This window comes from Chelonoidis abingdonii, chromosome 5 (genome assembly GCF_003597395.2).
Source record: "Chelonoidis abingdonii isolate Lonesome George chromosome 5, CheloAbing_2.0, whole genome shotgun sequence".
Taxonomy (NCBI): domain Eukaryota; kingdom Metazoa; phylum Chordata; order Testudines; family Testudinidae; genus Chelonoidis; species Chelonoidis abingdonii.
This window is the reverse complement of record NC_133773.1, coordinates 71,511,493-71,581,750: the sequence shown is the minus strand read 5'-3', so window position 1 is coordinate 71,581,750 and position 70,258 is coordinate 71,511,493. Positions and strand designations below refer to the sequence as shown.

The following is a 70,258-nucleotide window of genomic DNA, read 5'->3' as shown; positions in this document are numbered from 1 at the left end:
ATAATTCCGATTTAGTAAAATCGATTTTAGGGTTACTCCTGTGGTTTTGATGGAGTACAGAAATCGATTTAAAGAGCCCTTTAAATCGATTTACAGGGCGGTGTAGTGTGGACGGGTGCAGCGTTAAATTGATTTAACGCTGTTTAAATCGATTTAACGGCGTAGTGTAGACCAGGCCTTAGGGTGAAATTGAGCTCAGTGCAGAGTTCCTGCACAAAGTCCTATGCATCACTTAAGCATGCAAGTAAAGCTTAAGTGCAACAAAGCCTGCTGCCCTTCCATTTACTCTAGGTAAAATTCAACCTTGTGCAGAGTGGTATTTTTAAGGACGTTAGTGGAACTTCTATGGACCACCTGCACAGAGATTCATTTCACCCTCTAAGAATGTCTAGGAGAAATATTTTACTTTTTAATTTAACTTACCTTTGTTTGACTCTTGGGTATGCTTAAAAAAAAAAAAAGATTGAGCTTGAAATCCTGGCCATTAAAACTAGTGGGAATTTTGCCACTGACTTCAATGTGGCCATGATTACCCTGAATATGTATAAGTGAAACACCTGTAATATACATACTTTAAATACTTCTAGTTATTTACATTTGGAAATCTTTTCTTTTTCTAGTATACACGAAGGAGAAGCTTATCTTCTGCTGAAAGATTTTTCACTCACTGTTAAAGCTATCAGGTATACATATGCTGGCGATTCTATTTAAACAAGAAAATAGACTAAAAGGGAAGTTAATTTTTTGTAAATAGTTTAAGATACTTTTTAAAATGTATGGTATCTGAAATGAAAAGAAAACTCTGTTTTCACTTGTCTTTTGAAAAAGTGTGATTTTGATAATTATGTCTTGTACAAATAATTTCTATCCCTAGTAAAATAGTGGATGAAATAGTAAGTAGTGGGAAATTCACTAAACATCTACAGGATGAAAACACCATGTTCGTGAGTTTAGAATAGCATGGGTTTAGAAAGATTAAATCTTGGCAAACAAACTTAACTGTTTTCTTAGTTAGACCAACAAAACCAGTGAGTGAAAGGCAATAGATGTACTAAATTTGGGGCCAGATTCCTCAGCTACTGTAAATCAGTGTAGCTCTATTGAAATAATGGAGTCAATGGAACTACACTGATTTTAGCTAAGAATGTATCCCTTGGTTTTTAGTAACACATTTAACACTGTCTGTGAAATCATGTTTGAAAAGTTAATTCAAATTGACTTTGTTAAGTACACTTTTATGCTGAATGATAATTAATGGCAAGACTATAAACAAAGGATAATGGTAAATTTCAATACAGGTCTTTTTTCTGAGAAAAATGCTGAGCGCAATGATCCAATAAAGCACTTTACAACATGCTTAATTTTAAGCATGTGAGTAGTTCCATTGACTTCAAGACAGGGAGCTCAGGGAAAAGACAGCTCTCTAAGGATCCCCTTGCAAAGCTCCTCCCACATCATTCCATTAGGAAGAGGCTAATACAGTGTAGCATTCCACAGCTTCTTGTGGCTCTGATTTAGCAGTCCTCTGTTCAGCAAAGCAATTAAATATGTGCACATCTTTAAGCATGTCTAAGTCCTATTCACGTCAATGAAGTGAAACACATGGTTAAGTGCATTGCTGAGTAGGGATAAACTTAAGCATGTGACTAAATACTCTGCTAGGAGCCAGAGTAAGGAACTTCCTGTTGGAGTAATGGTGACCTATAAATGTAGAATTGCAGAATCTAGAATCACAGAATCTAGAACCACAGAGCTTGAAATAGTGGAGGCCCTGTTCCATGAGAGTGGTCTCAAAACTCAACCAAATCCAAGAAATTTGACTTCAAAAACTAAATTGTGTCATAGGACACAGCACTACATGTTGTACAGATCATCCTGCTGATTAATTTGAGAAAAACAGGCACATGACTCTTCATTTTAAAATGAATACACCCGGAGCTTCAGTTTTTAATAAACCAAACCACATGAGGGAAATAAAAATGAGCTGGTAAACATATTAAACTCTAACTATAATTGCTATAAAAAATTATGTAACTTTAGGCAGCTCTGGCCAAGAGAAGGCATGTGCAGGAATGCAGCAGGAAAAATCCCTTCCACCCCAGGAGCACTTGTTCCAACCCCCCCAGAGTGAACACATCCACCCACAGAAGTACAATGGATATAAGAAAAGGAAATATTTATTTACAGAGAGATGAGAGAAGAAAACCAACAAGGGGAAATAAAGGGGGAACAGTAAAACAGGTTTGCATCCAAACCAAGGCCCCACAGGCCCAGTGGTAGCACAGTTTGGAAGGGTAGACACTGAGCAATGTGTCTGCACACAGAGTTCAGGAGTCCTGAGCAAAGTTCCAGTCCAGTGGTGAGTCTTGGGTGCTCCTGGTCATCTTTGGCGCCAGTGAACTTTTCCTCAACAAACCCATCCGGTGCCCTCTTCTGCCACTCTCTGCAAAGCCACACAGAGTGACCACATCCCCACTTAACTATCCAGCAACCTCCCTCCTTGTTCCCAATGCAGAGTCACAAGCCCCAGTACTCACAGCACCATGCAGCTCTGGGCAGCCGTGATACTAGGTCCAGCTCTGGCCTGTCCTTCTCAGGCGATTTCTCCCTGGCACAGTGCTCCTCCTGGCTCCTGTCCTGGGGTGTCCCTGTTCGGCCACCCTGTCCTTCCCAGGCTTCAGGCAGGCTCTCTCTGATTCCTTTGCAAGGGCCTGCGGGCTGTTCCCCCTCTCCCCTGGAGCTCCAGAGCCTTCCTGGAGTTTCTCTTTTTTTTCTCACTCCCCCACCCCAGGAAAAAGATTTAAAGGGGCCATGCTCTCTAAACCCCAAAGGGGTTACATTTAAATCCACAAACTGGGAGCTACCTTAACATTTAAACTAAGAAAATGTTTTTCTTTACATAAAAGCAACTGTACATTTAATCATTTTTCCCTTATATTTTGCAGCGTTTCTCTAAGGGAACTCTGTGATGATGAAGAGGACAATGTTGTGCAGGCATTTAGCCAACTCAGTGACAGTTACTGGGAAAAACTGAAAAAAGTCTAAGGCTAAAGACATAAAATCATCTATGTGCTGAAGCAACAAAATTCCAAAACTAAGTTTCGTCATGTTATAACTTGGACATTTTATTATTTTCATAACTGCTTTAGGATAGTAATTTAAATTTATTTTAATTACATAAAGTTTTGAAGTCTTTCAACAATTTAATTCCTCAACAACTCAGTTTTATCATGTATTTTATTGGTGTGGCTATAAGATGTGTTGATTTTACAGATTTTGTGACAATTATGGTACTCATGGCTCTGCTGTGCATAGCAAAACATGTTTATCTTGCTATGGTAGAGCTTTTTTATGTAAAAAGATTTAGTTTCAAGTATGTATTTGAGAGATTGTGCTAAATATTAAGTATTTAAATTCAGAGATTATGTACAAAAACAATTTATGCTCTGTTTCTTTTATTAATCTATTAAAAAGTAACTAATTCAGGGAATAACTTTCATTATACTCTAAGAAATCAATGTTATAATTAAAGTAATGAGTGCCATGACTTTCCTCTTATTTTTAAACTAAAATTATTACTTTTCTATTTTTTTTTGTTAATATCAAACAGCAAGCTTTTAATGATGAACTAGTAGACTGAAGAAGCCATGACTGATATAAAAAACTGGGTCCACAGTTTTGAAAAGGAAGCTGAAAAACTGGAAAGGGTGCAGAGAAGATCCACAAAAATGATTTGAGAGTGAGGGAAAAAATGCTTTACAATGAGAGGCTTGAAGAGCTGAATTTGTTTCTCTTATCAAAATAGATCAAGAGGTGACTTTATTATTGTGTAAGAGCACCTTCATGGGGAGAAATACTAAGTAATCAAAGACACTAATGTAGCAAAGAAAGGCCTAACAAGAACCAGTGATTCATATTAGAAATAACCCTCACATTTTTAAGATGAGAGTGATTAACTGTTGGAGCAAACTACCAAGGGAAATGGATTCTCCATTTCTTGATGTCTTCATATCAGGACTAGTTTCCTTTCTGGAAGATATGCTTTAGCCAAACGTAGGTTATTGGGCACAGCATAGTGGTAACCAGATGAAATTCTACGGCCTGTGTTACACAAGAAATTAGATTAGATGAGCTACTGGGCCCTTCTGGCTTTAAAATCTATGAATTTGTATAAAAATGCTGAAGGTACAATTTGATCAATCAGAAGTTAGGTAAGGAAGAGAAAATATTTATGTATACTTTTATCTCTTAGAGTAAAATTCATCCCTATGCAGAGGACCAGACTATATAGTTCCATCCAGGACTTATGCACCACTTAAATCCTACATAAGCCCTCAAAATAGGTCTTAAGGTTGATCCTGAGCAATGGGAAATCTTGGCAAGTGATCGTAACAAGAAGCGCCATCATCTCCATCAGGGTATCAGAGTTCACGACAGGACCTGGCTCCTACAGTCTGAGGAGAAAAGAGCCCATAGGAAGCAAGCAGCTCCCAACCACGATACATACATTTGCAATAACTGCCAAAGATCCGTGCAAATCTCAGATTGGCGTGTTCTGCAATCCATCTACATCGTAGGCTGCAATTTCCACCCTCTCTCGCAGATGAAAGGATACCAACATATAGAAGGCTTGATATATATATATTCTTTGCCTTTTCTTGGGAGCTGTGAGACCATGCATTACTTAGAAAGTTTAGGTGTAGAGAGTGTTCCTCTATGACATACAATTTCCCCACAATTCTTAAATCATATATGCTAAATATTACTACTGTATTTAGGCGTGACAATCAATATGAGTTACAAAAATACTTTTTAAACTATTTTCCTCAGAAAGATCATCTTCTCTTTCAATGACATTAAAAATACATGTTCTTGTTTTTTCTCCCCAGTTGTCACCATTTCCCTATCTCAAATGTCAGCAGGTAGACATGGTCTGGAGCTGTAAAATTCAGATCCTGAACCAGAAACCCCTGAAATCAGGATTCAGTGTTTTGGTTTGGCCTATTGTAGAAATGTGAAGGAATAGCTGCAACTATCTAATCCACATAGCCACTTACACCATACTCACTCACCTCATGCAATCTATAGGTTGGTCCATGAGGCTCAGCACTGTGGACCAAGACTTCGGGTGATATTGGGCTCTGATGTTTTGTTTGGGCATATTTTAGAAAAGAACCAGCAAGCACAATTTTGGTCCAAGTTCTGACGCCCCCACCCCCCCAGGTCCGCGGGATCTGGCTCTGACTCCGCCTGCTGTGGTAAAGAAAGGAAGAGCCTCAGGCCTGGGTCTGAGTTCAGAGTCTGTCAAAGATTGGGAGAACTGGGGGCTCCTCTGGGCTTTGTCTCGCTGTCTTCCCCCGGGCAGGGCGGGCGCGGCAGCTGCAGAGAGCGGCGTCAGCAGACCAGACTGGTCCCCGGTGCTTTCCAGAGGAGTCGGAGCAAAGGCTGCGGCAGTCCGGTGGGGGCGGCCAGCAGCGGCTATAAAGAGCGCTCATTCGCTTCGCCCTGCCCCGGGCTCGCCGCATCCTCAGCTGCTTGTCACGGGGAACAGAAGTGTAAGGAGTGGGTGCAAGGCGGGCGACAGAGCGCAGGGGAGAGTGGCAGGACCTGTGCCGGGGGCTGAGCCGTGGGGCCCGAGACCTGCCTCCTGCGCTTGGGGAGGGGATGCCCACACCTGTCCCCAACTGAGGAGAGGGAGCCAGGACCGCTCGCCTGAGCTCGGGCTGGTGATGGAGACATGCTGGGCACAAACTAAGCTGGTTGCTGCCCATTCTCAACTAGTGCTCCTCACCTGGAGCAGGCGGGGATCGCCTGTCCCTTACCTTTGCTGAAAGGTCCACGATGGCTCACTCTTTAAAGTTGCGTTTAGCAGCATCCTCAGCACTGTAAAAGGCAGACCCCGACCAGGGTGCACAGAGGGGCCTTTTGTTTTGAAAGATCAGGGCTGAAGTTATTTACGATATTAGACAATGATGCCTAATATCCTGGTTTGTTTTCAGTACAGTTTGTTTAAGAGAGCAATAGGTACTCTGCAAACTCATCAAGTTGGCATGCACAGGCTGCCAGGCGTGCTGATGTTGACTAGATGCAACATTTATTATTTGACCCACTTGATTTTCTACCTTATATTTGTGAAAAACTCCAGATAATTATTTATATGAAGTTTATTAGTACCATTTATTTGTTTGAAACCGTTTTTTCCCCTTTTAGATTACACCGTGGTGTTATATGTTTCTTGAATCTGTAAGCAGGCAGTGCTGTATTTGGTACTACTTCTTTCCATAATGGAACATTTGTAAACTACAGTAGAACCTCAGAGTTACAAACACCTCAGGAATGGAGGTTGTTTGTAATGCTGAAATGTTTGTAACTGAACAAAACCTTATGGTTATTCTTTCAAAAGTTTACAACTGAACATTGACTTAATACAGCTTTGAACTTTACTATGCAGAAGAAAACTGCTGCTTTTAATCACGGCCAGTGCTTCCATTAGGCGACCCTAGGCGGTGGCATAGGGCGCCAGGATTCGGGGGGGCGGCCTTTTGTGCACTCCCCACGGGGCACATGAGAATTTCCAGTTCTGCTCCCGTCACGCCGCCGAAGGAGGATCGTCTACCAACGTGACGCGGAAAACAGCGGCAGGCAATTGAGCAGCTCGATGACTGCCGCTGTCGCCTGTGGCATTTCGGCGGAGCGATGGGAGTGGAACCGGAAGCTCCCATACGCCCTGTGGGGAGCGCACAAAATGCCGCCCCCCGAATTCTGCCTAGGGCACCAGAAACCCTGGCGCCGCTCCTGCTTTTAACCATCTTAACTTTAATGAAACAAGCACAGAAAGTTTCCTTACCTTGTCTTTTTTAAACTTTTCCTTTATTTTTTAAGTAGCTTACGTTAGCTTACGTTTAACACAGTACTGACTATACAGTATTTGTTTTTTTGGTTTGTTGTTTGTTTTGTCTCAAGCCTCTAATTAAGGCAAGATACATCGGTGGATATAACATAACAGGCAGTAAGATCGGACAGTGGATGGAGGACAAGGGAAACAATGAATAATATGAAAAAGCAAAATCACTTTAAAAAGTGGTATTTTCAACAAAATGTCTAATGGTACAGTGATTAATGCATATATTTTTACAAGAGTTAAAATGGTATATATTGGGGCTAATGCTGACATGGCTCAGCAAGGTATGTTTTGTAATGTGCTATTTATTTACAAGAGTCTCCTGAGATTAAGTTTTGTTTGTTAGACTGTGGTAGGTATGAATATCCATTTGTTTAAAAATATTTGAAGTAAAGGGTCATATTGTAGATCACAAGCCCTCTCATCCTGTTTGCTTCCATGAGGTGTTAAGAAGTCTAGCTGAACCACAGTTGGAACCTTTTAAACTGTGTGTGCGTATGTACATGTAGACACACACACACCCCATAATTAAAAGCATATCAGGAAGGTGCTCTGTGCCTTGCAACATTGGAATTGTTAAAGTTAATAGCTATAAGTATATAGAGAGGTATATGCACATCTATATATATTTATGGTATGTAATCCATTTTGTATTGTCAATAATGTTTTTAAATAAAAAAAAAAGCTTGATTCTTTTTTTCTCTTTTGCCTCCTGAATAAAATGGACAATGGAGTTGTTGGGTGGTATGTGTGTGTTTGCACGTGTATACAATTTCAAACAAATCTAAATGAATAGATTTTTAAAAAAAACATACATTTTGTTTAATTCTTTAAACAATTACAAGTATAACTGAGAGATATAAAATAATCTGAAACAAGAAATTGTCCTCAGCAATATAAGAAACTCATGTGATTGCTCAGAGATAAGTCAGAGTTTATACAGAATGACAAAAGTAACAGAGAAAATTCTGAGAAATTGAGTCAGCTAACTATATTAAGGGACCTGATTCTCAGCTGCCTTGTATCTTGCATACATACGTAGAGCTGTGCAAAGTAGGCATAGAACTCTACCATCCACTTACCCACTTTGCTTAGGTGTAAGATCCAATTCAGCAAAGCATTAAGCACATGCTAAACTTTTTAAGCATTTAAGTAATTCCATTGATGTCAATCGTACTATTTATATGTTTAAAGTCAAGCATATGCTTAAGTGATTTGTTTAATAGAGATAGGGACATATTTCTAATTCACAGAATTAACTGACAGATTACAAGACCTACTTGTGACTATTACTCTAACACTATGATGTAAGTACCTTGTTTAAAAACTGTATCTCTTTAACAATCAGCATTCACTAATCTTACTATAGTTTTTGTTTTAAGGTTTAACATTCACTCAGTAGAAAGAACAGTCATGGATGCATTTTATAATTTGATGAAAACAAAGATGTGAATGAGATCCAAATACTGAGAAAAAATAAAGTTGAACAGACAAATTAAGAAAAATGAATAAAACTCTAGGGAAATGTCTGGCTGTGTAAGTATTACTATATATTTATTATTTTATTCTGTTAGTGATCAGAGGCCTCAATCAGGATCAGGGCCTAACTGAGTTTGATGCTGTAAAAACACATAGCATGAGACAATTTGTGCTTCAACAAGTTTATAATTTTAATACTGGGAATAACAAGTGGATGTAACAGACAAACAGATGAAATGGGCAAGGGAGACATGACAGTTTCCACCATTTCCTTTGGCAGGCTACCTATGTGGCCTAAAAATCCTTGTTATTTACATCCTTCAAATACTAACACTATCCTGCTCCTTTATTATCATTTAGCCTAACTATACATAATAGAGCAGAGTGATTTTTATGATGTCCAAATAACTCTTGTCTGAGTCCCTCAAATCAAAATTGAACTTTTCAAATTCAGACATGGCAGACATAACATTATGTAATGAAATATATAGTCATGACATCAGACCCAAGAAAAGTACATGCCAGATTTGAGATCCTCAGCCCTGTTTTGGCTCCTTTGCACCATGTAAAAAGGACAGACAGCATAAAGGGTTCATTAAAAGCTCCTTTATGAGGATTCTTCTAGAGCAGGCACTGTAGAAGACAGCCATAAGGCTGCTTTCCAAGTACCTGTTTGCAAACTCTAGCACAGACGGTGCAGGAGGCAGTGCTACAACAAAGAGCAATGTGGAGATTCCAAGTAGTGCTGCAGTTCATAAGGCAGTCTTGGGAGGCTTCCTTAACTTAGGGTACGTCTACACTGCACGATTATTTCGAAGTAGTTTAAACCGATATTACGAAACCGATGTTATAAAATTGGTTTTGCGCGTCCACAATGCGATCACAAAATCGATTGCTTGTGTCCATGGTCCAAGGCTACCATCGATTTCAGGAGCGGTGCACTGTGGGTAGCTGTTCCTCAGCTATCCCATAGTTCCCACTTCCGTGTTGAGAGCACAGTGCCTGATGGGGCAGAAAACATTGCCCCGGGTGGTGCTGGGTACAGCCTCACCCCTCCCTTTGTGAAGGCAGCAGACAACCCTTTGGCGCCTTTTTCGCGGAGTGCATTGAGCAAACGCCATAGCACAGCAATCATGGACCCTGAGATCACAAACGGTATCCTGACCGTTGTCAACACCTCGCGTACTCTCGTGCTGACTATACTGAACAATGAACTGCAAAGGCAGGAGGAGAGGAGGAGGCAGCTATTGCTGAGCGGCGAGGACAGCGATGACGAGATGGAGGCAGAATTCTCCATAACCGCTGGCCCCAGCGTTTTGGAGCTACTGCTATTAACGGGGCATCTACTACCCATTGAACGCCGAATTTGGGCACGGGAAACAAGCACAGACTGGTGGGACCGCATTGTTTTGATGGTGTGGGACGATTCGCAGTGGCTGCGAAACTTTCGCATGCGTAAGAGCACTTTCAGCCTCCCACTGAGTTCACTGAGATCCAGGCAGGAGAGTTACTCCAGCATTAGAGCTTCTTGTAATTCCTGCAGACACTATGGCCGGAGGGGAGAGGATGATTTGCCCATCCATTGGGAATTATGGAGTGTATAAGGCAAGGAATTCATTCCTGTGACCTCTCCTCATTGCACAGCTCTATCAGTTGCTGATCTGGGACTTGTATTTTTTTGATTAATTAACTCACTTTGGAGCTAGCGTGACTTTCCCAGTCTTGTACGCATCACAAAATAGCCATATGGTGTCATGTCAGGAAAGTGCATCTATGTAGGAAAGCGTTTAGCACACACTCAACTTTATGTAACAATGACTGCCATGTTAAATTTAATATTGATTAAGTTCCACTGATACATGACAAGGCACATGCTTAAGTGCTTTCTTGAATAGGAATGAATTTAAGCATGGGTTCAAGTGCCTTATAGCAATAATTCTGTATTTGGCTTTTTGATAAGATAGAATCTATCTTCAAACTATCAGACTAGAGAATAAGACATTCTGATGAATAAATATTTGTTTTACATGATGGAGTTCATCAGGATAAAACCACAAATATTGTGTATGTTAAATTTCAGTAAATTAGCCAGTCATTCAGGTAAATGGATGATGGAGGCTCCCAGTTAGATTGTCTGATCGTAGGACCCAATTCAGGAAACCATTTATGCACATGCTTAAACACATATTTAAATGCTTTCCAGAATCAGAGTATTAAGGCATATTTCCTGTGTGTGTTTATTTAAATTTCTTCAAATCATGTACATCAGCCTGTAGGTATGTATACATTATTTTTGGAAGAAATACATCTGTTACAGTTACATTGGATCAAAGTACAAAGAAGTCCTGGTTTACAAAGAAGTAAATGTTTTCCTCTCAATACACTTGTACCCTCATAAACCCGTTCCCTGAGAAAATACAGAGGCCTTGCAGCATGCCATGAAGTCAACAAAGGCAGACTCTGTCAAACCACACAATAGGGAGAGCGGTTAGGAAAGGCATATTCCAGAATTGTAGATTGTAAGGATGTTTTCTCTATGACTATATTAGGTTAATTCAAGAGAAGGCTGTCTGAGAAAAACAGGCAAAAAAGGAAGAGAATGGCTCAAGATAGCCACCTCTCAGAAAACAGTTAAGAGTTGTTAAGGGACAATTCCAGAACTACTAGTTATTATTTTACCTCCTCTCCAGCCAAACTATAAAACTGGTTTGGAATAGGACAGGAAAAGGAACAGACAGGACCAGGACAGAAGGACAAAGGAAGTCTAGCAAGGGCATAGGCCTGGAAGTGACATCCTGGGTCACTGTAAGCAACCCTGTCGTAGAATCCCATTCATACATTTATCAAGCTCCGTTTTAAAATGGTTTACGTTGTTGCCCCCACAACTCTAGTTGGAAGGCTCTTCCAGAACCTCGCTCCTCTGAAGTTAGAAAGTTTCTTCTAATTTCCAGCCTAAATTTATTCATTTGTTTAACAAATTACTCATTTGTTTTTGTGCCAGTATTATCCTTAGCTTAAATAGCTCTTCTTCCTCCCTGGTGTTTGCCCCCACCACATTCTGAATGTATTGATAGACAGCAATTATATTCTTGCTCTCAAGAAAGGAAGATCCTTTTTAAATTGTGCCAGAGGTGCAGCTATCCCTGTAACCATGACACTTTCTTAAAGCCTTCAGTACCACTTCAGTCTTATACAGGTTCAGACTTAGCCAGCTAGCTCTTATCCAAACCCCACCCTTCAATTTAGGACACCAGATTTTCTGCCTCTGGTGGCAGAAAAAGTTGGTGGTTCAGTTTCTTCTGAGCATTTTGTTCTATAATTTTGATTTTGTGCAGTGGCAGCCTCATTTCAATTTCTATCACCTCTTTTGTGGTGAGGCATTACTACAGTATTGAAGCTCTAACCCTCTGGCTTCTCCAGTACAGCCCCTTTAATGTAGCTTTTTGTATATAACAGTAAATGAGTTGGCCAGTTTCCCTTGTTATTGTGTGGGTCTTTCACACAGCAACATGAAGAAAAAAAACAATTTTTAAAATCAGGAAAAGTGTAAAAATTACCACAATTGGTACAGAAGCTCATGGACAGGTACAGAACATGAAACTACATTGAATTAATTTTTAAAATGACTAGACTTCAAGTTAGAAGTGTGTGTTAAAGGTTAAAGAGAATGTTCTTATTTTGCATATTTATTGTACTTTGTCTGAAATAGGCTCGACTGTTTTTTCTGAAGATGTGATAGAACTAATGCTATTGCTAGCAAACTTATTTGGAAGGACATGTCTACCGGCCTGTGCTACAAAATTTAGAAGAACATCTCGCCAGTCAAAGGTAAAGAAAAAACATTATTATTTCATTTAATTAATTAATAATTCATTATTTGCATTGTGGTAATGCTTAGAAACCCCAATTAGGGTTCATAGTCCATTATTCTAAAGACTGTACATACATATAATGAAAAGACAATTCCTTTTTGAAAGATCTAATTACTAAGGACTATAAAGCAGTAGTAATTAACCATGAAAGGGCCAGTGGGTCCTGGCTTATGTGAATAATATCAAACTATCCAAGTATTATTTCAGAGATAACAGCTGCTTACACAGTTCTTGTCATGCTGGTATTTTATCTTTTAAGTGTGTTGATTAAATCGTTCTTTACTAAAAATTCCAAACACTGTTCGTGTATCTCTTTCCCCACATTCTAATTTTGACTTCCAGTCTAAAGTGCTATCATCTGTGAAATTTACAAATTGACTAGTGGTGCATTGGCTATAGAGGTTTTAACCTTTTCTTTGATTCACCTAGATCCAAACTTAGGGTCAAACCTTTTAGAAGTGCGATAATGTGATAAGATGGGCAATAATATTGATTATGCACAGGGGGAGGGCAGAAGAGGGGAGCCTATATAGAATGTAGTTACTGGTACTCTTCCACACAAACTATGTATTTGGGACTCCAAGTGATTTTGGATTAAACCAGCTGGGGATGGGATAAAAGGACAGAACTGGAGAATAGTGAGTGTATGTGGAGCTACTCCTCTAGCCAATTTTTTAACATCCAAGCAGGAAAAGAACATTTTTAATTTTCAGTTTATAGCTTCTAACTTCACAGATGGTTTTGGACAGTTGTGACCAGTGGCAGCAAAGCAGCAGAAACATTCATGTTGCTAGGGTCCCTGTGGAAGGTCAGACACTGAGATGTGCAGCGCTGGCAAAAACCTGTGGGTTCTTGAGCTATGTGCAATCACCGCCCCACTCCCCCACCCCATTTGCACCAGCATGAATCCCTCATATCAAATTGAATTATATGTTGAGCTCTCTGTGAGTAGAAGCTCAGGAAATTCCATACATTGTTGCGTGAAAGCCATATTCAGCTTTAAGTTCTGTCCATTGTAGACCAACTCTAGGTGTCTAAAGTTGGACATTTTGAAGATTTGGGCCAAGGTATTGGCACTATAGTCTTTTCAGTGTGTGCTTGTAATCTTCACAGACGTTGTGTGAACGCATCAAGGAAGGACTGATGCTCCTCAGATACACAGAAATAGTTTACCTAAATAAGGTAATCAGCTATATGTTATTTTAAGTGTTTCTAGAAGATCCCAGAAGAGTTTGCTGCTCATGTTTATGAATACAACTGCAAAATAAAGAAGAATTTTGGTTGTTTTCTTCTAACAGTAGCCAAGCTGGCTGACATGGAACAAGAATACCAACTTCCTTTATCAAGGATAGGTAGGCACTGGGAACACATATGCATATTAATGTGGATACAAGCTATATTGTGAATGACTGGTAGTTTTGATAATGGGGACTTAGGTGAGTGAAATGTTATGCAGCTAAAGGCTGGTGAATTCAGCCAAGCTAATACAGAGATATAAATTGCATTTCTTCTTTCATTCTATAGTAGGGACTGTAGCTGTGGATTATACTGAGATATTGGAGGTGTAATGGGGTGCAGGGATGTGGCACACAGGTTAGCTGCTATCCTTTCAGGATTCAGGGAGTAAGAATTAAATCAAAAGTACTCCTTTATGAAAGGAAAAAAGTGCCAGAACCCCTAATTTGCCTTGATTTGTGCTGAAAAGAGCTAAACAGGCAATCATCTGTCAGCTTAAAAATCCAGGCAGAACTTCTGAGGTATGTTATGATACAACAATGGTTTTCAGGGTGTACTACAAACATTAATCCTCACATCGTCCTAATGAAATAGATAGGTAACCCATTATAGATGAGCACTGTATCAGGAGTAAAACAATTGAATTCCTCATAAGCCAATAAGCAATCTTTGGCAATCAGAAAGCAATATGAAAAGACATGGTAAGACTACAAAGTTCTAGATTTCCACCTAGTCAAATTGCTTGACTGGCATATTATATCATCATATGGCTTCCTGGAAAGAAAGATGTGACGTGGACTAATTAAATGTTGCCTTGTTTGACAAGGATGGATATTTTACCTTATAACCCCCTAAAAATTTAGTATTTTAGGGTGTTGCCTGACCCTTTTTAAAGATTCAGAATATTTGTATTAATTGTCAATTGATCAGAAGGTTTTGGTCCAAGAATCAGGCTACACAGAACTAAAACCAATGAGTTCAGTATCTTGCAGGAACCCTCAGGGTGTGTGGCAAGGACCCTCCATGCCAAATAGAAAAAGATAGGAGTAATACAGTATTGGGGATTTCCGTGGTATCATTCTTTGCATAATCTCTTAGTTTTGCTTACTTACACTGTTCCTTGATGAGCTGGTAGTAAGAGACAAAGTACCAGCCCTGTCTCTGGCATGCCAAATGAGTCAGGTATGGTCCAGGTTTCTCAATGTCCCAGACTGATGGTAGAGCTAGAGTCAAATGATCAAAAAAAAGCTAACAATGATGGAGAAGCCAAGCTAACTGTACTTGGTGGTTTGTCCTCTTATAGGACCTGAGCACCATCATGAATATTCATGATAGTGCTCAACCTTCCATGGCCAAATCTAACTCTCTCACCCACATAATACTGAGGTGTACTTATTCTATAAATTAACATATTAATACATATGAATGTCATTTAGCTCATTATCAAATCCATTGCTTCGTGCTTAAGCTGGTTTACAGTTATTACTTCCAATTCTTATAGTGTTCCTGTGGTTGCCGTTTACCATTAAGTTCCAACTCCAACCATTACGTAAGCTATCTAAGGGTAACTGTCAAACCATTTATCTCTACCAAATGTCACAGGCCTACTATACTTATGCTAACTTGCTTAAGCTAATGTCTTACAGGATATAGGCCTGTAGGTTCCTTGTATTAAAGCTGAAAATAATAAAGGCTAAAATAGCCCTATTGGGTACAAGTCGAGATTTTTTTTTTTTAATGAGGCAGCACATGAATTGTAGATTTAACTGCATTGATTCCATACGTCTAATCCCTTTTCACATTAGTGTAATGGTTCTCAGCTTCTTTTGATCTGTTACAAACAAAATGGTCAACAAAATCATCCTACAGCCCATCATATCTCATGATATGGGTACAAAGGTGTGACCAGGTGCCTCCACGGGCCACACTGAGGATGCTATACTCAGGGCAGACTGCAAAGAATAGGGTAGACAACCCTCAAAACTGGTGATTTATTCTATAGTTAGATTCACCAAGCCAATAAGAAAACAGCTTCTGTAATACCACACTGGTTACCAAGAAGCCAAATACAGTTCCCTTTAAGCATTCCAGCCCTTGATACCCCCCTCCCCCATCCCATCTAGACAGCCAAGTTTAATTTAGTGAGAGGTTATAGAACATCTGATTCACCATATGTGAGGTTCATCAATCCCAAAGGACTGGATACTGATCCCCAGGTTAATATGAGTCTCAGATCTTACCCAATAATAACTCAGATACCAGTAATTACAACTAAAGGTTTTAATAATAAAAGGAAAAAGAAGGAAAAGTGTTGCAGTGGTTAAGAGATCAGTATATGTACAGAGATGTGAAAAGTCCTCATGTTAGTTTCATAGCAGAGATGCTGAGGCTGGTGATTTGTAAAAGTCTGTCTGGAATCAATTAAAAAAAGTTACAGTGCAATAGGCAGTCCAGGTGTAGAGTTTGTTTAGATTCTTCCATGAGCATTTCAGGGTAAATCCAGAATGAACCTGGAGACCTTAGTGTTGTGGCTTAGACCTTCCCTGTTTAAAAAGTTTAAGCAGACCTGAGATAAAAGGATCAGTCCCGAAGCTTACTTTATAGTCCTCTACAAGCTGATAAGCCTCTTGGCAGCAATTGTCATAGCAGGACCTTCCCCGAATGAAGAATAGCAGGGTATGTTGTTGCTTTGAAGCTAATCTTCTATTTCCTGTGCATACACAGGCAGACTAGTTGCATTCATTAACATAGGGCAATTAGCCATTCAAACTATCAAGACAGTTCATTATAGCACATATAATTAAGCTGAAAATAATGTAAATAATAATTTTAGTTCCTACAGTATCTTATATCTTTAAGTTTAAGGGTAACTTAATCATCCACATCCATAATATAGGGTCATTAAGACATGAAAGGGAAGTAGCATCTACAAGCTGATCTTATTACATTTGTTAAACTTCTAACAAGAACAAACACAGACAAAAACACTTAGCATCTACCCTTGATTTCTATTACTACAAATAAATGGGTTCATGACTGCTGCTCTGGGACATATCTTTGAAATCCATAGACAAGTATTTTGTCTTGGGTACATTTCAATGACTGTTGTTTAATTGTTATGGGTCGTGTCCAAGTTGACCAGTCTGTTAGTGTCACAAAAGGATTGAATAATTTTGATCATGGGGTAGGTTTTTCCCTGCCATTTTGTGGATTGCAGACCAAAAAAGGTGGGGGTGGGGCTTCTGGGAGAGCATGTTGATGCTTTTGAGGATGGAGAGAAGAGAATGATGTTTCTGAGTTGGGAGAGTCATCTAGGTGAGGGGGGCTGGTGGTCTTGATGTGAGAGGTTGTAAGAGGAGGGAGCTAGTATTGCTGGGCAGGGCTCAAACTGTGGAGAAAAAAATAGTAGGTACTCTTCCAGGTTCCACCTACAAACCACTCTTCCGATCTGAGATGTTCAAATGAGATGTCACTCACAATACACTGTGCTAATGTTCAAAATGTGATCACATGCGCTGATAGGCTCCTGCTGTCACCTGAGCTTTGCCTTCTTCTCAGTAGGATTCCAACAAAGCTCTGGGCAGGGCAAGTTTAAGGCAAATACATAATGCCCACATCCCTTGGGCATAGCTGTCAGTTGTGTGTTGACATCAGAATCTCAGCTTTCATTTAAAGAAAGGGTCTAGGCCTAATGATGGGAAAAATAAGGCTGAAAATGTGACCGTAATGTCATTGATCCAGTGATTACTGCCTTATTCTGCAGACAACTCCCACAGAGGGATGACAAGCAGCCACTAGAGCTGGCGGAAAGCTGCTTGGCCTCACCACCATCATCAGGTCCATGCTTCTCTGGATGGATAGCAGGATCTCAGACTTCCACTGTGATCGGGTCACAGACTTAAGTAAGAGGCAGAGCAGGGAGAAGATGGCAACAGCAGGAACCATCATACAACTCTAGATGGGCTGCTCCTTCCTTTCCATCTAGGCTCCTACTGATTCCTAACAACCATGGAATGTTGCAGCTCTCAGGCAGTTGGGTGTGACCCACTGAGCTTTCCAAAGTCATGCTCAGTTATGAAGTGTGGCATTAGTATTAATAATTAAGGAACTGCTTTGCACTGTTGGAGAAATCCCAATACTGATTAATTGGAAAATATTTATTTATTTGTGGCACAAGTAATTGTAAATTAGGGGTGGTGGTATCACAAACCAGGAAAATGAAGCTTGGACTGGTTTGTGTGTGCAACAAAACACAAAGAGAAAATTGTGGCTTTATAAAACAGCCTCTTTCATAATACACTGGGCATTTACATTAGGGATTATTTTTGATGTGCAAGGAATGCAGGATCACACCCACGGATCAGTGCCTCAGTGCCACTCTCTGCAGGTTCCATTCCTCCAGTCCCCCCGTCTTTGTTCTTGCTGACCCTCTCCTCCCTTTTTGCTGTTGCTGTCCTCTCCTTAACACTTGTAGTTGATACCTTCACCAGGCTTCTCTCTAATCACCTCAGGAACAGCTGTTCCTATAGTGAAAAGGGAGTCCCAAGGAACAAAGGAACTGCAATCATATCTCATTTAAAGATATTTCAGTGATCCTGTAGTACAACCATTTTCTCAATATTTCAGTGTGTTTAATGTCCACTATTATTTTGACCCTAGTTTAAAGGTTTGTTTTTTTTAAGGTAGTAGAAAAAAATATTTAAGTTGAGGTACTTAATTTTAGTTTAAAAAAAATCAACTATATGGTAAGTCTTAATCAGTTTTAGCAACACATAGGATACCTTAGGTTTAATTTTTGAAGCATTAGGGAGATTTATACTTTGCACACAACTCCACACTAATTGAGATGTTTATGAAAAAAATTAACTGCTTTTAAAATGCACTGATTATTAAAAGGGCACTTGAGCTGGTGAAGATATTACATTCACAGTTTAAAATTTTTTCTTATTAGATTTTACACACAAAGAATGTGATAATTCTGAACTGACATCTCATTTGATGAATAGCACCAAAACCATAGCTTCTCTGTCACCTTTCACTTGCCTGTCTGGAACTGCTGACCAGGATTTATTTGATGCTGAGAATGTTAATGAAGTAATTTTTATTTTTTTGTAGAGAGGACCTCAATATCAGAAGGGGATGGATCACTTGATGATTACCTGTTCAGTTCGTTCCCTCTGAAGCACCTGAGATTGGCCACTGTTGGAAGACAGGATATTTGGCTAGATGGCCCTTTAGTCTGATGCAGTAGGGCAGTTCTTATGTTCTGCATCTGAATTTCATTCTGGGGAAGTGGGAATTCTTAACTCTTCTATGGCCCCATTGCACCAGTTATGAAGTAGGCATAAAGACGCTTAGTGAAGACCTCCAGTAAAGACAGAACTACAGAATATGTTGGTGGTGGAAAAAGGCATTATCGGAGGGTGTTCTTACATAAGCTATGAGGCATATAGGCTATGGCAGTCATGGCATAAGTTAGGTCTACTGTCACAGCAACCCTACTCAATCCCAACATATAGGAAGTGCAAGCTGTCTCCCTTTAGTGTGCAGCCCAGTGCCAGGACCATCCCCAGGCTACATCAGGGGCCCTATTTCTATAATAGACTAACGTAAATCCCCACCTCCTAACGCTCCTGAAATTGGGAGCATGAAATACAAGTCCAACACCAAACTGTTCCATGTTTCAAGGTGTTTGAGTTTGGAATTCATATTCAGCCCATTTCAGACAGATCTGAACACATTCTCTGTATGAGTCAAAAGCCACCCCAAATTCAGAAACATCTCATGGAAGGTAGTGCTGAATACTGAGAGAACAGTCTGGGGCAGACCAGAGTCACGCTGCCATGTAAGCTACTGCAACAGCACAGGGCCTTTGTGGCCATCTATAGAGCTCAGAAGATATATCAATTACAGGCCAAAACCCCAGGTACTTGAACACAGAAAATGAAAATTGAAATTCTTCAAGTGCAAAGGGTCTGCTACATCAACCCACAGACAACATGATCCTAAGTTTTCAGAGTGGCCCAGATTATAGTCATGCAACTCCTTTTAGCAATAGGTCTAAAATCCTAGACTGCATACAGTAATTAGTGACACACCAAAAGTATAAAAATACAAACATTTGAAAAACAATTGATGTACTGTATTTCTCAGGCTGTCTTGCATACAATTGGTGTTAATGTCAGAAATGCTCCTCTGTGTTGGTTGGAGAAATATTATAATCAAGGAAGAAGAATGCCACTGAATGCTTATTACCTTGACTTTTTTAAACATAGCTCCTTGATTGCACTGACAACAGATAATTGGTATGTACTACTTGTTTAATTTGAATACTTTGCTGCAAAGTCATAATGGCTGAATATCTTTTGAACATGGGATAAGTTAACTGCCTGCGGTCGCACAGCCACAAAATATAGGACAGGATCCCTTGTCATGATTACCCAGTAGCATAGAATTTTTTCTTATTAAAATATTACATTTCTGGTATTTATAGTTACAAACTTCCAAATGTGAACAGTGTCTGCAGCCGCAGCAAGTCAATGTCAGAAGTGTGAACAGCCCTCTTCACTTTAGTGTTTTAGCTGTAAAACCTAAAAATGGCAATTTAAATGTCAACTGCCGATGACAACTTCAATTCCAATCATTGCGGCTACTGTACTTGAACTACAAATGCACACCACTTCCCAGTGTGACCCAAGCACCAAATGCTCCTACTATCTCCATCTCCTCTCAGACTGCTAAGATTTCCAGCTTCCCTTGACAACTGAGGCCTGGTATACACTACAGAGTTATGTTGATTAAGGCAGCTTAACGTCAATTTAACAATGTTAGTTTCTATACTAGAGTGTTCCTCCCACTGATGTAAGTTGTCTGCTAGGTCAATGTGTAGACACTCCATTGCTTACATCAACTTAACTGGTCTCCAGGAGCTGTCACACAATGCACATTGTGATCTCGCTGGTCACTGTTTTCAACTCCGCTGCCCATAGCCAAATTTCTTTCAGGCCCTCACTGTTTTCTTCCTCAGCTGCTGCTACATTCTCCTTTCTGGCTTACCAAACACACACACAGCCCACATCAGTGCATTCAACACACATTTGCTAAACTCATCTTCCTTACCGGTGAGTTTGATCAGATTACTCGCCTCTGAATATTTTTGAATCCCTCCACTGGCTCTGTCTGCTCTTTTATCACATTTAAGTTTTTTGTCATTGCCTTCAAAGTTTGGTTTATCTCTCTCAACTTATCCTCATTGGTCAAGCTTTGCAAAGTTTCCTGCCTGATCCATTCTCTGCCTTGTTCCCAGCTTCCCATTCAGTCACTTCCATACTCTGTCATGCAGCCCCATAGATATAGTACAGCTATTCTAAGCTCATCTCCTTTCTCTATCGTTAAGGTCTACACAGAGTTAATGTGGTGTTAAGCCAAAGTGCGACGCTACAGCACGCTACTAGTAGTAACCTGTGTGGGCCCTGTTACAGCACACTATGGAACTTTTACAGCACTGTACCAGGGCCAACATGGAACTTCACTGCACAGCAAGCTAGCATGCTGTAGATTCACACCCTGACTTGCCCCACGCACTAACTTACCATGTCGACTAGTCTGCTCTGATAGGCTTATTTCTCCCCTGCTGCCTATAGTAAATCTAGTTAACTTGTACAAAAGTTACCTATTTTCCTCCTAAACTGTGTAGACTTGTCTGTCTTTTGATTGCTAGCTCCTTATAGATCATCCATCTTCAGATGTTTGACAAATGCTTAGTACATTGTTTATGGTAGTGTTCACAATGTTTTCTATACAAAATTCTACAACACAATGAAAACAGAAATATGGGGCATATGAATTTGTATCAACAGAAATGAAGAAAGATGTACTGAAACATCACAAATGTTAGTTTACCTGAAGCTGCTACAAAACTTCCAGCCCCCTGCATGGAGTATTGCACTAATAACCTGAGGTCCTTTCTGCACAATTCAGTTTATTTGCCTATAGACAAAACAGCTAGTCTTTGATCTCTTTCTGTTCCCAGTGTAGACAACATATTTGTCTGAATTCCACTTATTACAGTTTAGATTGCTTTGCTTTTGCATGCTGTTCCAATAGCTGTTTTCTATCCAATAAAGTTAGTTATTTAATGCATTTGCTACTTTCCCCAGACATAGTTTTACTCTTTTCTAATGTGATTGTTTTGAATATTTTAATAGGCTAAGCATGATTATGTATAATCTTACTCAGTACAGCAACTTTGTTTTGCCTGAATTATGAGCTCTCAAATTTGAAATTAATTTTCTATTAATCAAAGTTAGACTTTGTTGATCGTTGTGGCCTGGAACAAGGGGTGTCTGTTCACTCTAGACTTTGCCTACCAGCTGGGAGCAAAGAGAGGATTTATAGCGTAGTGTAACAAGTTTCTTTTTAATAGCCCTTTAAAATAATTTGAGATTTTTTTTCCCTTTACTAGGTTAAATGAAGGAGATGCTTACAATCTACTCAAAGATTTTTCACTTATTAAAGCAACTGGGTATGGTATACATATGTACTGACAAAACAGAATTTTAATATATATCTTTTTATCTCTCTCAAGCAATTTTAACAAGGTGATGTTCAGTTTAAAAAAAAATTCTTAAGTGAACTTTGTGACGATCCAAATGACAATGTTGTACTTGCATTTCAACAACCGAGTGAAAGCTACAGGGCAAAACTGTAGTCTGAGCATCACATACTCTGTAAAGTTTGAAGAAACGACAGTAACATAGTCTTCTGGACAGAAGACCTGGACAAAAAATAGTTTTAGCAGTTTATCCTCTACTCGCTTTTCATTCTCAAACACACTTAGACTAAAAATTACAATAAATATATTAGGTTTTAGTCAGTAAAGAATTGGCCCATTTTCTTTTAATTATAAATTATTCATTTTATAGCTTGTACTATACTTTGGATGTTTAATTTAAACCAGATGTGTTAAGCTTAAGATTTAACTTAGCGTTTTTGTAACAAAGGATGTAACAAGACAACTATCATTTTTCAAATTAAATTAAAATTCAGAGTTTTCTGAGGCGCCTATTAAAAATAAAGACAATTCCCTTTACACTTGGAAGTTTCTAGGTACAGCTACTTGTAGCTCACTCTGTCATTAACAGATGTCTACAGGGGACACAAGTCATTCTACATTAAATAAAGCATGTTAAACTGCTGTGAGGATGTTCTCACACAGGAGTCAAGTGGCATGGCCTTTAATTTATGCACACTGACTTCACACTTATCTGATTTGCTTGCCTTATCTGACCTATGACCTTGTAGACAACCCTAGGACAACGCTGGAGCATCCCTATTCTCCAAAAAGATCCTGCATGACAGCTGCAGGATATCTTAGAAGTAGGCACCACTATAGCTAGTAGCAAATTGTTCACACAGGCTTGTGCTGTGTATCTACACACACACACGCAAATAGTTGCAGCCACTTAAATGGTACATAGCCCTTTATGTAAATACTTAATTTCAGAATATCCAAGTATGTACAGGGAGACTTTAGCAAACCAGTAAAGTGCCTGAAACCACTATGGCTTATTGTTAAAGACAGCCTAGTCAGCAAGCTGTTAAAAGCAAGTCTCAGCTTGACCAAGGCAGGAAGGAAGGGGGGTTTGGGTGCCACCGAAAGCACAGCTTGACCCCGCGTCCTTTCTGATAAGAACTGTGTTGAAGTTGCTGATACATGTGTTTTAAAAAAAGAGTAAGATATGCCCCAGGAATGTCTATTGAGGTCTCAAGCTGCAAGTTCTGGAAAAACCAACACCTGGTTAATCAATAAGCAGTTTAAAGCAAGAGGTTCCTTCTGATTACTTAAGAAGGTTTCTTTAAGGGACATGTCATTCTATTACTAATGTATAAATAAGGGGACTCATTTGGGGGACTCTTCGGGACTGGCCTCGCCCTCTGGATGCGTCTTGTGTTCCCCAGCAGCAGACGGGCTGCCGCTGTATCACTCGAAAGCCACACTCAACTTTGGTAATTATCAAGGGTTGGGGGTGTTTTACTAATCTTGTTGCGGACGTGTGTAAGTGCTTGAGACTAGTCAAGTTTAGCTTTAAGTGAAAGCACTCTTGTGTTGTCCTGTCTGTGTTAGTCATCTATCGGTCAGACAGCCGTGTCTCCCCTGATTTATTTCCTGACACCTCCTCGCACAGAGTAAAGTTACCAAGAGCTTTGGGTTGAAAGAATCCCAGGTAACAAGTACAGATTTATACCAGTTAACTAAACTGTAACCTGTCCTTTAAATTGGCTTCTGTACCCAATGACTGGAAGATAGCTAAGGTAACACCAATATTAAAAAAGGACTCTAGAGGTGATCCCGGCAATTACAGACCAGTAAGTCTAACATCAGTACTGTAGTACGGCATGACCGGGGCTCAACCCTCCTACACGGGGGGTGGAGGGGAGCCGCACCGGCTCACTGCACTCCGTCGGCCTGGGGCCCGCCCCTTGCTGGGAGTGCTGAGGGAACTGGCAACAGTTAGCAGAAGGCCCCAGCCTTGTCAGTCGGGCTGGGCACAAAGCCAGGAGTCTATATAGGCCCAGGCCCTTGGGCAGGGCGGGGCAACACACACAGTTAGGCTCAGGCCTTGCAGCAGGGCTGAGCGGGAGGCAACAATCTATATAAGCCCAGGCCCTTGCAGCAGAGCACTTGCAGCAGGGCTGAGCGACAGGCAACCACTGTAGATGGTCTCCTCAGGCAAAAGGGAGGGGGAGTCTGTCACCCTTAAAGGGCTGGCAGGGGGAACGCAGGCCCTCCCACTCCATTGCATTCCAGCCCGGGACCCTAGCAGCGGTCAACACCGCTGACAGTCAGTGGGGGATCCTGACCGAAACACACTGACAAGGGCTCAGGCGAGTCTGCAGCCGGATGAGAGTCAGCTGCCCCCGGGCCACTTCCAACCTCCCCCTCACTGGGTACCTGCCCTTTGCCAGCATCGTCCAGGGGGTCCCAAACCATGGGTTCCTCAGCAGGTTCAGCAGCGGGAGGTCCGGTCCACTCCTCAGGGTACCGGGGTTCAGGCGGTCCGGTCCACTCCTCAGGGTACGGGGGTTCGGGCGGTCCGGTCTACTCCTCCACAGGCCAAGCGTCAGAGGGCTCCGCCGGCTGCTCTGGGTATTAGCCCCAGGGGAGGTCAGGCCAGTACCCCTCTGGATACCGGGCACGGAGTAAGCCAGGCCCAGCAGGAGCTCAGGCCTCAGCATCTGCCTACTCTGGTAGCCTCCTCCTAACTGAGGGCTGGGGCCGGGCTTTGGTACTTCCTGTCCCACTCCTTGACTTCCTGGGGGCGGGGACAGGCAAAGGGGGCCTTGGACTTCCGGTCCCGCCCCTTGACTTCTGGGGGGTGGGGATAGGCAGCAGGGCCTCTGCCCGGGGCCGCAGCTTCTCTGGCCTATTCCCTTCAGGAGCGTGGGGGAGGGGGGCCCCCTTGCTACAGTACCCAGCAAATTAGTTGAAACAATTGTAAAGAATAAAATTGTCAGACACGTAGAAGAACATACATTGTTGGGCAAAAGTCAACATGATTTCTATTAAGGGAAACCATGTCTTACTAATTTATTAGAGTTCTTTGAAGGAGTCAACAAACATATGGACAAGGAGGATCCAGTGGACAGAGAGTACTTAGATTTCTTAAATAAATTAAGTTGTCATGGGATAAGAGGGAAGATCCTTTCATGGCTTGAGAACTGGTTAAAAGGGAACAAAGGGTATGAATAAATGGTAAATTTTCAGAATGGAGAGGGGTAACTAGTGGTGTTCCCCAAGGGTCAGTCCTAGGACGAATCCTATTCAACTTATTCATAAGTGATTTGGAGAAAGGGGTAAAAAGTGAGGTGGCAAAGTTTGCAGATGATACTAAACTGCTTGAGATAGTTAAGACCAAAGCAGACTGTGAAGAACTTCAAAAAGAGCTCACAAAACTGCAAATGAAATTTAATGTGGATAAAAGTAAAGTAATGCACATTGGGAAAAATAACCCCAACTATACACAGAATATGATGGGGGCTAATTTAGCTACAATGAGTCAGGAAAAAGATCTTGGAGTCATAATGGATAGTTCTCTGAAGACGTCCATGCAGTGTGCAGTGGCAGTCAAAAAAGCAAATGGGATGTTAGGAATCATTAAAAAGTAGATAGAGAATAAGACTGAGAATATTTATTGTCTTTATATAATCCATGGTATGCCCACATCTTGAATTACTGCGTACAGATTGGTCTCCTCATCTCAAAAAGAGTATACTGGCACTAGAAAGGTTCAGAGAAGGCAACTAAAATGATTAGGGGTTTGGAACGGATCCCCTATGAGGAGATTAAAGAGGCTAGGACTTTTCAGCTTGGAAAAGAGGAGACTAAGGGGGGATATGATAGAAGTATATAAAATCATGAGTGATGTGGAAAAAGTGAATGTGGAAAAGTTATTTACTTATTCCCATAATATAAGAACTAGGGGCCACCAAATGAAATTAATGGGCAGCAGGTTTAAAACAAATAAAAGGAAGTTCTTCACACCGTGCAGTCAGTTTGTGGAACTCCTTGCCTGAGGTGGTTGTGAAGGCTATGATTATAACAAGGTTTAAAAGAGAACTGGATAAATTCATGGAGGTTAAGTCCATTAATGGCTATTAGCGAGAATGGGTAAGGAATGGTGTCCCTAGCCTCTGTTTGTCAGAGGGTGGCAATGGATAGCAGGAGATAGATCACTTGATCATTACCTGTTAGATTCACTCCCTCTAGGGCACCTGGCATTGGCCACCTTCGGTAGACAGGATACTGGGCTGGATGGACCTTTGGTCTGACCCAGTATTGCCACTGTTATGTTTGTCTAAAGACAAGGCTAGATGGTGGGAGGTCCCTCACAAGAACACTTTTTTTTTAAGCTACTAGGACGATTTTGAGAAGTTCCATATTGTCTTAATCCAATAATTTTTTTTAAATACATAAAGTTGGGGCCTATCAACCTTGGCAGTGGATTCTAAATAAGTTCTTGTCTGATTATGAATTATTAAGGCAAAGTGGAACCAAGCTTGTAACAAATTTCAGGGAAGGATAGTGAAACAAAACTTTAGCTATCACTCTAGTAGTCTTGCCCTCTTTAAAATTACTAAAGAGAAACAGAATGGTTTGTAGCCTAGAGTACGAGGAGGTGGAGATATTATTAAAGCTTTAGGGTGAGATTTTTAAAGGCATCTAGGAATGTGGATGCCTAGTTCTCATTAATAATTAATAGTGCTTTATTGTGGGATTTTCAAAAGGGCTCAGTAATGAGCTGTTACTGCAACCACTGGAATAAATGATATAACCCCCATTGGCTGCAAGGGTAGCAGTTAGTTCAATCTTGACTGATTTGAAAAATCCACACTAGAGCTGTGAACTGAAAAAAAAGGAAGACAACAGATACAGCTAGCGCACGACCAATTACTGCTAATGTGCACAGTACAGTCAGAGACAACTGGTGTCTGACTATGAAAATGGCTGCTTGGCACTGGCTGACTTGTGCAAAGTTCAATTTATCCAGCTCATCCATACCAGATAAAGTACTTAATACCCCATTAAAGTCTGACAGAGTGGCTGAAATCACACTTTCCTTAACTTAGAAATAAGCGCTAAGGGCTGGTCTACACTTGAAATGTTATAATAGCACAACGGCTGTAGTTCTTCACTGTAGATACTACCTATGCCTGTGGGAGAGGTTCTCCTATCAGCGCAGGTAATCCACCTCTCTGCGAGTAACCAGGGTTAAAGTGAGTATAGCTATGTCTTTCAGGGGTGTGGATTTTTCTCAGCTCCAAGAGAAGTAGCTACGCCAATATATGTTCTCAACATACACCAGCCCTAACGGAAGTCCAAATGCTACTGCTTCAATCCTGTAAAAGGGGACTTTTCTGAAGAGAAATAGTATTTTACTAGTGTATTAGAATACACAGAATGGACGGCCAACTGGTCCTTTTATTATAGCATTCCATATGAACATTCAAATAGGTGGCTATCACATGAGCATGCTCTTCTGGTTTAGGGGAGAAATCACCAATGTAGCTCTTGACTAAGACCAATGAAAAAGTTTCTCCAACACCACTACACAGATTTATTAGATCTGCAGAAAAGTTGTTAGTATTACACAATAAAAGGAGAAAGCATGGAAGAGGAATGCAGTATGTTGTCACCAATAAAATCATTCTATAGAATGAATGTTCAGGAGCTTCTGTGAAATTTCTCCTCTAGCATGTTTTGGTTTTTGCTATGTTCTCAAAAAAAGGATTACTTTCGTTTCAATAGTAGCATCCAGGCAGAGAGGGTTATTCATTTGAGATAATGAAAGGACGATTAAGACCTCGTGGAGTAGTCTGAAGTCAGAAGATCTGCTTGTTTAGATTCCAATCCTACAATTTATTCAGTGTGAGCCTATACCTCTGAAGTCAAAAAGAGCTGTTATTGACTTCAGATCAATGGCACCTGTCATAAACAGATAGCTAAGGGTTAATGTTTCTTTTACCTGTAAAGGGTTAACAAAGGGAACCAAACACCTGACCAGAGGACCAATCAGGAAACAAGATTTTTCAAATCTCAAGGGAGGGAAGTTTTGGGTGTGTGTTCTTTGTCTCGTCTCTGTTGCTTTCTAGTCTCTGAGGGGATCACTCTATCTCCAGGCTTTCTAATCTTCTCTTTCCAAGTTGTAAGTACAAAGGTAGAAAGACAATAGGCTTATATTGTTTTTTTGTATTTACATGTGTGTAGTTTGCTGGCATGTTTTAAATTGTATTTCTTTTTGGATAAGGCTGTTTATTCATTTTTTTTATTTTAAGCCAATAACCCTGTATATTGTCACCTTAATACAGAGACCATTTTTATATCTTTTTCTTTCTTTTTTTTATATAAAGCTTTCTTTTTAAAACTTGTTGGATTTATTTTTTGTTGGGGCTCAAGGAGATTGAGTCTGCAGCTCACCAGGGAATTGGTGGGAGGAATTGAAACAGGGTGATCTTCCAGGGTCATCCAGGGAGGAAGTAACGAGGAGACAAGGGAAGGGGGTTGTTTCCCTTTGTTGTGAGACTCAGGGCATCTGAGTCTTGGGGTCCCCCAGGGAAGGTTCTGGGGAGACCAGAGTGAGCCAGGCACTGGAATTCCTGGCTAGTGGCAGCGCTATCCGATCTAAGCTGGAAATTAAGCTTGGAAGTTTCATGCTAGCATCTCATTTTTTGAACTCTAAGGTTCAGATCTGAGTAGGAAAGCTATGACAGCACCTAATTAGCTCCTAAGTCACAGAACAATTCAGAGTTGTTCGTTCTAGCACAGTATGGATACTTCTCCCTCTAATTCTGCATCATTGTCTACCTGTATCTTACAGTTGGAAGACTTAAAAGGAAAGACCTATTGTCATGGCCGGAACGCTGTTCCAAGCACATTTAGGACTGCTTCATACTATACCTAACCATATACTTTCAGGAGCCATTCACACGGATCATGCTCCCTGCTGGGTCTCCGAGGCAGTTTGTTAAAAGATGCTTTGCAACTCAGGGATCATTTCAGTTTAGAAGTGCACCTGCTGTCTACTAAATGTCTACTTTAACTTCCATTAGCATTACTGCAACTGCAAAAAAATAAAAAAAAAAATAAAAAAAAAAAAAATTCAGATTTCTAGAACTATCTTCACATACAAAAAGTCTTTGGTTTCATTAATGGGGACCCACACATATTGGCCTATATATAAACTAAATGAGAAACAGCATGTTACTGTTAAAGTTAGACACTCAAGTCAAATCACCTGAGTGTAATTAAATTACAAGACAAAACAGACCGCAACAATATACTACTAATGGTTTTAAATATTTTAATATATTAGGTGGTGATATACTAAGCAACTGACACCGGTGCTAACAGATAAGCAAATAAATCCACAATGCTATAAAGATCAGATAGAAAATGATTTCCAGTGTTCTTTCCTATACACTGTGTACAAGTTAAGCATAACACTAATAATTAAAGAACAATTCTGAATCCCAACATCTAACAGCATCAGCTGCTGGCATTAGAATTCTAATTATTGATGAAGGCAATGAGAACAGCATTATATTAGTATCAGGATGATGGATGAGCCAAGAACTCTGCCACAGAAAAACCATGTCAGGTGGTACTGAAGACATTACTACAAAAGTCCCTGCTTTGTTGGACCTAATTCAGCATAAAACTTCAATAAAAACAGTGGTGGTACAGAAGATATTACATATGCCTATTGGGAAGAGTTCTGGTACCATTTTATACAGCAGAGAATACCAGAAGTTATATTTCTTAGTTAGTGACAACTACCATAACTAGAATTTTGCCTTTAACAATGCATTCAATACTTGCTTCCTCTATAGAAGTCAGTAAAGATCAGTAACTGAACCTTGGGAAACTGATCAAAAAATTAAAATCACAAGAAGAAATGTCATCACTTCGGCCATTAACTATGTATTCTGATAAGACAGATTTGTTTAGATATCCTGTTTACTGTCTAAAATTTTTTAAGTATAAACATTTCATGCAAAGACACCACCTTCTTGTCACCTAGGAACTATTACAGAAAATAACTTGAATATACTCAAGTGTGGCAATATATCACTCAAGGTCAGAAAGGAAAGCCTTTCAAATCTAGATGTTTGTCTTTACTAAAAGGCATACTTTATTTTAGCCCTATTTTAGCAGTTTGGTGGTTTTAGAATATACCTTTTCAGAGTAAAAGCCACACTTCACTAATCTAAATATCTGGAAATGCATATACATGCAGCATAGATTCAACAGAGCATGACAAATGTGTCACTGTAAACTGAACAAGAGATTTTTCTAAGACCAATGTTTCTAGAAAATTCATTTACATTTCTGACCAACTGTTCTGTATGGATGTAGACTTAATTTCCTGTCCTGTGAAGAGAGACATACAATACATATTTAATTTTTTGAATGTATGTATTAACTTCAGAATGTTTCTGCGATAAAATATATTGATTACCTAGTAAATATTTAGGTCCATAAATCATATAGGTTGCAGTTATATGACGTTTTAGTGATATGGACATTTCTATGATTTGAGGAGCCCTGAACCAAATAGGGGCCTCAGCCACACCCTCCATATATACATGAACCAGTCCATCCATGCTCTCAATCCTTTAGCTCCATGATCAGCTCTTATCCTGTGGCAACTTCAGGCTGTAGCTTTCCACAAACAAGGCCAGCAGATGGGGTGTAATACTGGTCACCCCATCTCAAAAAAGGATATTGCAGAATTAGAGGGGATTCAGAGAAGGATGACAAGAATAATCCAGGGTATAGAGAAAAAGAAAGCTCATAAGGGACAGAAAAGACTGGGATTTTATCTTAGAAAGATTAATAGAGGGCATGTGATAAATATATAAAATACATGGTATAGAAAAGAGATCAGGAAATTCTATATTCTCCAGCTCAAAACACAAGGAGAGATTAAACGAAACTGAAAGGTGGCTAATTAAAACCTGATAAAAGGAAGTAATTTTTTTATAACAACTTTGCCATAAGAAACGGTTGAGGCCAAGAATTTGACAAGATTCAAAAAAGGAACTGGCCATGTATAGAGATATCAAGAATATCCAGAATTATGATTTTGGAAGGGCTGTTAAGCCTCATACTATTTTACCATAGTTACCAGAGAGTAGTAATATTCTTTTGGAGGTGGCAGTATAACAATAATCATCAAATGTAACTGTGGACTGATTTTTTTTTTTTTTTTTTTTATCTCTAGTATGTATTATATTTCACAATCTGAAAATTCACCTGATTAATCCTTCCTCATTAGGCGATTTAGTGCAACATAACCATTGTTATCATTTTTTGCTGTCATACTAACCTTTATGTAGGTTTTTCTGTTTTCAGAATTTATTTTCCACAACACTTGATTTGCTCTATATATGGAAATCTCTGCCCATCATGCAAAAATTCACTATCACCAGCTCACTCAAAATGACTGTTATTATTGATTTAGGATTATATTTAACAAATTGTAAGCAATGTTCTCCAACATACACTAACAGTAAGAACTGATTTTGAATATTAATTCAGAGGTTTTATTTTTAAAAGCATGGAAATCTAAATGTTCTATTACTGGAATAAAGTGGCTTAGAACTCTTTGTTCAATTCATGATAAATAATATGGCATGGATAACAGACAAGATGCAGTGAAAGATCATTCCATATCTTTATTGCTAATACAAGAAGGTTTTTATTAAGTTGCTCTGATCCTGTGTAGCAACCTACTGCACACAGGACAGAGACATGCAGAAATACAGCTAGAGAACGGTTTAAAACGTTTTAAAAATCACATCTCCAAATTAACCTACCAATGTGTGGTGACAGTATCACAATGCTTTAGCTTGCTTAAAACAGTAGTTCATTTTAGAATTAAGGCTTTAGGCAAGTAATAATTGATAGTTTAGAGCTAAAAAGATCCAAAATGGCACCCACAATGATTTCCTATTAGAAACCTCAAAACGGAAGCAGATTTGACTGAGAGGAGATAAGGATTAACTAATTCAATGAGGAATGATTCAGCATATTCCAAAAGAACTAAAGGGTGTGGCTAGGAGGAAAAGCTATGCTAATAGCAAAGAAGTCTCAGGAAGAGGATCAACCAGCTTGACCAGTCAGCTTCATCTGTCATTCGCTTTCTCAAGTTCAGAAATTAGCATAGATCTTCCCTGCCTAATTATACTAGTTCAGCCAATCAGAGAAGGCCAGAAACTGAATATAAGGCTGACAGTCAGCAGGCTGGTGTGTGTGTGAGAGAGAAGACAGATGAATAAGAACAGACAAGACTGAAGAACAGCAAAGGCAGAAAAAGAAGGTTCTAGAGAGCAAGCTGAGGAAGCAACTGCCTGAAGCAGCAGTCCAAGGCAGCAACTGGAGGAGCAGCAGCACAGCACCAACAGGCTTTTTCAGACAGAGCAGAAGGAACAAAGACAATACAGAGGGATTTTATAGTGAAGGAATGTAAATCTGATTTTTATAGTTTATCTTAAGGAATAACTGGGTGTGCCTGTAAATAGAGCTGGATGCCTGCGTTTGTGAGAGCCACCACACCCATCCTGAAACCCTTTGGCCAATGCTGGTAGGATGTCAGTGTTAATTACTATTTCATTAATATGTAATACTGTGATGTTCTCTTATGTCTATATATAGAAGCTTTGTATGCTATATTGTATAAAATTTAGGGTTATACTGTAATGTTACATGTAGGCTTCATACATACACATTAAAACACATGGAGATCTCCAATTCGTAACATTGTAATGCTTCCTTGTACATATACGATCTGTTTACTAACTGATTGGGCTTTATGAAGGTGTACAAGGGGATCTCTATGTATCTTGAATTTTACATTATAATTGCTACATGTTTTACGTATCTATGTGTTCTGTGCTGTCTGTGTCTTATTTTATTTTGCGACTTTTATATGATTTCTAATTAAGATTTAATAGTGGTTTACTATGTCTTAATAGATTAGTGTATTCTTTCTTGCTTTACTGAATGTATTGTTAACTGCTCATTTTCCATTAAATAAGTGACACTGTTTTCAAACAACTGCTGCTTGTATGTCAATCCTTTGAGCAGAAGGCTCTATCAGTATCCTCCCATGGGTTAGCAGCGTTAGTCTGCTTTGGGGAGTCCTCTGTGGGCCAGAGACAAAATAACTGGTAAATCCTGGCATTTCCTCTAGGGCAAGCCACCTCTTTATTACCCATTTAGACAGAACAAATTAAAAATTGGTTTATGGTTATAGGCAGGCCAGAATGAGAGTGATTTAGGTCCACATTTTGGAGTAACTGGTGGAGAGACAAGAAACTACAGTTCCAGCTTCAACCTTCATAAGGATATAGAATTTAGGGTTAAAAATGATTTCTAACAATGGAAGACATTTTGGAGGTTGACACTGTTATCAGTTTGTACCATAAAAATAGTATCCCTACTTTCTTTTGAATTCTAGTTGATTGTGATAGTTGTTCTTATTACAGAAAGACCCCGTTTAAGATTCATGGCAAACACAAAGAGCTCTAGGAAAAAACCCCAGGATATCACCTCTTTTTAAACTGGTTATATATTTCAGTAGAAACATTTACTTAGTTCCAACATATCTGAACAGATATCTGAGTATTACGTACTTTGAAGGGAATTCTCTTCCGTTTCATTCTCTATGGTGCACGTACCTGTTTTTTCACTAGCTGTTTTGTCTTCTGGAACTGAAAAATATTCTGATGCACTACTACAGTCACTAGACATTGATGCCTGACTTAGCTCTTCTGTATCAGAATCTGAATGATTTAGTGTTTCATGTTCTTTACCTACTGCATGTGCCGAGCCTCCTAAAAATGTATCACCACATGTTACTGGAGTTAGACAAGCTGCCATCTGTAACTGCAGAGTGTCAAGTTCATCTTCCTTCCTGGAAATCTCTTCTACATCTTGGTGAGACTTATAGGTTTCAGCAATATTTAAACTATCTTCAACTTTCACATCTACTTGAGATTTAGTTGATGCAACACTAGGATGAGTGGAAGATACATTACTTTCTTTACTAGGAAGGCCTGTTGAAAATAGAGAGCTGACTACAGCTAGACCATGCACAGAATTCTGTTGAGCAAGCGTGTCTTCAGTTTCAGTCTTCATAGATAGGTCAAAAGAAAAAAAAGAATTGCTACACTTTGGACTTGTAAGTTCAGATATGGCCACTGTACATACTGGAGGTGGAAGTTTTTCTACAACTGGATGCGCATTGTCAATTGATTCTATTTTCATTTTTTCACTTTCACTTTTATTATTATTAGATAAAAACAGCATCGAGGAGGAAGGTAGTGAGTTGGAAGTACTTTTGACAGTGCCTTCAAATGAGATTACAGGTGAAGATTTACATTCCAGATTATAATTATTGGATGAGAAGGAAAATATGTTATTACAGGGGAAAGGCTGGGTCTTGGAAACATCTTTCTTTCCAGTGTCACTACTACATGTAGTATAGGCTATAGTAGCAGTGGAATCTGGGGTACTGGTACTCTGCTCCTGAGGGACTACTGTAGGAGATTTTAGCCAGTTATATTCTACGTCTTTGCTTACAGAAACGTTCTCTTCTCTGGTCTGAAATATTGTACTTTGTTCAGCTGGCTTCTCAGATAGGCTGGAAAATGGTGAAATCTTCAATGAATTGCTGCGTTTGGATACTGTAAAACAATCTCTTTCCGAGTTGCTAAAGATAAATGAAAAAAATGGCTTTCCACTTTCTGATGACTCTAGTTTAGGACTTGTAGAGGCGGCAGAAGCTTTAGCCTCAGTTAAAGCTGAAGAGTCAAACTTTGTACAATTTCCATGTTGACTGCCCATTTCATCTTGAGTATCAGACCTTCCCACATAAAAAGTGGGGAAAACCGAATTATTCTTCTCTTTTTTGAAGAAAAATGTAGCTGCAGCCTTATTTAAATTGGGTAAGGTTGAGTTATTACCTGAATTGGGGATAAAATGTGGAGCAGAAAGGCTCTGTGTGGGGGCACCTAAAAAGGTGGGTTTTGAAACAACAGGTTTTGTTGCTGATTCTGGTAAGCCAGTTGAAGTGCTAGGACTTGCTAGTGTTTTTGCAGAAATGGGAACCGGTGAGGATTGAGCCGTTTTTACTTTGTTTTTTATTTCCAAGCCATTGAAATTTTCTGATGGGGAAGTTAGTTTGCTTACTTCCGGAGATCTTGTTCCATTAAATAACTTCAAGTCACTGTTCAATTCAGAGAAATTCCAGTTTACAGGTGGAAAGCTGAATCTGTAACTACTGGAACTGGAAAAGCTAGTGTTACTAAAACTTCCTTTTTGTAATTTGTGTGTTCTTATTCTCTGTGCATCTTTCACTTTGGGAGCTGAGGACAGAAGGGGAACTGCTGAAAATATACCCTTCGAAGAATCAGTTATCCCAAATGTATGCTTCGTATTTGCAGGTGAAGTCTGCATCTTCAACTGATCTGATGTCCGATGACCCATATAATAATTATAACGTACTTCCTACAATTGTGGAAAAATCACCAAAATTATTTAGTACAAGGGAAGGTAGTCAGCCATCAAAGTTGCAAGTTCTTTAAATATTATGTGAAGGGAAATTGTTTATTTGTTGTGCTTATATGTTCTAAGACTACTTTAATTACTTAGAATATTTTGCTGACACTTAAAAGGCAACAAAAATATACACACTGTTTAGATGAGAAGAAATCTATTATTTTTTAAAAGTCATATTTAAGTGACCTAAATAAAACTAAAATCCAGATACTTCAATGGCATAAGTAGCAAAGAATGCGACTACACAGAAGTAACATCTTTATAACTATGTAACTAAGAGAATATTCTCTTCTGAGAATAATGAAAACCTAAATCCAATGTAGTACACCTCTACCCCAATATAAAGTGACCCGGTAACACACAAATTTGGATATAAAGCAGTAAAGCCGTGCTCCGGGGGGTGGGGCTGCACGCTCTGGTGGATCAAAGCAAGTTCAATATAACACGGTTTCACCTATAATGCGGTAAGATCTTTTGGCTCCCGAGGACAGCGTTATATTGAGGTAGAGGTGTACTTTTTTATCCAGGGCCAACGAATTTTTAAATTCATATTTTTCTTAGTCACATTAAGATAACAGCTTTGATTGCTGTGTATCTATGGTAACAAGGCAAAAGTTGATTCATTTTATGCCTACAATACTCAAATGCCTCTAACTCTCAAGAATATGGAACTGGAGAGGCACTAGTTATGGAAGGCCAAAACAACTGTCAAATAACTACAGAGGGAAGATCTTTTTAAACCATTTTCTGCTAGAGAAAGAAGCTAGATGGGCATGATGCAGTGCAGCTGATAAAGCCTGATGCAGCAGCTCAGATATTCCTTCACAGACTGCAGTCAAAACAAACTGGGATTTGGAACACTAGGGGACACACACAACCCATCATTGCAGAAATTGTGACTTATGACCTACTGGGACTATTTAAAATTTTTAGCATGAGTTACCACCTTCAATGCACACAGAAGCATAGGCTCAATATCAAACACAGACTATTAACTTTCTCAGGAAAAGATTTGGCATTCATTCGTACTTGGGTTTGATCACAATCTTTCCCACTGAAACTGGGCCTTACCTTATCGTTAAGGTATTGACTACTTAATGTGGCCAAAAAAATGTTAACTTCTCAAATAAGTTTAAAAATAATCCACTTGCACTTGTAACAGCTAGCCCTTTTTTATGAAAGCAACTAGGTTGTAGTTGCAGTTCTACATTTAATTTAAGAATTTAAGAAAAAGGTTAGTGCGCAGTAGCTTGAACTAAAAGTAAGTCACTGACCCATCAAGAGTATCAGTTTAGCATAATTAGGGCTCTACCAATTTCACAGCCATGAAAAACATCACAGGCCATGAAATAAGCCTTTCCCCATGAAATCCAATGTCCCCTTTTTCCTAGGAGCATCCCAGAAAAGGGGGCTCCTTGCTCCGGTTGAGGAGGGACATAACTTGTCCATTCCCTGCACAGATGTGTGGGGGAGGAAGAGGAACCAGACCCACCTCTGGGTGCCTCCCCCTGCTGTAGGATGCTCTGGGACTGGGCAGCAGCCCCAAAGGTTCCTCCAGCTGGAGACTTGTGGAGTTGGGTTGGATCGGATCTTCCCTTGTTCCTAGGAGCGCCCCAGTCCATACCCTGCACTGCTGCTGCATGTATGTGGGTGGTGGGCGAGAGAAGAGGGGGGAGCCTCCAAGAACCTCCTGTGGCTGCAGGAAGCTCTGCACTTCTCACAGAAGTGAGGGTAGCAATCCCATGACCCCCCTACAAACAGGTTTGCGACCCCCCCCACTTCACACACACAATCCCCCTTTGGGTTGGGACCCCCAATTATAACACCTTGAAATTTCAGATTTAAAACATTCAAAAATGTGAAATTTAACAAATTTTCAAATCCTATGGCCATGAAATGGACCATAATGGACTCTGAATTTGGTAGGGCCCTAAGCATAATGAACAAAAAAAAAAAAAGGAAGCCCATTATAAACCCCAAGGGCAGTAAAAGATTGTGACGATATAAAACAGTAACTTGTTTTCCCAAACACTATTAGCAGCTGAGCAATACTTACATCAAAATGCATTCTTACCTCATGACTCATGTTTTGAAACGTTGACATTTCTGATATTGACATTAAGCGAGTACAGATTTTACTACCGTCAATCAAAGTTTCCTCATGTCCCACTACAGGCTGAAAAAAGTTACATCAGACATTGTCCATTTTGGATTTTTACAAAGCCAAAAGAACATACTTAACCATACAAAAAAAGTCTTGTAAACAAGAGCTTACATAATATGTGTTGTGGATGTTTTTCTGATCTTTCCATTGTTTTGCACTATTTTTATATGCATACTTTCCTGTTAAACCTTCACTTCCTCCAGAAGAAAGTTCTGTGAGAAAAGAGGAATAAAATAAGACTAATGAAAGAACACTTGACTCAGATGTAAAAACTTACAAAGTTATGAAACTGGGGCAGCTAAAAAAAACTTTCCATTTTGAAAACTGAGTATTGCTTTAATGTAAAGTTTATTGTGGTACTATAACAGAATTATTTGCAACATATATATGTGTTAAAAATAATGAACTGTGCACTGCGTTCAAAATATATGCACCTTTTTTCTACCTTTAACGACGCATGAATCAACTGAAGTCAGCTGTAAGGCCAAGATTTCATTAACCACAGATTTGATATCCATTTGCTTTTGGGTAGACTCTGGTGATTTTTCATAGCTAGATGCTATGTGCATCAGGTCAAGCTGAGTCTTCACTCTGGAAAAAAAAAGTGAAAAACATCTTTTAAACAATTATTTGTGTTTCGCCGGGTTCAAAACAGAAAAAAAGCTATACCTAGTTAATAAAAAAAAGTTATATTAAAAAAGGAACTCATTAGATGGCAGAAAAATATCTGAAGAGATTGATCTTCCTCTATTTAGAATTTTCTAATTTCCTTTCTTAGAAAAGGCCACTTGAGGATTTGTTTGCTATTTTGATCATAGAACTTTTTCCAAGAGGCTTCTCTGTCCAGCAAAGAAGCTGTATTTCATGGGCTAAAAGGGTTAACCCCTTCTAGTTGTAAGGAAAGCAAAAGAAGTTTCAGTAAGGAAAATTTTTTTGCGGAGGTGGGAGGAGGGAAAAGCCATGGGAGAGGTGAGGGTGGAAGAACTGATATTATTTAAGCATTTGTTTAGTTTGCCCTAAAATTAAAGACCCATAATCCAGCATGATGAAATTTAAACAAGAAGTAGGCATTCACCATCAAGGCACAATTATTCTTATGGTAATTGTTCAGAACAATTAATTTTGTCAAACCACCAATCAGCAAGGAGGCAAATCATTCCACTGAGAAATTTTAAATATGCAACAGGTGAATTTGAAGAAATTGCAAGTTTTATTGTCCAGAATTCTGCATCTCTCCTGTACATGCTTTTGCAATAATTAACTAATCAAGCAGAAAAGGGTTAATACATGTACTATGAAAATATAAGAGATGTGGCTGAAATACCATTGTCAAAGATATTCTTCAGCAATAAAGAGATAAAGTACTGTATATACTTGTTCATTAGCCTGTTCACTTATAAGCTGACCCTCCAAGCTGGTTAGGTAAAAATAGCAAAAACTGTATGACCCCTTTCATCATAAGCTGACCCTATATTTCAGGGGTTGGCAAACTTTGGCTTTGGGTAAGCCTCTAGTGGGCCTGAACGTTATGTTTACCTGGAACAGCAAACCAAGGCCACAGGGAGCTGAGGGGCTCCGTGCCTGTGAACGCTCCAGGTAAACAAAACAACACTGTATTAGATATTTAATTCAATAAGTTTAAAATCATCAAATTTTGCTGTAGACTCTTTTATAAACTGACCTCCACTCTTCGATGCATCACTTTTTTACCAAAAATATTCAGCTTACAAACGAGTATATACGGTATTGTTAGTGCACTGTGTCTGAACCCAAATTACATCTTTTTCTTAGGGGTCATTCCTAAAGGCCTCAGTTGAGAACAGAACTTTAAAATTCAGTTTTCACTTACAGTAATATATATATACAGCTCAATTAAGTATAGACATGAAAGTGCAAAACCATAAATGCCAAATATGACATTTTCCGTATCCCACAGCAAACACTTAAAATCAGCAAGAGAAGGTACTGTACTCCATTACTTAAACAAAAAACAAAACAAAAATCCTTGCAAGCTTTTTATAGAAAGTTTGCATAAGAAGTTTAATTCCATTAATCATATTAGAGCTGACTGAACAAATTTGTATATGCTCAAACACTGATTCTAATTCATTAAAGTATCCAAAAAATAGTTTTGAAAACATGTGATACTCATGAATTGGAGCATTTCCTTTGCACTTAACATTGTAGTTATATTCCTGAAAGATGCGACTTTAAGTGAAACCATGTTAAGCGAATCCAATTTCCCCATAAGAATGAATGTAAATGGGAGGGGTTAGGTTCCAGGGAATATTTTTTTTTTTGCCACACAGTGCAATACTATAGGTGGGAAGTGCTCCCGCATTTCCCACACAGGCACAGCCCACTGGCACTGGAGACAATGAGGCAGGTAAGGAGGCTGAAAGTGCTGTAGGGTAGAAGCATGTTGTGCAACAGCAGCTTCTCCTGCTCTGCAAGCACCAGGGGTGGGGGGGGCTCAACCCTTGGCCCACCCATGCCACCTTCCTCCAAGCCTCCACCTTTAACCTGCCTCTTCTTCCCTCCTCTTCCCCTTTTACTCTGCACACCACGTCCTTACTCCTCCCTCCCCTGTCTTGCAGCATTCAGGAGGCAAGAGGGAGAGGGGAGGAGCAAGGACACAGCAGGCAGGCTCCCCCTCCCTCCTGAACACCACAAGCCAGCCGACTGCTGTGGGTAGGAGGTGTGCTGCATCCTCACTTCCCCCCCCCCCCCCCCGTCTCAGCCCGCACTGCTGAGACAGGAGGGAGCCGCAGCCCCATTGGCCTGAGACGGTGAACCGTGACCATTGGGAGCTGCAATCGGCCGAAACTGCGGACACAGCAGGTAAACAAACTGGCCTGGCCCACCAGGGGCTTTCCCTGAACAAGCGATGGACCAGCTTTGAGAACCACTGCTTTAGTTTACCAGATGCCATGCTGCTGTTGGACTGTAAAAATCTAGTTTTTGTTGGAGTATTAAAGTAGGCTTCAGGAATTATGCTTATAGGTCCTGTTAACATAATTAGATAAAATAGCTTCTTTTAGTATGGAATGTTACTGAGACACATTATAAATTGGTGATTTAAATTTTTATTAAACTGAATATAACGAATTTACTATATGTTGAACTGTATATTATTCTTGTATGGTAACTCTGCACTTAATGTCCTCTCACTTAACGTTTTGATGTTACGTCCCTGCTCAATTACAGAACACGTCCATTCAAAGTTACGCAATGCTTCGCAATAATGTCATTTGGCTGCCTGCTTTGTCCACAGCTGGCAGTCCATCAGCTCACCTATATCACCCCCCGCCTCTCCCCACACAGTGCCTCCTGCCTGTGGGAATCAGCTGGCTTGTGGCATTCAGGAGGGATGAGGGAGGAGCGAGGATTCGGTGTGCAGGCTCCCCCTGCCTCCCCAACACCACAAACCAGCTGATTCCTGCCTCCGGCAATCAGCTGGTTTGCAGCGTTCAGGAGGCAGGGGGAGCCTGAACGCTGAGTCCTCGCTCCTCCTCCTGCCCCTGAACGTCACAAGCCAGCTGACTGCCATGGGCAGGAGGAGGAGGAAGAAGGCGCTGATCTGTGTACGTGTGGGAAGTAGGTACAGAGAAGGGTTACAAAACTGATTAAGGGTATGGAACAGCTTCGAGAGGAGGTGAGATTAAAAAGACATACTATTCAGCTTGGAAAAAAGAGAGGACTCAGGGAAGATATGATAGAGGTCCATAAAATCATGAACAGTGTAGAGAAAGTAAACAACAAAAGTGTTATTTACCCCTTCTCAACACAAGAATCTGGAGTTGCCCAATGAAATTAATAGGTAGCAGGTTTAAAACAAAAAAGGAAGCACTTCATACAACGCCGTCAATCTGCAGAACTGGTTGCCATGGAATGTTGTAAAGCCAAAAAACTATAACTGGATTCAAAACAGAATTAGATAAGTTAATGGAAGGTAGAGAGGAGCGAGGACGGATAGGTCCACCAATGGCTATTAGCCAAGATGATCAGGGATGCAACCTAATGAAGCAGGTGTCCCTAAGCCTTTGACTGATGGACACTGGAACTAGAAGACAGGGAATGGATCACTTGATGATTGCCCTGTACTGTTCATTTCCTCTGAAGCATCTGACAGTGGACACTGTCGGAAGACAGAATACCAGGCCAGAATACCACTGGTCTGACCCAGTATAGCCACTCTCATGTTCTTATTTTCTGGGACAAAGCAAGAAGACAGTACTGCAACAGAAAAACACTAATATCTGAAGTAATTATTTTAAGCTCCACTTTTATCTGTTCAATAATAAATCTGTGAAAGTGATATACTAATTCCAACAACTCTAGAAGAATTTTAAAATTACATCTTAGAAAGTAATGTCGTCAAATATTGATAGAACTTCTACCACTGTTCAAAATTGTTCTGTCTCTCTCTCCACATTAACTAATCCACTGCACGCCCTGGACACCCCTCTCCGAACTCCCTCCCCACAATCATGATATGAATATTAACTAAAAACTTACTTTGTTGTATCTTATTACCTTACTCAGCTATACACTAGCAAAGCACATGAACTAGAACTCATGAAATGTATGTACCTTTTATTCAAGCCACATGCCACCTGTAATTAAAATAAGACTGCATTAGAGTTGAGGATGTTATTTAAAAATCAAACAAAATTACTTTATTAGAATATCTGACAGAAATTGACTGTTCAACTTGTTGACACACAACTCTTCATTTCACCAAGACATAATCAGAAATTTTAGCACTCACAGAAGTAAAAGAGCAATAATCACAAACACGGAGGGTATGTGTCTGGGAAAATTACTTACCCTGTAATATTTTGTTCTGAGGCCAAAAGGGAAATCTTTCCTAAAAGTCAAATCTAAGACACTGTGCGTGAGGCAAAAGCCACATGGCTGTCTTTGAGATCAAAATGTACTTGAAAATATTTTGGCAGGATTTTCAAACCATGGACTCATACTCCTTAGCGCAAGACTCAGAGTTTGTCTACACTTGAAATGCTATCCCGAGAGGTGGTATTTAGGTCGATGGAAGAATTCTTCTGTCGACTCAGCACTGTTTACACAGGGACCTAAATCAGCCTAACTATGGTACTTGGGGTATAAAAAATCCAGTCTTAAGTGTTATAGCTAGGTCGATCTAATTTGCTAGCGTAGACCAGCCCTAAGGGACCTTTTCTACATGGTAAGGTAATGCACTCTCTACAAGGGAGTGATTTCTAGAATGCACTAATTGGTCCATGTAGTCTAGGGGTGAACAAATTTTTTGGCTCGAAGGCCACATCTGGGTGGGGAAATTGCATGCAGAGCCATGAATGTAGGGCTGGGGCAGGGGGTTGGGGTGTGGGAGGGGGTGTGGTGTGCAGGAAGGGACTATGGGCAAGGAGTTGGGGTGCAGGAAGAGATGTGGGGTGTATGAAGGGGCTTAGGGCAGGGGTTGGACTTCAGGTGGGGTGTGGCGGGGGTTAGGGTGCAGCAGGGGCTGGGCTGAAGGAGGGGTGCAGCATGCAGGCCCCCCACAGCTCCCATTGGCCAGGAACGGGGAACCATGGCCAATGGGAGCTTTGGGGGAGGTACTCACAGGCGAGGGCAGTATGTGGAGCTTCTGGGAGTGGTGTGGGACCAGGGAAGGCAGGGAGCCTGCCTTAGCCCGGCAGCACCACGGGGTGGCAATCCCGTGGGCTGGATCCGGCCCGCAGGCCATAGTTTGCCCACCCCTCAGGTAGACTCTGCTGGTGTGCAAAAAAAGTCTCCTTAAGACACTTCAACATAAAACAGCGATAAAATAACTATGTTAAAGCACACCAATGGCATCTATACAAATCAATTAATGTTCAACATGTTAGTGGACACTGGAAATCACACTCCATATAGTGCATTACCCCATCACGTAGACAAGTCCAGGCAGAGTTCCCAAAATTGTAGAAAAGTTGGTCAGCAAGGGTGCCTTATGGTGTTTTATAATGCAGCTACTTGCCTCACCCTACTACTTGTGAGTAGGGTGGGGCAAGTAGCTGCATTATAAAATGCCTCACAGGATTTTAACCAAGTCTTTAGGAACTTTCCAGTAAGTTCCTGATTAGGTTGGAAATGAAGAAAACAAATCAATCACAAAAATTCAAGTGAATTAGAAATCAGTGCCTCAAAACAGGTTGTGCAATACAAGAGAGGGGGAAAATAATTCCTCCACCAAATCAAAATAAGGTTCTCTTCTACAGTCTGAAGGGAAGTGAGAATCTTGTCAGAATTACCCGTTCAGAGAAGCAGATTATACGAGACTGAATTGACCTTGAGAGTAAGTATCTCAAGGTATGTCCCAAACAGGGGGTTGGGGGTGTCATATGCGCATACAATGTTCTGCGATCAAGTAGTAACAAAAATCATCATCACCTCCAGGAAACGCTCAGGATCACATTCATCAACAAGCTTTTCACAATCCTTCAGGAAACTCTCAATGGTTTTCTTGTGAGTTTCCTTCATTTTCTTCCAAATTTGATATTCTCTCTTGTTCTTATTTCTCTGACTTTCAATATCTTCTAGCAATTCCTTTTTTCTCATTTCCAGAGTTTTGAAAATTTCTTCAAATTCCAATGTAATTATCGCTGCTTCTTTGTTCAAGATCTAGAAACAAAAGTATTTTGCACAAAGATCTGATAACAGTAAGTACACTGTCATCCCTGCAAGCTGCATGGAAACTTTTTAAAGACATCATAAGAGAGTCTCAATTTAAATGTATACCCCACATTAAAAAAACATAGCAAGAGAACCAAAAAAGGGCCACCGTGGCTTAACAACCATGTAAAAGAAGCAGTGAGAGATAAAAAGGCATGTTTTAAAAAGTAGTACCGGGCAAACTGGTTGAAAATATAGTTAAGAACAAAATTGTCAGGAACACAGATTAATATGATTTGTTGGGGAAGAGTCAACATAGTGTTTGTAAAGGGAAATCATGCCTCACCAATGTACTAAAATTCTTTGAGGGGGGTCAACAAGCATGTGGACAAGGGGGATCCAGTGGCTATAGTATACTTAGATTTTCAGAAAGCCTTCGACAAGGTCCCTCACCAACGGCTCTTAAGCAAAGTAAGCTGTCATGGAATAAGAGGGAAGGTCCTCTAATGGATTGGTAACTGGTTAAATGGGTAGGAATAAATGGTCAATTTTCAGAATGGAGAGAGGTAATTAGTGGTGTCCCCCAGGGGTTTGTACTGGACCTAGTCCTATTCAACATATTCATAAATGATCTGGAAAAAGTGGTAACCAGTGAGGTTGCAAAATTTGCAGATGATACAAAACTATTCAAGATTGCAGACTGCCTAGGAGTTAACTAAGAGCTACAAAAGGATCTCTCAAAACTAAGAGACTGGGCAACAAAATGGCACATGAAATTCAATGTTGATAAATGCAAAGTAATGCACACTGGAAAACATAATCCCAACTACACATATAAAATGATGAAGTCTGAATTAGATGTAACCACTCAAGAAAGATCTTGGGAGTCATCATGGATAGTTGCATGAAAACATCTATTCAACAATATTATGAAATGTTAAGCAATGCCACTATATCAATTGCCCACATTTTGAATACAATGTGCAGTTCTGGTTACCTTTTCCTATTCTAATGCATCTTTTTTGAGATGGGAAAGGAGAAAGGCAACAAAAATAATTAAGGGTATGGAACAGTTCTATACAAAGATAGATTAAAAACCCAGACATTTTTCAACTTGGGAAAGAAATGATTAAGTGGGATACAACATAAGTCTATAAAATCATGAATGGTGTGGAGAAAGTGAATACCAAACTTATTTACACCTCTAGATAACACAAGAACCAGAGGTCACCAAATGAAATTAATAAGCAGCAGGTTTAAAAACAAACAAAAGGAAGTATTTCATCACACAGCACAGAGCCAATCTGTTGTGAAGGCCAAAACTATAACAGGGTTCAAAAACGAACTAGAGAAGTTCATGGAGGATAGGTCCATCAATGGCAATTAGCCAAAATGGGCTGGGGTGGTATCCCTAGCCTCTGTTTGCCACAAGCTGGGAATGGGCGACAGGGGATGGAGCACTATATGATTACATGTTCTGTTCATTCCCTCTCGGGCACCTGGCATTTGCCACGGTCAGAAGACAGGATACTGGGCAAGATAGACCTTCTGTCTCAACCAGTACCACCATTCTTAAGTTTGATGGTTAGGGATACAACCCATGCTGTGGGTGTGCCTACCATCTGACTCCCAGAAGCTTGGAGTGGGTGATAGGGGGTGGATAGCTCAAAGATTGCCTGTTCTGTTCATTCCATCTGAGGCATCCAACATTAGCCACTGTCAGAAGATGGGCTAGCGAAGGACCATGGTCTGACCCAGTACAGCCTTTCTTATGATGCTGCTCTGGATGAGGAGGCCTTGAGAGGTTTTCGCTCCAGGTCTCTGTGTGTGTGTGGCGTACCTTCGCCCAGGTGGGCAGGAGGGAAGGGATCAGGTCCTTCTCTCCCTGCAGAGGTGGGAATGGGGTGGCATTGCAGAATAAGCCTGCGCCGTACTCACCCTGCAGCAGTGGCTCCCGTCACATAGGGCTGGGCCAGCAGTATAGGCGCTACATGGCACATTTTCCATTTTATTTATAGGTTATTTTATTTTGTGATATCTCGCGTTTGCAAAAAACACAGGGCTCCACGACTCTCTACAGATGTCATTATGACTAACTCACCTCAGTATCTTTTGGATGACTTGATAGTTCCTTCACCAAGTTCTCATTTATTGCTCTCAGTTTCTTCAGGCTGCTAAAGAAGGTTAACTGCAGGACATAAGTTTACAACCACTTAATCTACTTTTTTTTTTTTAATTTTAAATTTAAAAAAATCTACATTATAATCTTCTCTACAGATTGCAGAGTTTAACTAGACTATTAAGACATTACTTATACAAAAAGACTCTTTATGCTTTAGGACAAGGAAGAAACTTGCATTTGGTACTTTCCTCTCTCAAAGTAGCATTCTTTAGGCTTGTCTACACTAGAAAGTTTAGCTGCTTTAACTATACCGGTATACTTAAACCCTGGACCAGATTGTGTGTTCTTCTTTTCCTGTACTGAGGGGACAAGCTGCCTTTGCCCCTCCCCACTTCCAGTCTGCATTCTCACTGTTTTGGTTGCAAAATCAGTATAGAAGAGTCACAGTATCATGTGCTCTACTACGCCCCATACCCATCCCGTGTACCAGGGACATTCTGCAAGCGCAATTAAACTGCAGCATAAAAGGACTGCTTGATAATGTACTATCCAGCTTCTACTTCAGATGGAACTTGGAAAAGTGGTTGAATGTCCACTGTCTTGGCAAAAAGCCATTGCAGATAAAGTATTAAAGGAGGGACATGCTTTCTTCATACTAAAATATTCCAAGAGCCGTCTATTTCACCTAAATTGCTTTTCCTTAATCCACTATCCAAATCCAAAGGTGTCAGGCCAAAAAGCACATAGCTAACCTGACTGCCTATAAGCGGCTGTAGGGATGGCTGAACTAGCACATGCTTGGTCTTAGGGAAACAAAGTTAACATACAAGACATTAAGGGCCTGTCTACAGTAGACACTTGCTATAATGTCAGAAAGTGTTTTTCCCCCCCTTCTGCTGCTGTAGCTAATACATTCCCTCAAGGAGCTGTAGGTAGGTTGATGGAATAATTTCTGTGTTGATCTACTGCTGTCCATCCTAGAGCTCAGGCTGGCTTAACTGTATTTTCTGGGGATGAGTTTTTCACAACCCTGAGCAACAGAGCTAGATCAACCACAGTTTTAGGTTTAGACCAGGCCTAAGATTATCAGCTTCAATAAAACCAGTCTACAGTCTATTCAGTTAAATTCATAAAACTATCTACGTGGTCGGTGCACTTGTTAGGGCACTGTGATAACTAGGTCAGGGCACTGCCATGTTACTACATGGCCTGGCCTTAGGTATGCAGGACTAAACAGGAAAAACCAGGTCTTGTTACTGCAACATCCTGGCCCTGAAAGCTTTCACAGGAATGCTCTGACTTATTACAACACTCGACCCATTTGGCTCTAACAGGTTCTCAGGAGGCAGACTAGCTTATTGTGTTGGCCAACCAGGCCTGAATTGCTGAGTGGTCTGGGCTAGGTCCAAAAGAGGCACTGGCTGGGCAAGCAGGTTCCCATTTCACCCCGCAATGGGCACAGCCGACTGGCAGGGGGTGCGGGGCTTACTTTCTCCTCCTGGTACACGGTGTCGAGGAGGTTGACGGCATGGAAGATACCCTGGTGCTCCTCAGACACGCACTGGCCGCAGCCCGCCTGGCGGCACATCCGGCAGTAGAGCTGCACAAGGTGGGCCGGGTGCTTCTCGCAGGCTGCTCCGAACGCCGGCGGGGGGCTCAGCGCCCCCGCTTCGTCTTGCCCCGGCCCCGCCTTGCCCCCGCCGGCCCTGTACAACTTCACCACCTCCGCCAGCGTGCTGTTGACGGGCAGCGCCGAGCAGCCGCCGCGCGGCAGCGGGCAGAGCTTCCTGCAGAGCGGGCAGGAGAAGCGCCGGGCCTGGCCCGCGCGGGGCGAGGGGGGCGGGCCGGGCTCCCCGGAGGCCAGGCACTCCAGCACGCAGCCCTTGCAGAAGTTGTGGGAGCAGAGCGGCAGCGTGACCGGATCCTCAAAGAGGCCGAGGCAGACGGCGCAGGTCAGGCTGGCCTCCATCGAGGCCAAGCCGGCGGCGCGGCGGGCCGCCCTCCGCAGAGACCCGCTTCCACGGGGACTAGAGCCGCTACCCTGCGGCCAGTTCCCACGGAGCTCGCCCCGGCCGGGCACCCCACCGCATGAACTTCAACCGCCGGCCTCGCGCTCCAACCTGGGCGAGACTGGGAAAGGGCGGCTCCGGAACGCCGGGCCGGGAGCGGCTGTGATTGGAGGATATGGGAGATTGACAACGCTACCTACTACTAGTCAAAACATAGGCCGAAGGGAAACACCAATTGTATCACAATTGAAGGGGCGGGACAAAAGCCTCCTTGCCCAGTAGGAGCTTTGAACTGGCGCGCCCGGCTGTGGTAGCTGCTCTTTTTCACGGGGTGGTAGCGGACGCGAGATCTGGGGGATGGTGTAACTAGCTGGGCTCTTGCCTGGACCTACTGGTGTGTGGCCGTCACAGGTCGGGGTTTGGGGAGGAAATCAGGCGCTTCCTTCCCCTGCAAGAGCCGCAGTCCCTGTGCTTAGGGGGTCGCCTCGCACCCCGAAACGAGCGGGCGAGGCAGAGCGGAATGGCTGTGAGCCGCACTACAAGCAGGGGTGTTAATGTGCCGAAAAGTCACAACCAACGTTCTGTGTCTTGTGATCTCTGAAGGGCAGGGAGTGTACCTGGGTAGGTCGCCTAGGGCAGGGGTCGGCAACCTATGGCACACGAGCCAATTATTAATGGCAGGGGGCTTCCTGCTGGGACTCCGAGTGTCATTAAAAATCCTGCCAACGCGGCAAGCTGCCGGGGTCCGCGGTCCCGGGCCAGAGTGCTGGCCCGAGTGCTGCAAGCCCCTGTCCACTCCCCCGCCTTCCCTTAGAGCCCTGCTGTTGTGCGCGCAGCGCTCTGGGGCCTGGGGCTAGGCGCTCCTGCGAGGCAGCGTTTGGCTCCGTGGGGATGGAAAGATGCTCCCCGCTCATCCCGAGCCCTGCTGCCACGTGTGCAGCGCTCTGAGGGGCGGGGCAGAGCAGGGCTGCGCTCAGGGGTGGCGGTGGCAGCAGGGCTCTGGATGAGCGAGGAGCCTCATGGTAAAGGGGCCGGCTCTGGGACCGGAGAGGGTGGGGTTGGGTAAGGGGTGGGGGCAGTCAAGGGACAGGAAGCAGGGTGGGTTGGATGTGGGGGTAGTATACTGGGGGGGTGGTTAGCAGGGCTGGCACTTCCATTTAGGTGACCTAGGCGGTTGCCTAGGGCACCAGGATTTGGGAGGGCAGCATTTTGTGGCCCTCGGCAGCAATTCGGCGGCGGGGGGTCCTTCCTCGCTCTGGATTGTCGTTGGCAATTTGGCGGTGGGGGCAGGTCCTTCCACGCGCTGGGTCTTCGGCGGCAATTCTGCAGCGGGTCCTTCGCTTGCTCCGGGACCTGCAGCTGAAGTGCCCTGAAGACCCGGAGCACAGAAGAACCCCCCCTCCGCCGAATTGCCACAGACCGGGAGCGCGGAACGACCCCTGCCTAGGGCGCCAAAAACCCTGGCGCTGCTCCTGGTGGTTAGAGAGCAGGGGTGTTGGATGGAGCATGGGAGTCCCGGGGTCTGTTTGGGGGATGGGTAGGCGTCAGGGCAGTCGGGGACAGGGAGCAAAGAGGGTCCTGGGGGAGCAGTTAAGGTGTGGGGGGGTCTCTGGAGCGAGTGGTCAAGAGACAAGGAGCTGCGAGGGTTGGATGAGTCGGGAGTTGTGGGGGGACTGTCAGGAGGTAGGAGTGTGGAGAGGGGTTGGGGCAGGCGGGGGTTGTATGGGTCCAGAGTTCTGGGGATCCTGTCAGGGGGCAGGGAGCAGTTATATAGGCATGGGAGTCCAAGGGGTGTGGATAAGGGTTGGGGCAGTCTGGACAGATAGGGGGTAGGGTCCTAGGGGGGCAGTCAGGGGATAAGGGGCAGGGAGGCTTAGATGGTGGGGTCCCAGGAGGGGGTAGTCGAGACAAGGAGCGGGGGGTTTGGAGGTTTGAGGGGGCAGTCACCCAGCCTTCTGCCCTGAGCCCTGACCCCCCCACACACACACCCAGCCCTCTGCCCTGAGCCCTGCACCCCCACACACCCCCAGGCCCCTGCCCTGAGCCCTCTACCACCCAGTCTTCTGTTGACTCCTTCACACACCCCCATGACCCCAGCCCTGACTGGCACCCCCACACATACCCAGTCCCCCTACCCTGACACCTGCACCCCAGTCACATGCCCCCAGCTCTCTGCCCTGACTCTTGCACTCCCCACATCCCCAGCCCCCCACATCCCATGCACCCTGCACATCCCCACCCCCACCCTGAGCACCAAACGGGAGCCCCTGCACCCTCACTCACATTCCCCCCTGCCCCCCTCACACCACATGGGAGCTGCCCAGGTAAGTGCCCCCACACCCAAACCTCCTGCCCCAACCCTGACCCTCCTCCTTTTATTTAGGTCCTGGTCAAGACCCTTACCCCAGCCCTTGCTCGTCCACTCACCTACTTGCAGGGCACCAGTGCAGAGAGAGGAAAGAGAATGGCCAGAACCAGGAGAAATAGTACCACTGTATTAAGCAGGGCCAGGACCCAGACTGGCACGGGCTGACGCGGCGGCACGTGGATTCCGGCTGTCAGAGCCGGAGGATGGAACCCCTGAACGCGCTGGCTGAGCCGCTCAGCTCCACTGCCAGTTGGGTCCCGGCCACCAGCCCCACACAGCCCACTGCTGGTCTGGGGTTTTGCTGCCGACCCTTCCCAGCTGGTCCCGCCGCAGCCCCACTCAGCACTGCCGGACCAGAGAACAGAACCCCAGACCAGCAGACGGGCCTGAGTGGCCGTCGTGGTAAGATCAACATTTTAATTTAATTTTAAATGAAGCTTCTTAAACATTTTGAAAACCTTGTTTATTTTACAATACAACACTAGTTTAGTTATATAATATATAGACTTGTAGAGAGAGACCTTCTAAAAAATATTAAAATGTATGACCGGCATGTGAAACCTTAAGTTAGAGTGAATGAATGAAGACTCGGCACACCAGTTCTGAAAGGTTGCTGACCCCTGGCCTAGAGCAATAATTAATTGGTGTAGGTTCCCTTTGACCCTCACATCCTAGTATCTGTAGGGTCACCTCTCCTGCTCACCAGATTTGCCTTTTTTCTGCAGACCCACCCATTGTGCTAGGTCAGGGGTGGCCAACCAGATCCTGAGAAGGAGCCAGAATTTACCAATATACATTGCCAAAGAGCCATGGTAATATGTCCGCAGCCCGCATCAGCTCCCCCTGCCCCCTACCTCCCCCATGCCCAGCCTTCCAGCCACCAGCAGCCCTGCCGATCAGCTATTTCATGACATACAGGCGGCTCTGGGATGGGAGAGGGAGGAGTGAAGGCATCGCATGCTCAGGGGAGGGGGGGCGGGAAAAGGTGGAGTGGGAGCAAGGCCTGTGGCAGAGCCCAAGGGTTGAGTGGTGAGCAACCCTCCGCCCCCCAGCACATTGGAAAGTTGGTGCCTGTAGCACCAGCCCCACCAGACTCAGTGCCTATACAAGGCGCCGCATATTAGCTTCTGAAGAAACACGTGTGGCTCTGGAGCCACATGTTGGCCACCCTGTGCTAGGTGCTATGCAAAAAAATAAAATAAAACCTGCCCCGGTCCCAAAATGCTTAGAATAATTCATACCTAGAGTACAGTATGCCAGCTTGCAAAATATTTATTTAAAATCAATATGAATTTTTTTTCTTTAATTCTTCTTTCAAACACACCTGGTTTTGCTTATAGCATTACCTCATAGCAGTGCAAATGCTAGAGTGATGAAGCCCAGAGAGAAATAACAAGGTCATATAAAAGAAGAAGAAGTGGAAAGCCAAAAGAGCAATTTACCATTTAAATGTTCAATACATTGTCCCTGATTCAGCAAAGCACTTAAGCACGTGTGCTTAAGGGATTACTCGTGTGCATAAGTGCTTTCCTGAATTGGGGCCAAAGTGATTTAGGCTCAGATTATTCTATGTATATTCTTGCTGAATAGTACCTTACTGGACAAGAATATTCCTGGGGAAATTCTGTGTCCCTAAATTAAAAATTCTGCACCAAAATTTAAAAATTCTGCACACAATATTTTAAAATTATGCAAAATTTGCAAATTTTGTCAAAATAGCCCTACATAATCACAGCAGTTTCAATTATTTGGGTAATTTATTTCAAAATACCTGTCAGCAAGTATGTCTGTAACAATACAGACACACACAAAAAGTTCCCCAGGAGTAGAGAGTTTTAAAAAAACCCTACAACAACCCAGTTCCTGCTTCTCTGCCCCCTCCTTCCCAGAGCCCAGCTGTGGGGGCCCTTCCTTGCCCAGATACCTGCACCCTAGACATACCAAACCCACGGAAAAAATGCAGAAATTGGGCTTGTTTTTGGCTTAATTGGCTTGTGAGTTGCTTGTTGGCTAGTTCTTGGCTTGTTGCTTCTGTTTTTTAATCAGCTCCCAGCAAGCAGGGGCAAAGTGGGGAGAGAGTCAGGGGTGCACAGTGGGCTCTCCACAGTCCCAGACTGCATGCCTTGTGGGGGGGGACTCTAATACATAGAGTGTTGGGGTTCTTAGGGATTGGCTTGTTTTAGCCTTGTTTTGAAATGGGTTTAGCTTGATTTTTGACTTATTGTGAAAGTCAGGGTGCTTATTTACCATGTGAAAATTGGAAACTGTGCTTGGAGGACTGGCAGGCAACGGCTTGAAAGTCCCCAAAGTCCTGGGATGGCTTTGCCAGGCAAGCTGAGGGACTGATGGCCAAGTTACAGTCAGTCATCTCTCAGTGTTCTTCAGGTTCTCCCAGTTTGAGAAAAGGGAAGGGAAGAATAGGGGGACCCAGGCTCTCCCTCTCCAGCAGGTCTTGGCTCAGGGCCCAAAGGGGAAAGGGTGAAATGTGTCTCAGTTCCTTCTTGCATGTACACTAGACCAGCCTCCCCTGTTCTCTCTTCGGTTTGGAGCATGATCTCACACTGCTTTCATCCCAGCAAAGGGTTGCTCAAACAGTCTCAACAATTCAGATAGTCATTTGGGACTTCCCATCTTGCTTTTTAGTGTCCAGTTATTCCCCTTCGTTGGCAAAAGAGGAGAGAAAAGCAGTCAGTACCTTGGTCTCCCAGTTAGGTCTTACCCGCACTAGTCTTACCCATAGTCCACCCTTCCCCTATGGATCCTCTGTCCCTATTGCTATAAACTGTCTTGTTTGTTTCCTTCCTGCAGACAGCCTCTCTACTGTCTCCTTCCCCCTCATTGTCAATGTCCCCTTTTAAACAGGTCCTCTGTTTGAAACGTGATTTGCAGCTGTGGAGGAGCAGGGCCTTCTTGTTCCTGTACTGCTCCATCATTCCCTTGACGTGGGGTCTATAAACCCCATCATAAGGCAAAATAATACACATACATTTTAGTTAAATAGAATTGTATTAATTTTACATTAGATAATGTATTTCACAGTAACAGCATTTCTTCACAAGTTGGGAAAAATCATATTCCTGACAAAACAAGTTTGTATACTTGTCTTGTTTTCAAAAAAATTTAAAGTTAGAAAATATCTAGCATTGATTGATCCACTTTTTTATAGAGAGCAGGAATAACTAATAGTTATAAGAAATGTGCCTGGCTTGGATTTCTATTAAAAATGGATCCATACAGCTTTCAAATTCATTATCTTCTTCCTTTAATAATCTTCAGCATCACCAGCACAGATGGCAAGTAAAGCTGTCTCGTAATGTCCTGAAGCAAAATGCTGCAAGGGAAAGAATCTTTTTGTGATGATAATTTTTCCTCTCGCCCGGCCAAGAAAACCATTTTTGTGCATTAGGGACTGGAGGACATTTAAGAAGTTGTGGGTTTTGCACAAGACTTTCAATGCTTCATAAAGATTCTAGACCAAGATTTTCAAAAGTGATTAGTAATTTTGGATCTCTCATTTTTGCAGGGGGTGGGGGGGAAGCTGAGACACCTACAAGGTCTGATTTTCAGAAGGTGGCTGCTCAGCTCTTTCGGAAAATCAGGTCCTTTTAATGTATCTCAAATTGGGCACTGAAAATTCATTGATCAGTTTTGAAAATCTTGGCCCTAGATATTTTCTGATAAAACATAAAAAAAAATCATAAAAACATTGGAAAGGCATTTACTGTACTGAATCATTTGACAAGAATTTAACAATACAGTTCATGCTTGTCTGGAGATATGGGACTGACAGTACAAGAAAAATAGATCTTTCTGATGGTTGCTATGTAAAAACACCCAACGCACTCTGTAGGACAGATTTTGATTTCCCTTAAACTGATGTAAAGCCAGAGTATCTCCACTGGCTCCCAGGAATTGAAGTCAGTGGGGATACTCTGGATGTACATCATTGTAAGTCAAATTAAAATCTGAGTGATCGTGTTTCCAAGATACAAATAACTCAAAATAAAGGACCAGATCCTGCAGACACAGAACCCGCTCTGCTTTTATTGTGGTTAATGGCAAAACTTCAGTGGGACTGACATCAGATTCATTTTAAATGTTTATTAGAATTTTTCCCAGTAGTATATAGCCACAGCGGGGAGCCCAGAGCCCTTTGAATCCCACCCACGGCTCCGGTGGCCAGGCTGGGGCCGTGATTTAAAGAGCTCAGAGCTCCCCGTCGCTGCGGGCAGCCCAGAGCCCTTTGAATCTGGCCAGCAGCTCCGGCGGCCAGGCTGGGGTCAGATTTAAAGGGCTCAGAGCGGCTGTGGGCAGCCCAGAACCCTTTGAATTCCGCCTGCAGCTCCGGCAGCCGGGCTAGGGCATGGATTTAAAGGGCTCAGAGCTCCCCACTGCTGCGGGCAGCTCAGAGCCCTTTAAATCCCACCCACGGCTCTGGCAGCCAGGCTGGGGCGTGGATTTAAAGGGCTCAGAGCTCCCCGCCGCTTTAAATCCCGGCTCCAGCCCGGCAAGTCTTGGGGTTCCCCACAGCCACGGGAGCTCCTGGCCCTTTAAATCCCACTCACAGCTCTGGCAGCCGGAACTGTGGTGGGGATTTAAAGGGCCCGGAGCTCTGCGGTGGCCAGAGCCCCAGGCCCTTTAATTTGCCCCTGAGCCCTGAGGGCTCCTAGCCACCTCTGCAGCTGGGAGCCCAAGGTTGATTTAAAGGCCGTGGGGCTCCCAGCCACAGCCAGTGCTCCAGGTCCTTTAGATCTTGAGAGGCCCCGCCCCTTTTGGTTGAGGCCACGCCTCTTCTGGATGAGGCCGTGCCCCCTCAGGACTTTGGCAGTACCGGTATATCCTGTAAGTTACTTTCACCCTTGCATCAGGGGGTTATGCAGGAAGACCACAGAGCTGCTCCACTCATTCTGCACCAGTAGGGGAACACCTCTATGCAAAGTATTTGCCCAGCAGGCAGTTCTATTCTGGGGGCGGGACAGAATCCAGCATATAATATGAAAGTGTGATTAGAATTTAGTGGGAAATATTATCTCATCTTTATTGTTCATTTACTGAAAGTAGTCAGAGGCACTGAACTGATGTAACATGAGTTCAGAAAGCATATTGCTACTTCTGCCTTTGCATCAAATGATTAGATTAGGGTTCAGAATTAACTCAACATTTGCTATTGTTAAAGCTCTCATATGGATTTATGAAACTCTGCTATTGAACTAGGTACTGTGTACATGCAAAAGTATAGAGTTACTTACTCTGATATCATGAAACAGAGATTTCCCATATCTCTCTTTGTATCGTCGTCTTATATTCATCAAATCTATTTCACTTCTGGCAATCAAAATCCTGATAACAGTTTTATTATGGAAACCATACTCCTAAAAGATGAGAAAGATATGAGGAAACTTGCATGAGTCTGTCTATCTGAATATATTAATATTATGTGCAAATGAGTAAATTGATTAGGCCATCTAGATATATATTCTGGATCTGAGAGAAGTTTGAGGTGTACAGAGGTTTTACTATACTGAGCTTTCTCATGTATGAATAGTGCATTTCATATTACTGTGTAATTGAGATAATAAAATCTGCATGTTAAACGCCACTTCAAATTTTTCTTTAAGTGTTATTAATGTACAATTGTATTTACTACTACTTTTTTTAAAGCGTGTGCTTAAGTGCTTTGCTGAATCAGGACCTCAGTCAGTCTTTTTTGTTGAGACTGCCAACAAGAATGCCAGGTGGGAGGATGGCTTTTGTTATGTGCAATTTGTCCACTTAAGACTAGACTGAGACCACCATATTTTTTCACATAGGTTGCTGAACAACCATCAGATTCTAAACAGGTTTAGAACTGTAATGCTTTGTATCCAACCATGAATCATGTGAGCTGTTCAATTTCTCAGATAGATTCTACATGGAGGAATGGTGAGAAAGAAGGTAGGTGAGATAATTGTGATGTTGCACTCCATATGTTTTATGGAAATATGTTTATAAGTGTGAATATGATGTAACTGAAATATGCTTTATGAAAAAGGTCTTTTGTAAGGTATCATTACAAAGCTTATGATCTAGTGAGTGTGTTCATCCTATTTGTATGAATGTATCATTCTTGTATCTGAAGCTAAAGATACGAATTTTTACTCAGAAGTCCTATTGTAATTGTGCCAAGTGTGGGCCATTAATGGTGGCTTGGAATCTTGATGGCTCCCATAAACTAGGACAATTGGTTGTAAATGGCTCTGTTTACTTGTCAGCCTTCCTGTATCCTGGATGCTAGCCAGTGAATAATGAAGTCTCACAGGACATGTGAACATGTCACATGATACTGGAATCCATCTTAAACCTGGTGCTTTTCCATTTAGAAGGAAAGGTGGGAACCCAGATTGAGACAAAGGATTCCCTCCTTGTGCCAAAGATATAGAAGGGGGGTGGAACAGAAAAAAGGGGGCTTGCAGTCATGAGAAATCCCCTAGTTAACACCTGGAGCTAACAGAACTGTAGCAGGGGAAAGGATTGGGCCCAGACTAAGAGGAAGTCTTGTCTGTGAAAGAAGCTTATTGGAACATCTCTGAGGGTGAGATTTACCTGTATTCAGTTTCTTAATGTATTAGGCTTAGACTTGCATGTTTTTGCTTTATTTTACTTGGTGACTTACTTTGTCTGAACCACTTAAATACTACTTTTTATTCATAATAAAATCACTTTTGTTTATTATTGAACCCAGAGTAAGTGATGAATACCTGGGGGAGCAAACAGCTGTGCATATCTCTCTGTCAGTGTTTATAGAGGGCGGACAATTTATGGGGGGGGGATTTATTTGGGGTTTGGATCCCATTGGGAGCTGGGTGTCTTGGTTCTGGAAAGAGGTGACCTGCTGAGTGGTTTTCAGTTAAAGCCTGCAGCCTTGGGGACATGGTTCAGACCTGGGGCTCTGTTGCAGCAGACTAGCGTCTGTCTCAACAGGGCAGGGTTCTGGAGTCCCAAGCTGACAGGGAAAACAAGCTCAGAGGTAGTTTCAGCACGTCAGGTGACAGTCCCAAAGGGGGTCTCTGTGACCAAACCCATCTACAATAATATCTTTTATTGGACAAATTTCTGTTGGTGAGAGAGACAAGCTTTCAAGCTTAGTGCTCTTCTTCAGGACACTTCTGGAGGAATGGTGACATCTAGTGGACAGTAACATTAATTCAAACAATTTTGAAGATTGCAGGGGAAATAGTTATTAAAAATGTTGGTCTATATAAAAGTGACAGGTTGAATTTATCAATTAGCTATTCATATTACCAGAATAAAGTAGCAAGGGATACTCAGAAAGCTGCATTTACAGGATTTGATTCTTATTTGGTGGGTGCACTAAAATCTTTCTAACAACCCATTATAAATAGAAATCTGACAAGAGTTTGACACAATCTGATTGACTAATGCACTGTGGAATGGAATATTCTTTAAAACGCCTACTATCAGCAGCATACCATATCACTAAGCATTTCATTGACATAAATCACTAGACACTAGGAGGAAACTGAGAAATTTACTTATTTTTTTAAATTTTTTTCTTCAATTTAAAGTATTTTCTCAAATCTATTGTGATTATGAAAATAAGAAATAATTACAAAATGCCACATTTCACTCAAAAATTATCCTGGTTTAGCACAACAATTTTGTGAAAATGAAATCAATTTTGAATTTGAAAAAATATGAAAATGCTCAGATTCAGAATATTTTCAATTTTGTCACGAATACTTTACATAAATTTACACCAGCAGCACACAATATGAAGAAAAACACATTCATGGTATTTTTTTTCCCTATGCAATATTTGTGGATTCTTCTGAATGCATATGCATATACCCAAATTTGCACCCAGTGTCACAGTATTTGTATTATGCCATTCACAGTGATCTTTATTAAAGCTGTACAGATAATAATAATAGATCATGTCGAATAAAATGTGTGCTTTGAGTTTTGCCCACGAGGTGGAGATGCAGTCCATACAAAATGATGGTTTTCATTTTTCAAAAAGTCAATGCAGTTACTAGACAAGTAATGTTGGAAGAAAATTCAACTGTTGCTCAAGCATTATGGCTTTGAAATTGATAACATTGCCAAAAATTTTAAAACAAGGAAGCAACACTTTAAACGTAGAAGCTATCAAAACCCCAACCCTTTTAAAGCAAATGAGCTAAATCATTCAAAATAGAGACAGTAAAGCTGTTCTTTAAAATATGTGAAAGAATCATGCTACTTACATGGATTGCATTGTAAAGCCTATATGCAAAATAGGAAGGTTTATCTCGAACACAGAGAACTAGGAGAGAGATGTTATGGAGAAAAGGAGAAACATTAAAGACGTTCAGAAACCTACATCAACAGTGTGTTTATGTGATCTTGAGGGTGCTTATTGGGTTGAAATGAAACAAATTTGCTGCCAGTTGATAGAAACTTTCTCATGTTGCACAGTTCATGGCTGTAGGTCAGGCAGCCCCTTCTGTCTTAGAAAAAACCTGGAGTGCTCCTCAAGGAGTTTTCCTAACAGTACTCATTCAGTGGGAGATGGCAGAATTTTCAGTCCTATGGAATTGCCTGTTGAAGCTGCAGGTTATAAAGTTCTAATCTCAGGCCACCTGCAAGAAGCCTCTCCGTTTCTGTACTGGCTGTGGGCCTTCCCCCTGGGAGGCAGGGCAAATTTACCTGTGGCTCATCTTAAAGATGCTGGTAGTTTAAGTGTATGGTTATATTTTTCAGTCATAATAATCTGCTATTTATAGATTTTTTTATGGTGTTCATCACCATACTATATAAGTGCCTCACAAACTTAATGAATTTAGCCAGATGACATCTTTGTGAGGTAGGGAAGTATTATTACCATCATGGGTGATGCGTGAACCCCCCAGAGGAGCCTCAAACCCCCCACTGCAGCCAGATGGATCCTGGCTAGGGTGACCAGATGTCCCGCTTTTATAGGGACAGTCCCGAGTTTGGGGGCTTTTTCTTACATAGGATCCCATTATCCCCTACCTCCTGTCCCTATTTTTCACACTTGCTGTCTGTTCAGCCTAATCCCAGCTGACCCACCCAAGCTGCCCTGAGCCACAGCCTGAATCCCCAGCTGCCTGAACTGCCCCAAGTCCTGGCTGCCTGGAGGATCTCTGAGCCCTGGCACTGCCTGGCCCCAGGGCCATGGTGGGCAGCATTAACAGAGGTTTGGGGAAGCTTAGCATCCTGCAGCCTCCATTACGCATTGCCCATGATTACCGTAATTTTACAGATGGGGAAACTGAGGCACAGAAAATGTAGGAGCTTGATCCTACACCACTGAAGACATGCAGTTTTGCCATTTGTTTTAGTGTGGGCAGAGTGCCTAATGGACTTTTCCATGGTCACATAGGAAGTTTGTAGCAAAACCAGAAGCAGAATCCAGTTCTCCTCTGTCCTAATGCAGTGACCATATTTTAGTTTTTAGCTTCAACCTACGATGCAATTTAAATGTCCTTTCTTCTGTATACCCTTAGATTGTTGGCTGATTTTCTTCCAAATGTTCAAAGTTTCTACACCATATATGAAAATTAACTAGTGGGGAAAATAGCACAAAAAGCTTATATTTGCATCTTTTAATGGACCAGATATACTATACTGTATAATTATTAAGAAGTTATTATCAGTGGAAAATAATCATTTTATTTTACCTATTGCTATCAGCAGTTCTTGAAAGTATCCATCGTAACATTCATTAATAGCAGGTACTATATCTTGCCCAGAGATGTTTTGGAACTCCTGAAAAACTTGAAAGAAATGAATACATGTTTATTTATATATATCTGTATTAAAAGTAGAAACTAGCCCCAGCAGTTTTATTGCTGTTTACTTTGAGAAGTCTATTACCTCAAGGTGAAACTTAATCTAAAATAAGAGATTGGAACAGATTCTCAACCCAGGACTATGCTAACACCTGCCCCCATCCCGTATGAGGTGAATTGGGGTTAGGAGTATGTTCCTGCTTATCCTTGTTGATGTAATAACCTCCAGGAGAGAATTACAAACTGAAGTAAATTAGTCCACCCTTTATGCTATAGAGCTGTCTGGAGAATGACAATTCCATTTTGAGATTCGTTTTCATTCTACACTGGAACAAAACCAAAACATTTTCAACAATTTCTCAAAACGGTATTGTGTCTAAATGTCCATTTTTGGACTGAAAAGGTCAGGTTTTTGATTCATCCCACTCTCTTGCTACACATGAGCAACTGGGGAGTCCGCACTGACATCAGAAGCCTTCCCATTGAAAAAAACAACATTGACATGTTTTTGCAAAATCTATCAGCTTTGATGGAACACCATGTTTTGACAAAACTATGTTTAATTAAAACTTTTCCAACCAGCTGTATTAAGCAGCTGTTACTTGTTTGGTTGAGTTTTTTTTTGGAGGGGGGAGGGGCAGCATTTGGCCCTGTCTGCCCCCTAAGACTGCAAAAAGTGGAAAAGTGGCTTCAGTGCACTTTTGAGTCCCTCCCACCGGATGAATTGAGTGTGAGCTCCAAGGGTGCGGGAACAATTTTTATAGTGGGGGTGCTGACCATGAAAACCATGTATTTGGTGTTTGTTATTACTACTTCAAGGGAGCCCCCAGCATCCCTAGTTCCAGCACCACTGGTTGTAGAACTGATAAATGAAATTGTTTTTAATTGTTCACTTTATTAATGTAAGTTCTGTTCACCATTCACTACACTTGCCTGCATTGTAACTTCTGTTCACTGTTTGATTTTGTATTTCATATGACTTGGCATTGTGCCTCTCTCATACAACTTTGTATTAGAAAATTGGTAGAAAACTTTGTATCAAATGTTATAGCCCCTAAAGATAGTATAGTTAAAGTGAAAGAAACATGTGCCTTTTTGCTAGAAGTAGAATAAGATCTTCCCCCCACTCTGTAATCAATTGCCCCATTGACTGAATGAGGTGTGAATGAGTGAGGCTTGGAAGACACCCATCTCCAGACAGCTACAACAGTTGAAGAGGGAATGGAAGCCAGAGCAAAGGACAATACAACTTGTCAAGTGGGCCCAATAAAGAAAAGCAGACATATTGACGACCTCAGGGATTAGAAGCAAGCACCTTCTTTAGAAAACGCCCTCTTTGAGCAGCATTGGGACAACACCCAGAAAAAAAAGCAGCACAAAGCACAGACCAACGGACACAGACCCAGATTTTGAATCTGGTCTGGATTTGCATAAGAGGGAAGCTGCTATAAATACAAGGTGTCTTGCAGAAGGACCCTGGGTCTCGTCTTGTCACCATCGGAGCATCGATCCGGATCGGCAGAAGCCCGGCTCCACCCCTCCCCCATCTAACTCACCTGGCCAGTGCAGTTAAGGGGAGCAACTAGTTGGTAACAACAGCAAGACGGAGTGTGTGTGTGTGTGTGTGTGTGTGTGTGTGAATGCATGACTGTAATATATCATATGCATATGATAGAGTATTAATTAATACCTGTATTACTAATAAATGTGGCGTTTTGCCTTAATCCCCCTGAAAAGATCCCGTATAGTACTTTGAGTATAACATGGTGAGGTCAGTACAGCTGAAGACTGAGCCCATCACCTTAATTGTCATCTCTATGATGCATTTTTTTTCACTATCTATTCTACGATGGGTTCAGCTTTGTAATCCTTGTACACCCAAAACTTCCATTAACTTCAGTTGGAATTTTGGGAGCACAAAGAATGTAGGCTCAGGCTCCTGTTTCAGACTGCACTGGAACCTGAATATTGATTTGTGAATTCAGCTTCTGTGTGCATAGCTAAAATTATGCCTGTTTTCTCTGTAAACTACATTTTCCCTTTCCATTACACATTCAAATACTGAGTAGTTGGATTCATAAGTGATGATAATTACCCATCCACAACTGCTGGTAACTTTTGTTGCACAGGATCATTTGCATCATATTTTTGTGTTCCCCTGTTTTCTGCTGACATGCTTCCCATAGGACCTAAGGCATTAAAATAATAACAAGGTGCAAAAGATCATCAGTTCCAAACTCCTTTAAACAAGACTTTCAAATAGTATATTTTTGTTTTCTGTTATTTTTGAGAAACTGACAGCTGATTGTAGTTACCATTGCATCCTGAGCAGCCATAGCAGGATCTGCATACCCTTCCTCCCGGGTTCCCTGTAAAATGTTATAACATTTTCTTCTATTAGTTCTTCTAAAATGACTGCAAGAGAATGAGATGGTCATTATATAATACTATTTCTCATTCACTGAGATATCCGTTCCAGGATTTTACACAAGAATGGTGTGTGATAGAGCTGGTCTATACAGACCTAAAATATTCTACAGGTCACATCGGGAATTGCTATGGCACATCTCCGAGGGCCATTCCCTTAGGATGGAGGAATTCTAGAATCATGATGGGACTGATGACGAAGTGGTAGCAGAGGTGGATACAAGTGGGTTCCCTGTGAGATCACATTTTTACTAACCCTTTACTTACATAAAAGAAAAGTTAGTAAATAACTAGATGACATTACCTGTTTATAAAATTATAACGTGGTTATGATGTCGAAAATAACAGTACAAATGGCATCTTTGTGTCCCCAGTTTATTTTCCACTGATATGTTCATATAACTTTGCTGTTTTTTACAAGGAAAAAAACCACACACTTTTTTCTCACTGTCCAAACTGCAAGATCAATCGTATCAAATAGTGATCAATCTGCTTTAAACTGCATGTTACCATCATCACCTATAATTAAGATTCAAGATTGAGAAGTTGCCTGACAATTTTGATAATGTATGAGTCAAAATAGAATACAGCTTATTCTCCTGCAGCTCTTTTGGTTTGCAGTTCTGTAAACCAAGCACATATGATTTAGTTAATAAATTAGGATCAGATATATTTAGTTGTAACAAAAGAAAAGTCGTTTAGAATAACTCCTTTTAATCATAATTACAGTGTAAGGATACAAATCATACCAGGTTGCAGGAGTCATAAGTCTCAGACAGCACTTAATCATTGCCTTAATTATAAGTTTTTGAAGCAATTTACTTTAGTTTGGAGTTGACAATCATTCTGTACAAAAGTGAAAGTAAGGATTAAAATTATGTATTGTCTGCTAACTACTAGAATGACCAGGTTTCAACTCTTGCCTGGAAAATATGTTAATTCACATTTTAATTAAATTGTAAAGAATTTGCACAGAACAAAGAATGAAGTTCTTAGTGACAAGATAAATTGCTTAAAGGAAATTATGCTGGAGTGACTTCCTGTGATTGAATACATGAAACTGGAAAAATATGACAAGTGGACAATAAAAACTGAGCAGCAGTGCTCTACATAAACAAAAAAACCTTACAGTTAATTTTTTTTAATGACTATTCTTGGCATTGTTTGATCAGATAATCCTACAAACTGCATCAATATTCTTATTTTTAAATTCCAGAAAATGATGGTATTTTAATTCAAATCCATGCCAAAACCTGGGGGGGAAATAAATCAAATCTTCATGTCATATTAAAATTCTGGATAATTATAATTCGATCCAAGTACTTACATTAATTAGGATGTAATAAGCCTTCTAGAAGCTTGCCTCTCAGAAGGATTTTTCCACTACCCATTGATTGGTGGTGGTGCGGGGGGGGTGGGTGGGAGATATGTACGCTTTTCCTTATGGAAAAGTATTATAGGCCTCAGTATTGTAATTATGGCACTCCTGCACGGAGCCCCATTGACCTGTATTATAAATGCGTGTGTGCTATCTATTGCAGGATGAAGGCCCCAGAATTTAATAGAGAGTAAACCAATACATTTTTATAGAAAACATAAAAAAATAGAAACTGTTGATACAGAATGACATCCTTTCTATAAGTTACATAGAAATAGGTAGAAAGAATCAAATTTTCTATTTTAATCTGCAGCATTGTCCAGTTTATTCTACAAGACTATCCAAAAGAGAAACTATAAAAAGGATAATATTTTAAATTAAGTGCCATCTGACTTTTCTACAATTGTTTTTATTAACATATATAAAGTAATATTTACACATAGATAACAATTAACAACTTACAAAGAAGCACAGTATGAAGCAGTGCAGCTGGAGTTCTCCAGAGCTCTTTTTAGGCTCCAGAATCTGAGATGAGTAGCTGGTGTGATCCTACCTATCTAGTGATCCCCAGTCACCCTCTTTGGGGATATTTGTGGCAATGTGTTTTGATAATGATGACTGCAGATTATAGGGCAGGATGTTTTGTATTTGTCCTGATTGTAAGATAAAATTGCCATGGCTTTAATGAGGGTAAGAACTAAGATATTGTGCAGTCTTTTTGGGGTGGCAAGGAGTTCATCACCAGTGAGAAAATCTGTTGAACATTAGAAGGAAAAAGTCTCTCTTTTGCAGTGGCTACATCTGGAACATACATATTTTCTCTCTCCTTGTCATCCACTCCCCATCTCATTTCGAACCTCATCAGAAATCATCCTTTTCAACCTTGAACTTATGTTTTTTATCTTTGGCATTCCTCCCTGCTAGACCATGTGCTGTTATTTATTGTTTAACTCTGCAAAGCATTTAGAGATAATGGTCCAGTTCATCAGCTGGTATGAATTGGTCATGTTCATCAGGTGTTAAAAATTGGCATAGCTTCATTGAAGTTAATGAAGCTGTGCTGATTTACACCCACTGAGAATATCTCCCAAGTTTTTATGAAAGATTCTGTACAAACAAAGCCCCCATTCTGCAAACACACACGAGTAGTATCCTTTATTCTTGTAGGTAAAATTATGAATGAATGCTGGCAGGATAAGGGCCTGAAATTACATGGTTTTGAATTATGCCCTAATTTAGTAAAGTGTGTAAGCACTTTCCTATCTTTAAGCATGTGAGAAGTCACCTTGGCTTCATTAGGACTACTTATGTGCCTAAAGTTGGGTAAAATGCTTAAGAATCATGCTGAATCATGGCCTTAATCATTCAGGCTTACTATGACTGAAAGTTCTTTGGAGCAGGGGCCAGGCCTTCATATTTTTGTACATCACCTAACAATCCTGACTGGGGTCTTTGTGTACTACCCTGATTTAAAAAAAAAAAAAAAAAAAAGAGAGAAAATGCACAGCTGTACATGCTTGTGCTCCACGCTTTTCATTTCCTCACCCTTGTGTCCAACTCTGCCATTGACTGGTGGGAACTCCTACCACCAGTGGAAGGTGAGGAACTCTGGTGGGCCAGACTGTATTCCACATTGGTCTTGTGGCACTCTGGGGATATTAGTTGGCAGCTCATTCATGGAGCCATGAGCATGGGCATGTAGTTGGTGCAGTTCACCTTTCTTGCCCCTTGTGTGGCATGAGGGAGACCCTGGTACACATCTATCTTGAGTGCGCCAGGCTACAGCACCTTTTCTGGCTTATGGTTATGGCTGCACTGTTCTCTGCACTTCCTGATTTATCCACAGCCCAGCTGTTGCCCCACAAAGTCATGAGACCTCCTCATCAACCTCCTCCTGGCACTGGCCAAGGTGGCCATCCACCATATCAAAAGGAGGATGCTGGATGGGGAGGTGCTCTGTGACTGTGGGTCCTATTTCTGCTCCTCCCTCAGATCACATGTCTGAGCAGTGTTTCTCTGGGCTAAGTCCACTGGCTTCCTGGACACCTTTGCAGAACAGTGGATGCTATCTGGTGTTCTCTGCTCAGTGTCTCCTTCTTGTTCCTTTGACCCTGTGACCTTCCCTTTTCGTTGCCAACCCTCCAGGATTGGCCTGGAGTCTCCAGGGAATTTATATCAGTCTCCTGGTGACTTGAAAGCAATCCCAGAGATTTTAAAGGATATTTTAAGAAAATGACATTATGTCACGTTGGAAAAAAATCTCCTAGAATAGCTTCAGTCAGAGTTGGCAACCCTATCCTCACTCCCATTGCTGTTACTCATCAATTGTCCCCAGTTTCACTTGAGACCTGGGTTCAGTAGTTTCTCCTCTTAGGCTGGTGAAGGAGCCTTTAGATGAGGGCAGGACTTGCGCTTACCCTCCCCCAGGTCTTCCATAAGTTCTCACTCACCATGCTCTGTCACAGATGGTTTTATGGTTAAAGCAATTGAATGGCACCCAGAAAAATTAGATACTTCCCCTGCCTCTCACATAGTTCCTATGTGGTACTGGGAAAGTCATGTAAACCAAAATTTTCAAAGATGTCCAGGGCTTGATGGTACTCACTAAATAATGCATGCAGCTACATGCTGAATAATCAGGATAAAGAGAAATACTGAATGCTTATTAAATGAGCACTGTCCATCCTGTGCACTGAATGAGGAAGGGGTCATGTGTAAAAAAACAACAATAAGACTGTATCACAATGCATGTGTACAAGGAAGCAAAAATAAAGTTTCTCAGGAAACCTTAATCCTAACTTTTGGCTGGTTGACTTGTCAACCTTAGTGTTCTTTTAATGTAGGTTTTTTTTTCTTTTAATGTAATACAAATATAGAGTCAAAGTTTCGGGTCCAGGAGCAACCACAAAAGTGTGCAGTCACTCATTGTGACTGCAGCTCTCCATTTTCCATGTGCAAACAGTCATTTGTGTACTTATTTGTAAAAACAAATGCAAGTACAAAGGTACATGTAGATTTCTTACAGTGCACTTGTTGTTTTGATCCATATTGTGAAAGTCCCTAATTCAGTTTTCACGCTAAACATATTTAGATGTTTAAGCTGTAATAATTCCTGAAATACAAATAAAATTAATTAGGCCACTATCATGAAGGCATCTTCCCCCTCTGTGTCTTTTTGATAACAGTAATTAATGTCCCCATTTCTCCTCTGTCCCTTCACTTATGGCACAATATTTTAGGGTTTGATTTCTGTAAAGAGTTGATCACCAATTCTGAGCTGCTGAGAATCTCCTAATTTAGTGAGAATTGACCATATCTCAACAAAAAGCACTCAAGCACTTTACAGGATCAGAAATTTTGTAAATAATTTTGACAATCCTCCTGCATGAGGTACCACCACAGTGTAAACAGCATGTTGTCTGGCATATTTCTTCAGCACAAAGAACATGTTTTTTTTGAAAACAGAAGGACTATAAAGATCTGTTTAATAATTTCTTGCATAGTCAGGTCAGCTATTTCTCTCTTTTTCTATGTGACATACAAACTGTAATATGGAGAGTACACTCTACTAATGAAGAAAAGTAGAACTTGTGAAAGAAAATCTCATTTGGATATAGGGTCAGACGGCATTTTCAGATTCTTGTTCAATAAAATACTCAATTGACCTATGGTTGCATTTTAAAGCCAAAGTGAAAGCAGATGAAAGAATTCAAATTCTAATCTTTCCCCTTTTTGCTGTCACTTTAAAAATGTAGCTTTTCAACCATATTGAGCATGGATTAGTTTTAACTGTAGCCAACTTAAAATCTGAGGGTCCTTCAGCAATGTTAGAAGATGGTTCTGCATTTCTTAAAAATGTAAAACATATTTTGAGTTTGTACAGTACCTGAGAGAGGTTCATAAGCATGTCTCTGAAGTGGCCTGAAGTCTCAGAATAAATGTCTTGTTGAAGATCATTGTTGTATTCTGGGGTGCAAACCACAACAAACTTATGTTAAATGTATAATTTGTAGAACACACAAATATTCTCTGAATAATGTTAGTGAAGATTTGCAAACAGTGATGAGTAACAAGAATAAAAAATATACTCAGAATATTGACATTTGCAAGTCTTTAGCACTTTTCATTCTGCAGTGAGGAATGAATTGGCCTAATCATGTGGGGATAGATCTTCAAAGGGATTTTCACAAGAGTTTAAGCAGGCTAGGTACCTAATTCACTTAACTTGCTTATGCACTTTTGAAAATCCCATTAAGTGCATGTCTGCATCTTTAGGTGCCTAAACACCTAAGAAGATCTGATCTGTAGTCCCGCTGCTAGCAAGAATCTCCGTGACTTTAATAGGATTTTTACCTAAACAGTGACCATGGGTTCAAGCCTAAAATGACAATTACTGCAGAATTAGTGAGATAGTTATAAGATGGAGAACAAACAAACAAACAAGCACCCAAAACAAAAAAAACAACCCCTCCTCTTTCTCTTTAAAGATTTAAAGAGTTTAATCTTCATCCAAAAGTTATAGTCCAAAAATATCAGTCTGTGGACTGAGAGACATTTCAAAGATCACAGAATCATGAATGTCTAAAAATACTGAGATATTTTTATGCTAATACTGTACATTACAAATTTAAACTTGTTTTATACAGTTTGCTTCAGCCTTTTATGTACAATTATCCTGAAACAAGGAAAGAGGGGAAAACAATTGGCTTTAAGAACTCATCTTTGGAAGTCTAGCTCTTTTAGTCATGCAACTATATCCACTTTTAGTTAGAATTGCACCCTTGCAGGATATGCTACTGTATACTTAAATAAAATAAAATGAACAATACGCATTAAGTAGGCTTCTTTCATTTGGAAAATCTCCCCATTTGATCTTGAGGCTAATATATCAATTAGACAGTTCTCTTCCATCTCTGCTCCCTGCAAGGAAAAAATAGCAAATAAGCAAGGTCATTACTAGTAGAGATAATGGCTTCCAATACAATGTGTAATATTTGTCAAGGACAGTGAAAGAATGCTAGTCTCTGTTGGAGGAGTTCATGGTTTATATTTATGGGTTATTTTCCTATTAATAAGAGTACTGATTCCAGTCTTTTCAGGGTTACTGATTAGCTTCAGTGTAATAAGTATTAGAACTGAACCTCCAACACTAACACTTAAAGTTATGCATGTGAAGTGTCCTATTGCTAAAGCAACATGGAGAGTGAAACAATGCCCTACCAAAGGAGAAAATGCACTGGGATGAATTTCATTCCTAGGGAGCAATAAAGCCCTTTTAAATATGTGAGGCTTTGTAAAGAATTAAATGCATGTACTAAGCATGGTGTCCCTAATCTTGCTAGGGGTTTAGACAATCTGAAATATATTTGAGCATCAATAATATGCTCTGCTTCCAGTTTCTCTTTTTTGGAACTACTTAGAAGTATGTTTTGCAATGTTTACAGCAGTACTTGATTTTTACATGAAGTACTTCTTCATTACTTTCATGCCATGTAGGATTGCAAATCATTACATTTCCCCACAAGGTTGTTGACTTCAGTGTGTGAGTTTGAATTCAGGTGAATGGATGCTACATATATTGCTTTTCATAGGTGCATACAGCCAGGGCCGGTGCAAGGAAGTTTCGCGCCCTAGGCGAAACTTCCACCTTCCGCCCCCCCAGCCCTGCAGCAGCTCCCCGCCCTGAAGTGTGCCCCTGCCCCCACGGCAGCTCCCCACCCTCTGGCCCGAGGAGCCCTGCGGTACCTCCCCA

The 70,258-nt window shown here is 41.3% G+C and overlaps 3 protein-coding genes across 4 annotated transcripts in view; 1 reads left to right on the top strand and 2 right to left on the bottom strand.

Annotated features, from left to right (window-relative positions):
• The window catches only part of DDX60 (DExD/H-box helicase 60), a 78,933-nt gene extending 75,398 nt beyond the window's left edge, over positions 1-3,535 (top strand). Inside the window, exons 36-37 of the mRNA XM_075066361.1 lie at positions 621-683; positions 2,946-3,535. Of these exons, the coding sequence (XP_074922462.1) occupies positions 621-683; positions 2,946-3,045 (163 nt within the window). The 3' untranslated portion in view covers positions 3,046-3,535. The remainder of the gene's footprint in view (positions 1-620; positions 684-2,945) is intronic.
• A 26,744-nt stretch (positions 3,536-30,279) lies between these two features.
• Positions 30,280-48,656, bottom strand: LOC116837842 (uncharacterized). Of its 2 annotated transcripts, XM_032802642.2 has the most exons (9): positions 48,020-48,656; positions 46,510-46,596; positions 44,187-44,417; positions 42,369-42,391; positions 38,221-38,366; positions 37,887-37,987; positions 37,686-37,787; positions 33,730-35,560; positions 30,280-30,418 (listed from the first exon to the last, which is right to left on the bottom strand). In XM_032802642.2, exons 1-9 carry the CDS (start codon positions 48,497-48,499, stop codon positions 30,369-30,371), a joined length of 3,051 nt encoding a protein of 1,016 aa, XP_032658533.1. In that variant the 5' UTR covers positions 48,500-48,656; the 3' UTR covers positions 30,280-30,368. The 2 variants fall into 2 exon arrangements, with proteins under 2 accessions (XP_032658533.1, XP_032658526.2); XM_032802635.2 differs by lacking the exon at positions 30,280-30,418 and having other exon boundaries at positions 33,605-35,560.
• A 5,294-nt stretch (positions 48,657-53,950) lies between these two features.
• Positions 53,951-70,258, bottom strand: part of ANXA10 (annexin A10) — a 50,302-nt gene continuing 33,994 nt past the window's right edge. Inside the window, exons 5-12 of the mRNA XM_032802695.2 lie at positions 69,336-69,426; positions 68,393-68,472; positions 63,017-63,070; positions 62,797-62,890; positions 60,591-60,686; positions 59,154-59,212; positions 56,157-56,279; positions 53,951-54,238 (exon numbers count right to left, since the gene is read on the bottom strand). Coding sequence (XP_032658586.1) covers positions 54,170-54,238; positions 56,157-56,279; positions 59,154-59,212; positions 60,591-60,686; positions 62,797-62,890; positions 63,017-63,070; positions 68,393-68,472; positions 69,336-69,426 — 666 coding nt within the window. The 3' untranslated portion in view covers positions 53,951-54,169. The remainder of the gene's footprint in view (positions 54,239-56,156; positions 56,280-59,153; positions 59,213-60,590; positions 60,687-62,796; positions 62,891-63,016; positions 63,071-68,392; positions 68,473-69,335; positions 69,427-70,258) is intronic.

Excerpts from the sequence above, each read along its gene's own strand:
- LOC116837842 (XM_032802635.2), bottom strand. The coding sequence starts at position 48,499 with ATGGAGGCCAGCCTGACCTGCGCCGTCTGCCTCGGCCTCTTTGAGGAT. Across the intron at positions 46,597-48,019 it reads CCGTGTACCAGGAGGAGAAA|TTAACCTTCTTTAGCAGCCT; the intron begins GTAAGCCCCGCA and ends TATGTCCTGCAG. Across the intron at positions 38,367-42,368 it reads GCATGTGGCTTGAATAAAAG|AGTGAAGACTCAGCTTGACC; the intron begins GTACATACATTT and ends TTTTTTTTCCAG.